Source organism: Drosophila rhopaloa, unplaced genomic scaffold (assembly GCF_018152115.1).
Source record: "Drosophila rhopaloa isolate 14029-0021.01 unplaced genomic scaffold, ASM1815211v1 contig_47, whole genome shotgun sequence".
Classification (NCBI taxonomy): Eukaryota; Metazoa; Arthropoda; class Insecta; order Diptera; family Drosophilidae; genus Drosophila; species Drosophila rhopaloa.
In genome coordinates this window covers 1,211,391-1,283,479 of record NW_025335142.1, presented here as the reverse complement: position 1 = coordinate 1,283,479, position 72,089 = coordinate 1,211,391, and the positions used below count along the sequence as shown (strand labels likewise).

At 39.1% G+C, this 72,089-nt stretch overlaps 4 protein-coding genes across 6 annotated transcripts; 1 reads left to right on the top strand and 3 right to left on the bottom strand.

Moving 5' to 3' along the window:
- Nucleotides 1-3,856: 3,856 nt before the first annotated feature.
- LOC108037613 (toll-like receptor 6) lies at nt 3,857-11,457 on the bottom strand. The gene has a single exon (XM_017114228.2). The coding sequence runs from the start codon at nt 10,903-10,905 to the stop codon at nt 6,358-6,360; it is 4,548 nt and encodes a 1,515-aa protein (XP_016969717.1). The 5' UTR covers nt 10,906-11,457; the 3' UTR covers nt 3,857-6,357.
- Nucleotides 11,458-41,662: 30,205 nt separating this feature from the next.
- LOC108044057 (cationic amino acid transporter 2) lies at nt 41,663-49,899 on the bottom strand. Of its 3 annotated transcripts, none has more exons than XM_044461610.1 (8): nt 49,643-49,899; nt 48,309-48,689; nt 47,074-47,371; nt 46,221-46,505; nt 46,049-46,153; nt 44,846-45,661; nt 44,507-44,782; nt 41,663-41,920 (listed from the first exon to the last, which is right to left on the bottom strand). In XM_044461610.1, the coding sequence occupies exons 3-8, from the start codon at nt 47,312-47,314 to the stop codon at nt 41,820-41,822; spliced, it is 1,824 nt and encodes a 607-aa protein (XP_044317545.1). In that variant the 5' UTR covers nt 47,315-47,371; nt 48,309-48,689; nt 49,643-49,899; the 3' UTR covers nt 41,663-41,819. The 3 variants fall into 3 exon arrangements, with proteins under 3 accessions (XP_044317545.1, XP_044317543.1, XP_044317544.1); XM_044461608.1 differs by having other exon boundaries at nt 41,805-44,421; XM_044461609.1 differs by having other exon boundaries at nt 41,805-44,421; nt 49,761-49,899.
- A 1,753-nt stretch (nt 49,900-51,652) lies between these two features.
- On the top strand, nt 51,653-54,253 carry LOC108038727 (bestrophin-4). The gene is given in 4 exon segments (XM_044461637.1): nt 51,653-51,759; nt 51,823-51,933; nt 52,719-53,262; nt 53,339-54,253. Coding segments are annotated over 4 exon segments (1,641 nt in total). The 5' UTR covers nt 51,653-51,688.
- A 510-nt stretch (nt 54,254-54,763) lies between these two features.
- LOC108049188 (bestrophin-4) lies at nt 54,764-58,069 on the bottom strand. The gene is made up of 6 exons (XM_044461628.1): nt 57,965-58,069; nt 57,783-57,893; nt 56,984-57,650; nt 56,635-56,808; nt 55,352-55,559; nt 54,764-55,006 (listed from the first exon to the last, which is right to left on the bottom strand). The coding sequence occupies exons 1-6, from the start codon at nt 58,033-58,035 to the stop codon at nt 54,765-54,767; spliced, it is 1,473 nt and encodes a 490-aa protein (XP_044317563.1). The 5' UTR covers nt 58,036-58,069; the 3' UTR covers nt 54,764.
- Between the last annotated feature and the right edge of the window lie 14,020 nt (nt 58,070-72,089).

The window sequence follows — 72,089 nt, the reverse complement described above, 5'->3', positions numbered from 1 at the left end:
TTTATGGTGATTTAAATTATGAATATTCTACTGTTTTTACATATTCTATAGTATACTGTAAAGATATTTTTATCTTAAACATTTAATAAATACTTAAAAGAATATAAATAGCATAGAATATATAAAAACATATACAAAAGCATAGTTTTGTTAAAACTATAATTTGGAAACAAAATTTGCACACATTTAAATTTAAATTGGTAACGATTTCCAAATATATTTTTTTGTTCTCTTCTCTAAAATGTATTCTAACAGGACACTTTCTTTGTTGAACGCAATTATTAAATGTTATGTCCATAACATTTTTATTTGCCTAATAAATCTTGATAGCTAAGCGAACATTTCGAATAGGTTTTTTAAAATATCTGCAAAGCTATAAAAACATAATTTATATATTCTAATCTAACACTTAGAGAAATATATTTTATATTTTTACTAACCGATTCTAATCCTAAATGGCATCATAAACATAAAAACTAATCAAAAGATATGTTTATTTATGGACTTAATTAATTTGTATGCACACTCATGCAAATGAATGTTCGAGTCATCTCAATCATTTAGTTTTAAAATAAAATTGTCTGTATTAAGAGACAAGTACGTAAGCCGGAGTAAGATTGCTTTCATCGTCTTATCTTCTTTAAATATTAAAATTCTCTCATTTCTTTGACTTCGGATTGATATTGCTTGTTGTTCTACCATCACTTTTAAAGAGCACTGCAAGGCATTGGCTTGCCATTTTTTCCTCCAGAAGCTGGTGGCCCCTTTATTCGCATTGTCCCTACTGCCACAGCCAGACTTTGAGTCCGACGCTCTTAACTCCCAACTGCCGGCCCTTTAACCCCTTGATGCCCCCTGTTGCCCCCTTTTGCAGCAAGAACAACCGATAGCAGCCGGAGACAGACACATGGCCATCGAGTATGTAGGTCAGGCGAGTGTTCGGGGCTTTTATGAATTGCCAGCAGCTGACTTGACTTGATGGCAGCAGATTTTGGTTTTCATTTTGCAGCCAAAAAGCCAAAGCCAAGACGACTAAAAATCAATAACTGTCCGCAAGGACACCGAAGCGGGCGCCAAAGTTGGGACTCGGGTGGGTGGTGGCGCTGATAAAACTGCGACAAAAAGATTTCAAATTAAGCGACAGGACGCGAAGGAAAACAAAACGAAACTGATATCGAACACGGAGAGGCGAAATTTGAAGGAAGCAGTAGACAAGTCGAGCAATAAAGCAATTAGCAACCGACAAGGGAGATAATACAACTAATTAAAAGTAAAAGTTATGCGTCAGCGAATGAGATTTTTATTGAGAACACAAAAGGACCTTGGGCGGCGAGGGGGCGTGGCAGCTGATATATAGCCTCCCCGGGTGGGAGTATTAAAATGTTGTTAACCCAACAACCGCACCCCACCTTTATCTCGGCCTAAATTATGAGGTTATAATTCACAATTAAGCAAACGCAAGCATAAAACATAAGCACATGACATAATTATGCTCAGCTCTTTCGGATTTATACGTAGTGTGCCGAAACTAAGGCAAAATTGTGAGAATGGCACAAGGATCTTGGGAAATAGTGACACCCCCACTTTTGTTTTGCCGCATTGTGACCTCATCAGATTGCCGAGCTCGGCAGGAGATTCAAATCAAATTAATGAATGACTTTTGCACCTTCGAGTAAAGAAGACAGGAGTGGACAAGGTTATTTGAGTGGTATTTTGAAGTAGACCGAAATAATTAAGTGACATTGGCATGGAGGACGGGTATTTTCCGGAGTTTCGGAGACACTCTATAAAATAGTTTAGTTTCTGGTCGGCAGAAGTAGTTTCTTTAATAATATTTCGAGGCTTCAGTTTAGTGATGATTAGGTTATTTTTAAAATTTGTTGGACTTGTTCAACTAAAATGTAGTTCCCAACTAGCCGCAATTAATTGCGTAATTGCAGAACTTAGCTGAAGAGATTGTTCAGTGGTAATTGTAATTTTTCCACCGCCCTCATGCTTTTGGGTTTTGTTCTGTTTATTTGCGTATGAGACCCAGTTTTGTTTGACTTAATTTGTGTCACCCAAATATTGCACTTAATTTTGTATTTCTATGCTGATAAAATAAAAAGCTTTTAATTTCGGCAATTTATTAATGAGCTTTTGCCATAGAAATTGCATTAATTTATTCGCTATCTCTTGTTCGTATGTGTTTGTCCCTGCGTGTGTGTTATTATTTATTGCTAAAATGCATTAAAATTGGGACACGCTGTGGGAGGGCAGATTATTTATTTGGTTGCTGTTGCCTGCCATTAACTGACAAATTTTCACTAATTGCATTGCATTAATAAACTGAAGTAAAGCAAACACAAACAACGTAAAAATCAACTGGCAAAAAATACACGTCCATGCCCGTTAATTATTGCCGATGATGGAAAATACCGTCTAATGGCAACTGCAATGCCAAAAGCGATTGCGTTCGAGGAATGCAGGGACGACAAATCAAAGGAATACCGATTCATCTGCGTGTGTCTGCGTATGCCATAAATATGAATCAACGCCATGCCACACCCCCTTTATAGCGCCGACCCACCGCCCCCCGGCAGGCATTATAATTTAAATGGACTTTGGAAAAAGCAATTATATGAAATTAAATTTTGTGTGTGTGTCTCTTAATCCCGCACTGAGCTGCTTGCATAGTTCACGTTGTCCTGTTGCGAGGAGCACACCAACCAGGCCAAAATGGGTGTGGTCAGGACCCCTGCCCCTATCCTGTATCCTGTTTCCTGTATCCCCTTTCCATCCACTCAACGTAAAAGTGCGTGCCATCACCTCGACAGACAGGAAGGATAAAAGGGAACGGGTGCCGAGTACACGGTGAAAGGCGTGGAAGTGGGGATAACATTGCGTATTGCGTGTGGCTGCACAGGAAAAAAAAGTCACTGAAAAATAGGTTCCATTTCTCTTAAGATCTGTGAACAAATATATCCCTCCATTTTGATATTTGTCAATGTTGAAACAAAAAAGGAATGTACAATTTTAATAGAATATAAATTTAGAAAAAATTTAATATAGTAAGCTTTTGCGATTATAAACTATTCGATTACCCCATATAGCTTATACATTTTATAGATTTTCTAGAGATTTCCTTTACCTGTTGGCTTTTAACTTTTTACTGTAATTTGACCAATTTCTACAAAAATTAACTGTATAATTTCCTTTAACAACAGCTTTTAATGGTATTTTAAAAAAAATTGTGAAACCTTTTTATTTGCAATTTCAAAGTATATGAGTTGATTTCTCGCAATGAGTCTTGGTGTTTCCGGACTTTTCTCGCTGTGCAGGTGTGTGTTTGTTGAACAGTTTTCATATGAATATGAATTGCTTGCGGTTGCATCAAGTGGCACGCGAAATGCACTCAAAGTGCATTCAAACACACTCGCCACAGAGACACAAAAGCGATTCGTAGACAGAGAGCAGACTTCATTTGCGAGAGGATATAGTTATCGGGGGTTTATTATTATTATAGCACTGATGACCATCTCATGCACTTATATGATTTATTATGAGAACTACCGTAGACAAAAGAATACCCTTGAATGCATTTTATAGTTAACAAATCGAAAGCCCAAGATTGAAAATGGTTGAACAACGAATTAAACCATTTTAAGTATTTGGTATGTTGTGAAAATAAAACACCAATTATTTAAGTTAAAAAAATTCAATTCAAAACAAAACTTCACGTTTATTTCTCGGTTGGTTGGCCAAATGTGCATTCCCAAATTAAATATTTAATTCTATCCCAATTCCCACCACGGAAAGAAAACGCTTGTGAGGATTTCAATTTTTGAAATAAATTTGTTTATTATTGTTGCTTGACTTCATATTGTTTTGTTTCTTTTTAAACTCCATTGAGTCTATTTTTCGCCTCTCTTCTTTCACTTGTTCAGTTAGTTTTGCGATTATTTAAAATAAATTTCCACTTACATACTAAATAATGGGCCATGTCTGTATTGAACAAAAATTGTCAAATGAGAAATATATTTCACATATTTTTTCTGCCGCAGTATAATATTTTGTATATATTTATGTATACATAGAAATCGACATTAATTTGCATAAGTGGCATTTAGGAACACAAAAATCTTATAAAGTATTTTATCAATATTTATCGGTATTCTGTCACTTTTTCTGCTTGTCCAACATCGTTGCATTTGTGTTTTGTGAGTGATCGGGATTGAAATGTATTAAAAAATGAGTAAACGTGATTGGAAATGCTTAAACTTTAAAATGTAATATTTCGTTTTTCATCTTGTGAATGTTATAAAATGGAGATTTAAAATTGGGTTTAATTGGTTTTAAGTGAAATTGTATTTTAAATGGCAATTTATTACCATTTTATGTTCTTGCTTATTTAAATTTAGCTAAAACTTTTGCGAGTAACTTTTTCTTCATTTTGGTTTTGCAGGGGATTTTTGACAGTCTCTGTACACAACTTAGACTAAACTAAAATTTTAATGCATCCTTTGTGGTGCTTGTTCAGCTTCGTAGTTAATAATTATAATGCTTATTGAGTATTTATTAGTAGTATCTCAATTGTTGTAGGCCTTTCGCTTTGCTGTTGATTTTGTGTTTTTAATTTTTTAATAAATTCATCTGGGATCAATTTTTTTGTATTTAGTTCATGAAACTTCTGTTTTATTGTATACATTTATATAAGTATTTATATATGTACATTTCGCAGTCAGACATGCGAAAACATTATTTATTCATGTATGTTTTATTTGTTGTTTGCATAATAAAAAATATGTAAAATAATAATACAGCTTCCATCCCGATTATTGCCGCTGTTTCTGCTCCCTTTTCAATCATACATTGCTGTTGTTCTTATTTGCTCTTTTGTTATTTTAATGGCATGCCATTAAATAATTTCATTAAATGCTTTGTATGAGCGACGAACAACATGTCAGCAAAAAGCCTGAAAGTATGCTCAATTGATTGTTTGTTTTGTTTTATTTTCCTTTTTCTGACAGTTTCTTTAACCAATTGGTGTGGAACGAGTAATAACATTCAAATAAAAAATGTGTACGCATTAATATCAAACATACTTTTGAAATTACCATCAAGTGCAAATCGAGGAAGGAAACAAGGATTTCGTATCGTTGGATAAAATGGTATTTTCAAAAAGACTATCGTTTATAGTTACTGATAATTAATTAAAAAAGTCGATCCAATGAGCTAAAAACGAATAGTTCGATATAAAAAAATGTTTGCGTTTCGATGTTGATTAAAGAGAAATATACAAAAAGGAAAATGTAGAAAAAAATGTTTAATTTGAAAAGGAAATAATGGAAAAGTCGTTGTAAATTGTAATTGCTTTCCAGACAGTCCTATAAATCGCTAGTCCAGCCTACTTTTTTTGCGGAATAATACTGGTGTTATTTAAATGAAAAAATGCGAAACCATTAAGCCCGAAACTGCACTGCGTTTTATTCATATTTTCCGATCGGGTTTCGTTTGGAAGCTTAATTGTTATCAACGGCAGCTTCATCGGGCGGTCGGCTCATCATTATCGCATTTCCAGGCAGAAATATGTGAGAGAGTGGGTATGATTTACTATAATTTTATTTTCAATTCGTTGAGTGTCAGCTATTAATATTATTATTACGCGTATATATTTTCTCCGTGTATGTGTGTTTTCATCGCAGTTATTATTACGACTTTTTATTGTTTTCTGCATTTTTCACGTGTTCTGTGGGTGCGTATTTTTGCTCGGTTCCTGTCCTCTTACATGTTTACCAATGGCATTGTTTGATGTTTATCGTACAATTTCCTTACATGCTAATTAATTTTCCTGGCTATCTGATGGCGGAGGTGGTGAGGGGTGGGGAAGAGTCTGGGAAAGTGGAAAATGATTGGGATACTTTTCATGAATTTTTGTTTCTCATACATTTTATTTTATTTTTATTCAACATGGTTGTTCTTATATCTGTGGTAGCTATGTAAATTTAAATAAATTAAAGATTTATGTTCTATTTATAATTATGTACAGGCCCTTATATAAAAACCGCTTTGTGACTCTTTTTACAATGGTTAAATTATTGAAATCTCATTTTAAGGTATAGTTTTCATCTCCTCTGGCTCTATTTACAGGGATATAAATTTTAATTTATTTAAAGAACTAAAAGTATCAGTCTGTTTGAACCATCCCAAAAAGTATGCTAACTGCCTGCCTCTCTATATATATATTTTTTAATTTATAGTTTATGTTTAGTTTAGAGTTTTCGTTTAAGTTTTATAAATTCACTGGTTGCGCAGTCTGTCTCCTGCTGTTTTTATGTTTTTAAGTTTTTGTTTCCTTAACCCCCTCACTTAACCCCGTTACGCCCACAGGTTCTTCTGCTGGTCCTGATCCTCGTCCTCGTCGTCGTCGTTCAGGCTCAGGTTGGACTCGTAGTGGGTCAGTTCCGGCTGGCGACTGTTGTTGCTGCTGCTGCTCATGGTGACGCTGCTCTGGGTGCCGCTCTCCAGCAGGTTCACCCCGATGCCACCGCCCCCTCCGCAGCTGCAGAGCAGGTCCTCGTCGCCGATGCAGTTGCAGGACTTTTTGCAGTTGTACGAGGCGCCTCCCGGGGGCACAAAGTTCGAGCTGAAGCTGGAGGGCAGTCCCGCGGCGGCGCCCTTCGCCTGCGGCCTCTTGCCGGTGCCCAGATTGACGCACTCGCAGTTGGCGTTGCCGCGGATCTGCTGCTTGGCGTAGTCCACGCTGTCGTAGGCCGGAGCGGCACTTGGTAGGTAGCTGGGCACCGCGTACTCGTGCTGGCTCCTCCGGTTCGCCGCCTGGTGGGCGTGGTGGCCGTGGTGCTGGTGCTCCAGGGTCTTGGCCATGCCCACGGCACTCAAGTCGCGCTGCTGCTTCTTGCTCAGCTGGTTCATGGTGTTGAACTTGCAGGCCGCCGCCGCCGCCGAGGCAGAAGTGGGAATGGGCTTGTACCCCCGACCTGCCGTGGCGCCGCACTCGTTGATGGTGGCGTAGTTGTTGCTGCCGCAGTCCGCGTAGCGGGCAGTGGGTGGCGGTATCACCCCACCGTTGCCGTTGGCCTGATACTCATGGCTGGTGGCGTACATGTTTACCGCGGGAGTGCGCGCCGACAGACACCCGGAAACGACCCGCTTGTTGTTGTTGCCCCGACCATTCGGCAGGGGCAGGGCCAGGCGCAGCTTCTGCCAGAACTTCTTGTCGTCCCACTCGATGCAGGTGCTCGTCCGCAGGTAGTGACGCATGTCCATGTCGATGTCCCGCTGGGGCAGGTCCCCGTACAGGATGAACACCACCCGCTTCCTGCGCTTCACCAGCTCGTGCAGGGCGCTCTTGTACTCGAAGCGACTCCACTCGTTGTACAGGAAGTTCTTGGACAGCACCAGCACGAACTGCTTGGCGCTCTCGGCGGCCTCTATCAGGGCGTCCGTGATGTAGGCATTGATGTTCACGTCCCGGTAGTGCAGGCACAGCCTGTACCCGATGTCGTTCTCCAGGGCCTGGGCCAGGATCTGGTTCACGAAGTGCTCGTCCTGCAGGCTGTAGGCGAAGTAGGCGTCGTTGGGCCGCTCCTTGTCCAGCTGGTCGACGAACCGCGGCGACTTGTAGCAGAAGTTCATCAGGCAGTTGGTGGAGTGGGCCCACATCTTCAGCTCGTGGCGGTAGCAGAACAGCCCGAAGATCAGGCCGAAGAAGGCCACGAAGGCGCAGGTGGCCACCAGGAGCAGGGGCAGCAGTCCCTCGATCTCGTTGGTGTGCATGTAGTGGGCCACGCCATCCCGCAGGGTGCACTTGGTGCCGTTCTTCTCCCTCAGCACACTGGTGGCATTGTTGTAGATGCAGCTCACTCTGGAGGCGTCCACGATCTTTTCCGAGCTCTGGCCCAGGTAGTTCCTGAACCGCGCCAGGTAGCCGCACTCGCAGCTCCACTGGTTGTCGGCCAGGCTGATCTCCACCAGGTAGGGATTGGCACTCAGCTGCCAGACCTCGAAGTGCATCAGGCGATTGCCATCCAGGCGCAGGACCTCCAGTTTCCTCAGCATCTGGAAACTGCCGTTGGCAATGCTGGCTATCTTGTTGGACTGCAGGTACAGCTCCCTCAGATTCTCCAGGTTGTGGAACTCGTTGCCCTCCAGACTGACTATGTGGTTGTCCTCCAGGTGCAGGATCAACAGGCGCTTGAGCCCACTGAAGGTGGTGTTGTATATGTGGGCCACGTTCGAGTTGTTGGCATACAGAACGGCCAGGTTCTTGCGACCCAGGAACGAGTGCCCCGCCAGTTCCACAAAGTTGTTGCCATCGATGTACAGCTCGGTGGTGTCCATGGGCACTCGTCTGGGCATCTCGGAGTAGGCAGCTCCGGAGCACTCCACGATGTTGGTGGACCAGGTCTGGTCGTGGAAGCAGGTGCAGTTGGTGGGGCAGGTCATCTCGCAGTCGCAGGCATCGAACTCACAGCAATGGCAAACGGCGAAGCAGTGGGTCTTGTAGGTGCACAAAAAGTGCTTGGGTTCGGCCTCGATCAGGGGAATGTAGGCCCTTTCCCTGTTGTTCAGCAACTTGCAGTAAATGGTCTCCAGATCCATTATCCTGGGATATTGCCGCGAAGTTATGTGGTTAATCTTCTGCAGCCAGTCGATGTTGCAGTCGCAGGTGAAGGGGTTTCCTCCGATGTAGAACTCCGGCAGGGCCCGATGTTCCCAGACTGGCAGAATCCTCAAGGACTTAATATCCAGTGTGGTTATCTGATTGGCATACAGATCCACCCGCGTCAGATTAGTCTTGTGCATAAAGGTATCCGGATCCACAGTGGTTATCAGGTTGTCGTTCAGGAACAGCAGTTCTATCGAGTTCGGTATAGAACTGGGTCCAATGCGCTGCAGTTGATTGAAACTGACGTCCAGAGTTTGCAGTTTCAGTTCGGCATCCAAGTTAAACCTATTGGACAGAGAGCCCAGGCGGTTTTTGTGGAGATCCAGCCATTGCAAGGTGGATGGAACATGGCCATAATCAAAGGACTCCAGTCGGTTATCAGAGATATTCAGCCACAAAAGAGAAGGCATATTGCTGAACAGTCCATTGATGTCACTCAGCTCATTGCCATCCAATCGAACAGCTTGGATGCTGGAGGTCATCTCAAAGGCTCCTGGTTCCACGACTGCAATGCGATTTCTGGCCAGATTCAGGATTTGCAGACTGGGCAGATCCCTGAAAGTATGCATCGTGATATTCTCCAGATAGTTGCCAATCAAGCGGAGACCGTAGAGATTTCCCAGACCCTTGAAGGCACTGTCCTCCATCACGGTAATCATGTTCTCGCCCAGATCCACGGTCCTCAGATGCCGCATGTTTCTCAGGGCCAGCGGAACCGTCTTTAGCTGGTTGCCATTCAAATTGAGGTCCTGCAGGGCACTGCAGTTGCGGAAGGCGTCCGGATGCACGCCAATCAGGGCATTATTGTCCAGCGAAAGGAGCGACAGCACATACAGCCCGTTCAGAGCATATGCATCCAGATACTTCAGCTTGTTGTGCGACAGAAGCAGTGTGTGGAGATTGTTCATGGGGGCAAAAGTGTCGGCTGCTATATTCTCCAGCTGATTGTGACGCAAATTCAGGATCTGCAGGGTGTACAAATCGCTGAAGATCTCCGGTTCCAGTTTGGTCAGCTTATTGTGCGACAAGTTGAGCAGGACCAAACGAATCAGACCCACAAAGGTGTTCTTATCGATCCAAGTGGAGGTTATCTGGTTCATGGAGAGGTCCAGGGCCTGCAGTTGATCCAGATTGGAGAATAGTTGCGGATTCAGCACACTTATCGAGTTGTTTTGCAGGTAGACCTCTTGGATAATCTTCGCCTGCTCGGCAAAGAGTTCTGTGGGCAGGGCCACGATTTTATTAGAACTCAGGTTCAGAATCTGCAGGTTCTTCAGTCCACTGAGCGCCTTGTCGGCTATCATGGAGATGCCATTGTTATTGACCGACAGGACACGCAGCCTCCTCAAAGTGCCGAAACCATTGGCTGGCAGGACCACGAAATCGTTGTGGCTCACATCTAGGTACTCCAGATCCAGGGAACAGCTGGTGCTGGAGCTGCTGCCCCTCTTGGCCGATTCGGTTGTGGATGAGGACTCGGTGGAGGCACTTGGTGGCTCCTTGCTGCGGTCCCTGAAACCGAGCTCGTTCACGTCCTGCAGGCGGTTCTCACTCATATTCAGGGCAGACAGCTCGGACAGAGTGCAGAATATGTTGTCCGGCAGGGACCAGATGTTATTCGAGCTGAGGTCCAGTCTCTCCAGCCTGCGGGTGACCAGGAAGGCATCCGCCTCGATCTCGAAGTTCAGGGCGGGCCACAGGATGTTGTGGGTCCGCAGAGTGAGGTTCCTCAGCTGTTCGAGGCCATCGAGGACCTGGCGACCCAGTCGCCCCAGCTTGCAGTACTGGATGGACAGCTGCTGGAGCCTGGCCAAGTGGGCGAAGGACTGTGCCTCCAGGCGACTTTTGGCCATGATCTCGTCGTTGCACAGGATGTGCAGGGCCACCGTGTGCTCGGCGGGGATCACACTGAAGTTGGTGGTGTCGAACTCGCTGTTCACGGTCCGCAGGTTGCAGGTTAAGGCTATCTCCGGCTGGTCCAGCCCAGCGGCTGGCATGAAGTGGCAGTCGTCGGGGGCGTCGTACAGCGATGGGTCACCACCCCCGCCCGCGGTCAAAGGTCGCAGCGTTCTCGCCGGGGTCGGGGGCTGCATCAGCTGCGAGTTGGAGACCCCGGCCTCGCCCATTATCGCATTCGAGTGCGATATCTGCTGGTGCTTGCTGGACAGCGACTCCGTGGTGTGCTGCTGATCCTGGGCCAGGACAACGGGCAGTACGAGTAGCATGTAGTAGATCATTTTGGTTTTTATTCGGCGAGGCACCAGAAATAGGTTGTGGGGGGAAAAAGGAGTTGCACGGGGATTGTGGGAGAAACGAAAAGAAAATCAATTCCACTGGCTGGCCAAAGAAAAGTCTGCGCACATATTTTCGGCTTCTGTGCTCCCTCTACTTCAAGCCAGATTTTCTTTATATCGCACCGATTCTTTAGTTAATTATGCTCTCCGTGTTTTCCGCTTCTCTCTTAAACCCGGCACATTTTCTAGCACTTTGTGAGGTGTCTTGCATGGATTTGATATTTAAATTTCTTCAATTCGTATTCGCTTTTAAATATTTTCTTTTCAAAACTTTTTCGCTTTCGAAGGTTTTTTATTACACGTCGCGCTTGTAGGAACCTTTGATGAATTTTAATTTAGCTGCGGGCGCGAATTCTATTATCACTTTTTTGGTTTTTGGTTGAACCCACTTTTTTCTGGGCCCGTGTGCATGTGTGTGTGTGTGTGTGTTTGGGACTCGATTGTGGTGCAGCGTCGATATTTTCCGGTTCGTAATGTAACGCGCACGTTGGCTGGTTTTCGACTGACTGCCGCAACGTGCGCAACTTCTCTTTTAAATAGAGAGTCGGCCACGAACTCGAAACCCCGACAGTCCGAAAAGCCGAACTCGAGCCGAGGTGGGCTGGAAAAGGAAGACGAAGAGAGCCGACAGGCTCTGCACAGGCGGGAAATTCTCGGCTGACTCTGGGAGCATGACGAAAGGGAAATTCGCTCTGCCTCAGCGGATGCTGGAAAATGTTTTTCTTTCTCTCCAGCTCGCATCTAATCGCATCAAACAGCTGGCGTTGGTTCGTATTTTTTCTTGCCTTTTCGTATGTTGTTTTTCGTATTTCGTATTTCGTATATCCTTTATTTTTTGCCGCCGATTCGGAGATATATCCCCGCACCCCCCGCTGCCAACCGGCGACTTCGGTGCTGTCTCTGTTTTGATAATGAAAATATATGATGTGCATGGGCCAGCGCCAATCTTCATACAAACGTAATTTATTTTTATGCCATGTGCATGAGTGTATGTTGTGTGTGTGTGTGTGTGCGGGATCCTGATCCAGAGGTCCTTTGGCTGTTTTTGCTCCTGTTCGGGGGCCCATATAAAAATAATAATTCCTCACATTCCATTAAATTACAATAATAATTTTAATTAAACTGTTTTGTTTGCGCCTCATGTAGCAATTCCTGTGGTTTCATGACTTCTTTTTCGCCAGCAAAAGAGCAAAAAACTGTCTTTCCCATCAGGTTAATGATAATGATTATGGGCCAGCATTATGGAGTTTTGTTGGGCTCTATGTGTTTGGGGATTTGGGAGGATTTCTTTACTTAGAAATATAAAAAGTTGGGGAAGGTTTCGGTTAGACTTGATTAGAAGATGGTTGAACTCGACTCTTTGAGCGAAAAAAAGTGAAATGTGCTTTAAAATTTTTGAAAATGGATAGCAAATTATTTGAATTTTCTGTATTATATGACTCTTTGTTATTTTAAAAAACTTCTCTTTTCCACATTAAAATACACTGATTAAAAAACACTGATTCGTAAGATTAATATGATTCTCTATTTAAAAAATTCTCTATTCTTGAAATAGTGACAATTTTTATTTTTAAAAACACTTACATGTTCTAGCTTCGAGAAAACCCATATCTTCCTTTAAGTAAATCAATCTTCCATCAAGAAAATCTTGCAAGGTTTAATTTATAGGGGAAACGATTCCTTTGTTCCTTATTTTTTTAACCTCTGCCGTGGATTACTTTGATTGTTCAATATTTGTCTGAAAGCAAAAATATTGATGGATCACCTCCAACAAATTCAAAAGCGATTGCCACGGCATAGTAACCTTGATAAACTCTACGTCTTTCATGACTAATTCCCAAGAAAAACAGCTGGCCTGGGCACTTTATCTGTGAGTAATATTCCTTAGCTGGCTAGAAAGTTTTCCCATATCCATGGGAATGTGGGTGCAGAGATATTTTTGTCGCCACTAAAAGCAAACACAAAAACATTTCTGCCAAATTGCGTCAGCCAACCGAACGCCTGCCTCCCACTTTCGTGCTGGGCTAATGATTTGCCTAATGTTTCTAACAATTATGTGGCTTGGCCACACAAAAGAATATATTATGTAAGTTATTAAAATTATATCACCAGCAGCAGCAGCAGAGCCACGAACAGCAGCCAAGTCTAATAAGCCTCCTGCACGGCGGAAAACTTCTGAACTTTAGTTGTACTTCATCATCTTTATGGTCGCATGTCCTTTTGTGCAGTTTAAATTGGTTTTGTTTACATAGGTTAAAGAATATCAGATAATTTAAAAACAACATTCTTATTAAAAAAACATCATTGCATTTTACCTTTTTTTGGATTTCATTTTTTGGATTTCATGTGTTTTGTGGACAAAATTACTCTCTCTAGTCTTTGATAGTTTATTTTCTGTCAGTGTCCCCTTATTTTCCTCACCTTCAGGCTTTCGCAGGCTCTTTCAAATGTAAATGGCGGCAAGGACGAGGTTTTTTCGGCCCGCTTTCCTTTGTGTGGTGGTGGCACATGCAACCAAGGAGGAATATTTCTTCTCCGCTCTTATTCTTTTTTCGGTGGTTATCAATTTGGCGAACGCTTCTGGCTTTTGTCCGTGGTCCTGGTCGCAGCTCCTTTATTTATGTGCCCCATAACGAAGGTTTCTTTCGCTTTTTTGGTAACACGAATGACAAGATTTTCATCAACGTCATTAATATTAACTTTTGCAATAATTCTCGAGCTGTGGAAAATTATGAGAAATGACCCACAAGATAAAACCAGAGGCTGGGGTAGAGCGGAGCAGAATCGGAGTCCACTTTTCGACGAAGCCATAACTCTCGGTCTGGAGATTGGATTGGCTTGCTGGATATAGTGGATGTCCTTGCCGAGGTATTAGCCTGACGTCTGGACGGATTTCAAGTCAATCTTAATTGTGGCTCTGTGCTCTGGACTTGGCCTAATGACAGCATTCGGATTACTTTCACTCAAAGCCAAGGGGAGAGCTAGAAAGAAAGGTTGCATATTTTATGGCGCCCAAGCAGCTTTACGGATGCACTCAAAAAAACCATACGTTGTAGCCAGTTTTTTATCTCATTCATGCCATAAAAGACTCTTGTAGGACATTTAAGGAAAAATTTTCTTATTTCTTATTTGAATTTCAATTTTGTATATAATTTATGAACATTTTTTTGTACAGCTTTGCATTGGAATTAAAAGATTAGTTAGTTTAAAAAGCTTTTTTTATGGTCAACACCATTTGTTCGAAATATTTAAGATATAAATATAACTCATTTAACATTAAATTAAATAAATATTGTTTTTGCTAGTTTTGTATATTCTACCATACATTGTTTTATTAATAAAAATTTAATTGCATTCGCGTTACTTTTTTATGTTTTTTGTTGTTATAGTTTATGTATTTTAACAAAAAGCCTGAAGAGCTTAAACAAGTTTATATTTTTCATTTTTTTCATTTAATGTTTCTATGTTTAAAATATGATACGATTTGATACAAATCTCTTACTCTTACAATACGAAATAAACTGCGATAAGAACACCTTGAATTTGTTTTCAATGTAAGAAGAGGTGAGGCGGGGGCACCTCGCTCCCTCCACCCAGCACAAAAATCACAATTAAATGTAACAATTGCGTCTCTGGGGGCCGCAGGACTCAGTAACAAGAGCATCGGGCTCGGTTCCCTCCTGTCAGATGCTTGTCCGATGTCAGCTTAAATTGCCCATACACGTCACAGGCAGCCTCCACCCACAACGGCCACCCATCCACCCACCCAATGCCATCCTTCTTATCCCCACCCACTGATAGCACCCACTCCGCTATCCTTTTTGCCAGCTTTGGCTCGTCCTCGTTTGTCGTTTCTCTTTCACTCTGTTTGCGTTTATTAATTGTTGCCTTTATTTTGGCCTCATTTTATTTGATTTGGTTTTCCTTCGACTTTGCCGGCCTTCGCCTGCCTTTCTATGCTCCTTTTGTTTTCACTAGCAGCAGCTATAAAGCCAAACCTAATTGACTTATCTTGCCTTGGGTTTGCTAATTTCTCGGCCATTGTGTCTCGCTTTTTGGGGCCATAAAAATGGCCAGGCCGAATAGCCGGATAAGTCAGTCAGTGAGGCATTTCAGGCAGCTCAGACAGGCGGATAGGAATCTCCAGCGCACTAATTAGCAATTGACATGAATTGCTCATTAGCAGCAAACTAAAGCTAAAAATTTTCCTGGGCTATCTGTCCAACTAGTCGGGGATCCGTATCCAAAAGATACGAACAGGATAAAAAGTGTCTGTCATGGGGGTGAGCAATGTGGGGTAGCTAATGCTACCCTAATCTCTAAATACACTTCTAAAAAAATATCTAATGGAATATAATGGCATTTGGCTGACACAAATCAAGTCGTAGCTGTCATTGCTTTTTTCTTTGGCACTTCAAAAGAAACAGTCCAATTTAATAGTGCCTACTTGGATTATAAGACATTCAAAATAATATGAAATTTAAGAAAACGATTTCATAAAAGTGATTAGGGTATTGATGAAGCATTTTTTTTAAGGATTAAATATATACATATTTTTATTGCTCTAACATGTTTAAAGTAGTAAAAGCAGTAACAATCTGTCAAATAAAGAAATATTCGTTAAATTCTTAGCCAACCCAAACATTAAAAGCATATTGCCTCAACCACAAGTACATAGCTAAAGTAATTAAATTAACTCAAAAACTCACCATTCATTTAATAGTAATAACTTCACCCTTTACTTAAAATTGGGTCTTACAAAACTGACTCAGTTGAAGCGATAAAGCTGAGGTAAATAATATTTAATATACGGAAATTCCGCAACTAACCCAATTTGTATTGGAAAATATCTTTCCGCATGCCGAACCCGAAAGGAGGTTGCGGTTTCTCCTCCCCAGCCGCCCGGGTAAATATATTGCAACAAATCCTGAATGTAGCCTCACCAAACCAAAGTCCATAATGACAGTTGTGCCCAAAGAAAATTGCACAAGCCAAGGACGAATCGAGGAAAAAACGTGGAGGAAAAGCGGTAGCTGGAATTGCAGCAGTTGGTCCTGGGCATTCGGCCGGGCCAAGTAATTGCCCGGTCGACCTTCGAGACGGTCCACAGCCACCACGGCCCAGTTCAGTCCGGTTCACATAAAAGTGCTGGCCACAGTTTTGTGGGTTATGAAAAGGTGGCAGCCGGAAATCGAACATGTGGCCAACTGAAATCGGAAAGCGGGCGGTTGACATCTAATTTATAGGGAGCACGGAGAAAGGAGCTGGCTGGGTGGGTCGCCTTGGGTGGGCAGTGAGATGAAGTCCTTCGTCGACCAATTTAGTTGTCAAAATACGCCAAAATGTAAACAATCATTGAACAAAAAATAAGAGAGAAATGCAACCAACTGGGCTGACTTGACATTTACCTACATGTTAGTGTTTCCTGCTTCCGCTCCAAGGGAAAATCAAGGAAAAAAGAAAAAGGACAATGCACAAGACTCATAAAGACATTTGGGAATCGGCTAGCAAACTGACAAACAAATTTTTTATTTCCTTGCCCGAGGAAATAAAAGACAAGATGAATTGCCGATGGCTGTAAAATGTCCTTTTAAAGCAAATATCGAAGGATACTGGCGAACTGGACCACCACCACAAGTAATCTTGAACATCCGCATGTGTTTACCTTGGAGTCTCCTTTCAATTCCTCAATCTGCTCAATCTTCTTCAATTGTGGATTGTGTGTGTGTGTGGGCATGACTATTGGATTTTGCATTGAGATCTGGTTTACGTGGGCGGGGTGGGAATATGGAATTAGATAATATCTCCATCGAGATGACAGCCTCGGGACTTGCACTGCGATTCCGAGAGATTCGGATGCGTGAATGCCCAGCTCCTCAAAAGGATGTTTATGTCCCCTTCAATCTCAGATAAAAGTGTTGAGAATTTGCCTCTGTTTGCCCAACAAAGTGGCTTGGATTTGCAGGGACAAAGAAAAGCGGCAGCCTAAGCAGATGAAGATGAGATGGTTAACTCTCGAGATGCCGACAACTTGGATTAGCACTTGCAACCATTTTTAAAACGGAAGTTGGATTAACCCATATCTTTGATAAACAGTGGGAAAAAATGAAAGGAAATGTGGCCTACGAGCTTGAGTGGGATTAAAGTGACATTTTGAAGCATGGGAAAAAAGTGCAGTAGTAAACTACAGGACAAGATAGAATGAGGTTAATGGCAAAGACGGATAGAGGAAAATAAATCTTAAGCAGACGGTACAAAAACACCAAGAAGTGGCTTGCACAGAATACAATTTTCTCTTCTGACATAAAATCTATAATAATACAAAACTATTTTTATAAATTAATGCACTAGTCACTAGTCTTCTCTTATTTGTTTATTAGGTACCCTATTTATTTAATAATATCATAGCTAGAATAGTTAATGTTAATATTCCTTAATTAACATTAACTTTTCCAATTTAAATAAATATTATTTTTGGATACAATAAATACAACCCAAAAGCCGATGGTCGACTGCCTTAAAACATCTTACTCAAAGAAAATTCAGTTTCCATATTTATCCTGTAAAGTCTTCCTAAAAAGGTATTAATAAATTGCTTATAGCAAATTCGACACCGTTAGATTTATAATATCCCTAAAGAGTCCCCTGAATCGCTTCTTTACAATTGAAAGTGAAATTCTGTGTATAACAATATGCTTTTTTCATCTGCAGGACTCTATAATCTTCTCATTTCCGCTCCGCGTTCCCAAGAGTTTTAAGTCTGACTTTTGGTCTGTGCCTGCTGTCAAAGCATTCCCCGCCCCGTTTTTCATTTCCCCGCTGACACCCTCGTTATCCTGCTCCACAAATCAAGCAGCAATTTTCGATGTCGGGACAATTCTCGGGTAGCGTTTTCCTCATAACTAGAGGCTACTCGAATTTCATAAATTTCGAGGACTCGCACCCCTCGAACGGACTGAAGTGAAAGTGTCAATTTCCTAACGATTCAATCTAACTTTGCTTGTTGGTCGGACAGTTGATTTTTTTATAGCTGGGCCATATAGTTCTTGCACCTTTGGGTTTGGTTTTTTCGCTCTCTGGTGGAAATTGCGATCGAAACAAAAGGCTCTGGTTGGCGCGGGGGGAGGGGGCTGGGAAAACAATACGAAGGCATTTGGCAATGCGCCTAGCAATCAGTGCTGCCTTTGTCCTCAATCCTGGAGATTTCACACTGTTTAGCTTGACATTTAACTGTCAATCAAGACGGCACTCTGGCATTGTTGGACTCCTTGCTGTCCTCTGTGTGAGTCCTTCTGAGCTGGTGAGCGCGAGTGTGTGTGAATGCACTGAGAAAAAAATGTGAAATATGTAAAAAGATATCCTAGCTGTATACAAGGGCTCCTAAAGCCTATGCATTTAACGCAACACACTCCAAAAACAAAGTGAACAAAAATGTTTCCTGAATTGTAGACCATTTTTTTAAATATGAGGGTCCTTTTGCTTATTATCAAATATTTCATTTTAACCATTAGCAATTACAACTTATTAGTGCTTTTTGATAGAATATGGTACACCAAACTTAGATACTAAAAATCATAGAAGGCACATTCATAAAATTTTCAGTACATTTTACATATAATTCAGTTTGGCTTTTATAATTGTAAAAGTTTAATTTTTCCTAACAAGAATATACATGAATAGTTTTACCAAATAAAACTCCCAATATCCATTTATATTTTCCAGTAAAACTTGTTGTTTTAGAAAAAAAATTATTATATATATTTCTCCATGAAAGGATTATGCAAATTAAAGTTTTTTGAGGCCTTTCCTTGAAATTTTTGATATGGGTTATTTTCTTCGAGTGTATGTCCTGTCCAGCAGCCGTGAAGTGTGACTCGAATCGAGTCGATTCAGTCGGATCGGCTGCGATTTGAGATGGAAGGTACGGGTATGACAGCTACCATAATGCCATTAGGCGCAGCAGGAAGGTGACTGGAGGAGCGCCACAGGACTTCACGCCGAAAGAAGGAAAACTCATTAAATCGGAGCTGAGACAAAGGGGAACCGTTGGATATATTGGAAATACGAAAACTGTTTCGAGATGGCGAAGGAAACCCTCAAAAGTGAAGTCAGTCGAACAATGCACTGCATGGGATGTTGCAAAGAGAGCGAGGAAAACTGTGGCAGTCCTTTCAATGTTTTTCCTTATTTTATGACAGCATCTGTGTGTGTGTAAGTTTGTGTTTCTGTTTTCGAGAGAACGGCGACAGCTGTTGCCCGTGGTGAGTTTCCTCTGGCACTTTGCAGACTTCGAAACTCACCACTCCTTCTCTTGGCTCTCATGCTCTTTCTCTCTCATTTTCCTCACTGGGTCACCTGGGAAATTTTCTCCCGCTCTCTCCAACTTTCTTTCTCTCCCATTTCTCTTTGTGCGTGGGTGACACATTTTTTGGAACTCCAATTTGTGCCTGTTGTTTTTTTTTGATGGCTTAAACTAAAATAAATCTTAATTAATTGCTGGCTAATCATTAGAGGGCTTTTAAAGACCTCTTTGTTTTGATATATTTTTAGAAGCTTTTTGGGTAAATAAATAAATATTAAAGGGCCAGACTTTTGACGCTGACTGCGACTGCTCCACCTTTTTTTTCGCAATTTTCCTTCGCCGCTTCTGTTGTTCCAATTTTCTTTCACTTTTTGGGGTTTCCTCGTGGTTTACTTCTCGCTAAACAATTTTTCGGTGTCAATGTCGGCATTGTTGTTATTTTCCACGCCATTTTCTTCTTCTTCTTTAGATGGCGCACATGTTTTCGAAATTCCTTCATATTTATTGGCAATTTCATCTGTTGCAAGTTTTTATTTTCATATCGTTCTCTTTTATGTGGGCGATATCTTTACGTCCAGGTCATTAAAGTCTTGTTTGGGATTGGATTTTATTGGAGAAAACACTTTATATGGGCTAAATGTTATAGGTAACAAAATTTCAGTGTTGAGAACCCAAGATAGTTTAACTCTTGTCATAATGATGTTGAGGTAGGTAATACAGCTTCAAAATCCTTGGCTAAGATGTGCCTGTACAGATGGTTTATCTAAAGAAAAACATTCAGTTTGCTTAAGGAAATACTTCATGTCAGGGTTATACCTTTAATAAAGCAAATTCTTATCGTACAAAAAGCTTACGAAATTTTAACCAAAGAGGATTGCAGTTTATGGGATGAAGGAGTCAATCATCAGAGTACATTTTACTTTTACTTGCCATTTTATATTTCCATCTGAGTACATGGTCCAAATGAAAAGTATCTTGAGATTTCATGTTCTCCGTCTGTATCTTTCGTCAAGTGTTTGGATTTTTACTGTTGCTTCCTCAATTTTTGACACACTTTCCAGGCGAGTTTCAGTTTTATGCTCGGATGAACTGAAATAGTTTACCCAAGCCCAAGCGACGAAGTTGAAAGCAAGGCAGCAGTTTTGCAACCGCAAATATGCAGCAAGGATGTTGTGAGTGCTGCGGTGGATGGGAAATTCTGGGCGGTAAATGGGAGGTAAAAGTGAGCGGTGAAAGTGGGATTGACTTAACCTGAGCATTAAAGTGCCTGCCGAGCGTTTTGTGGACGAAGCATCTGGCTTTGATTTCTGCCCCAGGGTGCGTGTGCCCCAATAATTTAGTCCCTTCCGTGTTTCCTCAACAATTGTCAGTTAAGTGCACTGAAAAATAATAATTAAGTAAAGAATTTAATTTTACTGTAGTTTCTAAATATTGTTTGTTTCATTAAATGTTTGTTTTAGTAACTAGTTTATTAAGTTGGACCTTAACATAACTCGACATGAATTAAATTTCACTTAATTTACTTATTAAACGGAATTAAAACTTAAATAAAAGTTTTTATATCGAGTCTAAATTGATGACATTATTTTTTACGTGTGTTTGTTTTGTCTGCCAGGGTTGCCAGGAGAATGGAGAAAGGGTTGCAGCTCCTCATCTGCCATGGAAACAATTGAAATGGCAACCGAGCGATGGCATGCCGTCAACATTTTTCTGCCATAATCAAAGTGAATAAATAACATGAAAGAACTTTTTGCCCCACCCGCCGGTATTTTCTCTCCTTAACTGAAACACAGGCGACAGAGCAATTAGAAATCAAATTTTCTGTGCAGAGGGAGCGGCGAAAAATAAATGGTTGGGGGCTCTGAGGGAAATTAATTAAAATATTCCGGAAAGGCTGAAAAAAAGTGGAGGAAGCATAGGACAGGGCAATTAGATTTCATTTATTTCTTTCTACTTTTTTTAATTGTTGCTCTACCGACCACAACAAATGATGGCATGGTCTAGGTTAAGTTGGGTTAGGAAAAAAGGGAGCGAAAAAGGAGGGAAATGTAGATGAAGGGAAAAATTGATGGGGACTGAAAAAATGAAATTAAAAATCCAAAAGCTATCTGGACATTAATTGCGTATAATCTTGTAAAATAATCCATAATTATGAATGGGGATTTTAACGAGTAAATCTTTAATCTTTATTAATTATTTTGAATAAATAATTGTATTTTTAAAAGGGGTTTTAATTTAAAGAAATAAGGTTCTTATAAACATTAAAATTTAAACATTATGGAATGTCTTGAATAATAATCAGGACTTATATTCATATAATGTATATTCCTTAACATAAATTTTAAGCTTAGGAAGTTAAGTATTGTTTCACATCGCTTACTTTTTATTGATGTTAATGAATGAACTACACATTTATCGTTAAAAACACAATTTTTACAGCACGGTGAGGTATTTTTTCTCCCAAAATAAATATGTGCACAGCTTTAAATCCATTAAGTCCGATCTCAAAATTGAACAATTCAATGCGAAATGCCATTAAAATCATGTCAATTGTAATTCGAGAGTAGAGCTTCGATGTGACCGTAGTTAAGCCTGTCTCTGTTCATTTCGCCTACCCTTCTCGCTCGCACCTTTGCCCCGATTGTTACAGTCAATTTTTTGTTATTCAGCTTTTAGTTTTGATGTTCGGGGCGTTAAATTTGTCACAATTCTCTCGCTTGCTCTTTTGGTATGCGAAAATGGCCACCTCTTCCTCTTTTCCCCGTGCATATAGAAAATGTCATACAAATAAATTTTAATACCACACTCACGCACACACTTGCACCGGGAAAAAATGTTCCGGAAAAGTTTCAAGTGCAGTGCAAAGCGCACACCTCAATTTTCCCGCCTCCACTGCTCCTTTTTCCCAGGCTGTGCAAAAATGCCATAAATTAAATTTTATAAAAAACAATTACAGAGAGGAGCAGAGACACGCCTCTCGCACAGCCCCCTTTGCACTTTTCCCCCGGTTTTCCACAGGAAAACCTTGACAGGTCTACATGTGCCCAGGCTGTGGTTTACACTTGTAAGCATTTTCTGCCCGAGCATATTTCATGCAGAAGGACCCAAAAAAGGAAATCCAGGGACTAGCAAGCAGCATTTGCAAGTGTGTAAATTTTATTATTTTTGCGGGCGGAGGAGCTGACTTACCTGCATTGCTTAAATTAGCACTGCCAAAAATATGTGGGGCAACAGGTCGCCAGCAGGAGGCTCCTTTCGGTTTGAGTTCTACTTTCCTTTTCGCTAAATTGGCGAGGGGATGCTGTGGGGGTGGGAGGTGGGCGTACGGTGGGCGCCTTTCCCTCCATACATCATTTCCGCTTTTATGCTTTTTTATGTCCTTTTAATAGATGTCTCTGCATTGGAAGCAATTTATATTCCTTTTTTAGCCAAGGAATCTGCAAAGGAGTTGAGGCGAATGGGGCAGGTAGACTAGAAGTCCTTGCCTGGGTCCTGTCGGTGTCGTTATTTGCATTTTATGTATTCAAATTGTGACATTTACACACATGCAATGGCACATACTCGCACTCCCGTAGATTCTGCACACAATTCGAGTGGAGATGCTAGCAGTTTATTAAATATAGTAATTAGAGCAGATTTTCTAAATTACTTGTTTAATAATTATTAGCAAAAATGAATAATAATAAATCGTATTATCTTTAAAATTTAAAATAAAAATAAAACACCTAAATTACTTAAATTGGTATTTATACTTTTATGTAATAATAATAAATCGTATTATCCTTAAAATTAAAAATAAAAATAAAAACACCTAAATTACTTAAATGGGTATTTATACTTTTATGTAATATATTACCAATATTAAATTTGTACTTAAAAGGCATTATTACAAAAATTACTGGGTAAAATAAATAAAAAGTGAACTAAAACAAGAAAGGAAAGCTAACTTCGGGCGGAGCCGAAGTTGATATACCCTTGCAGAATACTCTGTAAATTATATTCTCCAAAATTATTCATATGATGCGTTCTTAATACTCATAAAAAATCCCAACTTCCTAACTTTAAAAACACCAAAGTTATAGCATTTCCAATCGTTCAGTTATATGGCAGCTATAAGATATAGTCGGCCGATCCCTATGAACTTTGCTAGGTCGGATTGATTGGCCAAAAATAAAACCCATAGAAAATCCCAACTTCCTAACTTTACAAACACCAAAGTTATGGCATTTCCGATCAATCAGTTATATGGCAGCTATAAGATATAGTCGGCCGATCCTTATGAAATTTTGTAGGTCGGATTGATTGGCCAAATATAAAACCCATAGAAAATTCCAACTTCCTTACTTTACAAACACCAAAGTTATGGCATTTCCGATCAATCAGTTATATGGCAGCTATAAGATATAGTCGGCCGATCCTTATGAAATTTGGTAGGTCGGATTGATTGGCCAAATATAAAACCCATAGAAAATTCCAACTTCCTAACTTTACAAACACCAAAGTTATGGCATTTCCGATCAATCAGTTATATGGCAGCTATAGGATATAGTCCGTTTCGACATATATACTGCGTGCAAAGGAAAGAAGGGTGTGTGCAAAGTTTGAACTCGATAGCTTTAAAACTGAGAGACTAGTTTGCGTAGAAACAGACAGACGGACAGACGGACATGGCTATATCAACTCAGGAGGTGATCCTGATCAAGAATATATATACTTTATATGGTCGGAGATGTCTCCTTCACTGCGTTGCACACTTTTGACCAAAATTATAATACCCTCTGCAAGGGTATAATTATATACTAATTCCTAGAATATTACTAAGAATTCTGGTTCTAAAGCCCAAGTGAAATCTTCAGAAGTGGCTTTGACATTATTTGTTTGGCTCTAGCTGTACATTTCCCGAGCAACACTCATAGATATTCATTTGTATGTCAGTCGACTCCTTCTCGTTTCCCGAGCCCCCTTTTCCAGCATTCCCACTCATCCTGCACGAATGAATCTAATTGCGCAAATGTGTGTTAAATTATATTTTTGCATACGCAGACAATCTAGGAGAAGGGCCAGAAGGGGTTAAGGGGTGGCGGAATTCCGCTAGAGGCGGGGACTTAGGGGGTTATATGTGCCAGCTGGCTCCCCATCCTTTCCCGCTTTCCCATCCACGTGGTCTTACCATCTAAATCTAACTGCCAGGTGTGTGTTTGCATATGGCGCCATCTCTTTCTTCCGACATCTGCCCCTCTCTCTCGCTCCGAGGGTTGTGAGAGCAGTTCCCTGGCTACCAGCATGGATGGATTCAAAAAATAAGTTACACTTAATTATCGAATGAAATATCTAAGGAGAGCCCGCATGTAAAAGGCATGATTTTGTATTCTGATCAAGAACTAATGAAGGCTGAGAACTGTTCTAAAAGACGCAGCTGAAATATCATCATTGAAGAAATGTATTGTAAATAATCATTACAATCGAAAAACATTTTATTCGTATAAAAAATTTAAAAAAAAGAGTAGGTCTTCGTTAATAGTTATTTTTGATATTGTGCTAGAGCTTATTTTGTAATATTTAATCTATAGGATTAGTCTCTTTACTTTTCTTTGGCTTATTTCATGGATCTTAAACCTATTGAGGAACGGTTTTGAGAAATTTTCATAGCTATTTCCCAGAATTTAGTACCAAACTCAAAAATGACTGAGGCACTTGACAATTTCTCGCGTGGATTCTTACCCTCCTAACCTGAAAAATAAATCTGTGGCAAGCACTGACTATATAGTACTTGAACATATCCCGAGCCCAAGGTCGCATTCCTTTACGCTCCGCAACCTTGATAAACTTACAACTTTTGAAATCCACCCGGCACCATCATTTGAGCTATGTTTTGGATGGGGAACTCGAGGGGCCGTCGGTGGGGAAACGGAGGAAGGATATGGCATTCTTTGGCGGTATGTAGGGCTGGTGTGCCATAATTGTCAGTAGCTTTTGTTGAATAATTGCTGCCATGCCAGATGCCAAAGCATCAGAGGAGCAGGGCGAATACTACGTTGCGGCACATTTATGGCAATGCCAATGGCACTTTACCTGTACCACCAACATCATTACTACGGCCATCATCATCGCTTTCAGCGGAAGCCAACAATGTAAAGAGCCATGGCCATGACTCTTCTTTTCAGTTGGGGCGAAATTTAATACATTTGGATTTAAAAGTCAAGACATGCGGCGTTGTCAGGGATTGGCCTTAAAAAAGGGAATGAGTCTGGGAAGTGTGACCCAGGCACACAACAAATTGCGACCTACACGTTGTTTTCTACTTTACATAAATTACGAGAGCACAACCCACTGAAAAACAAACTCCCAACACACCCGCAAAATCCCCATTCCGTTCCGGCGTCGTGCAACATTTTTATCAATTAGTTTAATCTTCTGTTCCAGGAAGAGAAAAGTCAGACCCCCCATTTTCTCTTATCAAGGCAACAAACAGTTGACAGAAGTTTTCCACTCGCTGTTTTTTTATTTGGAGAGAGAGCTGACACCAGAAATCGTTAAAATTGATTTTGATTTCGCAGAACATTTCCAATCTTGCGGCAGACTCTGAGAACTTCAGACAGTGGCAAATCAGGCAAATTATATTAATTTCCCACATTGTCAGATCCCATTCGCATGACACGAAAAATCTCCGTTTGAATTGGTTCCCAACTGGGAGACACACACAAGGCATTACGCAGAAAATCGATTATTTTAAAGCAGCAAAAATGGGGACTGGGCAAAGGAAGTCGTCCTCACAGTTTGGTCCTCTGGTTATGTTTGGGCAGAACTTTTGGCAAACGGCAGAGACAACTGCCCAAGCAAATGTGCGGAAAAAAGATTACTTGAGTGAGGACAAATGCACAAACTCAAATTATAGGGCAGGCAAAACTACAAAAAGAAAGTTTCCGAATTTGATTAGGGAAATGGTAATGCTCTTACCGACTAAATAAGTCGAATAGTCTAATGAATGCTAAGAAATAAATAAAAAATAATGTTTAAAAACATATTTAAGAAATTATTATTCATATATCAATAATATGCTCCTTGATAATGTATGGCGGCATAGTATTGTAATAATTTATTTAATTACACGTTTTGTAATTCAAAACAGTTATAAAAATTTATTATAAGCATTATTACTGTAAATAAAGCCATTTGTAAATAATTTCAGCTCATGGAAAACTAGATCCAAATTCAAGATTTTTTCCATTAAGTTATATTTTGTTTATAGTATTATTATATATATTAATGTTTCCAAAATATTGAAATATATTTCGTACGTTCCTTGGTAAGCTTTCCTTTTGTAGAGTATCCTGCACAAGTCAGAAAAGGAAAACAGCAAAAAGGCTGATGGCCTGCCAACACATGGGTGTGTCGCACAGACAGGGGCGCACACACACCAGCACACACTCACGCTCACACTCACACGGCGAAGACTGAGTGGGGGACATACATATAGTTGAAAAAACACTAAAATGCTCTTATTCAAATGCAGATTATCCCACACGCACACTCACTACGACAGTTTTCCGAGCTTAGGCCAAGGATTTACTTTCATTTGAGCAAGGAGTGCGTGCCTGTCGTCTACTTTCGAAAACCTCCAGAATTAGACAAATGAAGTAGATCCTCGAGTGTGGAGAGAAATTTTAAAGTGCACACACACACACGGTCCGAAAAGGACACTTAAGTACCTCCTCACATAACTCGATTTATGTAGTGGCCAGTGGCCCTTCCTTGGAGTCTCCAACCTTTCCTGACTTCTCCATAAATGACCACTGCTGCTGCCTTGAGTGTTTTCAACTGTTGCCTTGATTTCGTGTCCTGTGATTTTCGAGACTACCCCATTTCCGCCCAGAGGATCCAGAGAACACTGCTGTTTTGCCAATTATCGATTTGACACATTTCTGAGTTGTCGGTGCCCCAACATTTTGACACACGCATCTCGGCTATTGGATTTCGGCAGTGGGATTTCTCTCAAAACTGTCAATGGCGAAACAATAGCCAAATTGAATTGGTTTTTGGATTATCAAATTTTGTAGGCCACAAAACGCAGTTAAAACGAAATGAAAACCAAAAACCAAATCGAATATTTTGTCAGTTGCCAATTTGCCGTCGACAAGTGGGAAACCAAATAGCTTGACAATGTTTGACAAGTGCAAACCGTTGTTTAACTAATGAGTTGGACGTGATTGAATCAGTTGAAATGGTTTCAAATGATGACGTATGGACTTAGCTTAAGGAAAGATTTCATAAGAAATTACTTAGTTAAACTGTATTTTGTGCATTTAACATTGCTAAAGATGTCATAGTAGTTTCTAATTGAAAATGTCGATGACTTTTGGAACCTTTTAAAAGTATTTATTTTATGTCCTAGATTTTCTTTATATGCTCACCTCTACTATAAAACCTGACTTTCTACTATTTTTTGTATATTTGAGGGTCTAAAAAAAGTGGGTTGCTCTGATAAAGACTCATGTTGAAATCACACCCGAACTTTAACTAAGAATCTGAAGTGCTGAAATAAGAGATATCTAACATGGTATCGATTTTGGTTTGAAAAAAAACCAGAAGCCGATACATAGATTTTATAAGGAACTACTTATTTGTATAGCACTTTTTTCCATCTAACTGATGTACTCCACTTTTTGTTCTACTTAAGCCAAAAGATATTCTATACAATTTTTTTGGTCTCGAGTTTCTTGTTGTGTCAACAACAGTTGGTCTGAATGAAAGGAGGGCTCTTCAAGTGCCCGCCTTCTGCGAATAGGTCGTAAATCCTATTAGATCCTCTGCAACATGTGATGGCCTTCAAAGAGGTTGAGGGGATATCTGAGTCGAAGCTGCAACATAATCGGCTTAGGATCAATTGCCAACAATCGATGCTGTCAACGAGTCTGAAAAAGAAAAATATCTGGACAAAACTAGCAGCATTTCTATCAAAACGATCGATCTCCTATTATTGAAATTAAACCAATTTCCGATCAAATTTTTCCCGGTCAAAGGGGATGTTCACACCTTCGCCGTGAGATGTCAAAAAATCCATCCGGTTTTATACAAATTTCTTTTGAAAATAATATACTGCATTAAATTTTGTAGTACTTAAATCTTTATCGTTGAAAAATATGTAACCAAAAATAAAATATGTAACCAGTTTATATTGATGCTTGAGCCAAAACTATTAGAAAATCATAAAGTGGCAAATAAAAAAGTCATATAGGAAAGCGAAACATAGGAAAGTCACATAAAAATTCCGCTCAACTGATAACTTCAAAATATTCAGAGCATTAATATTCCTATCGTAGAGTATTGGATTTCTTCCACTATGATCTTCACACCTTTAAAAACCATCTGGTAGCTTATCCAGAAGATCCACAAACAACAAAACCCAAACAAAATCGTCCTACAAAATTTCTGTTAACTAGATAGCCAACCAAACTGATCTCGTTGATCGGAAATGACTAAACAGTTTTTATGTATCGATCTAACAAGTTCTTGCCCCATAATTTGATGCCTCACCGACGACCAAACCCATAAAAAATCAAAGAAAAACAGAACAAGAAACCCTAGAAACTATTTATCAATCTGGCCGTAGGGTTGGGCCCAGATCAAACGAGATCGTGAAAGATCTCTAAAGGAGTCAGCTGACTGACTGACGACTCCCAGGAGATGACTCCTAAGAAACCAAAGCGAAGCGAATAGGAAAACTCTTTGCCGGCTGTCGGGATCGGAATCGGATCGCATCGGAATGGATCGTTAGGGAAAAGCGGGGAGACCGGCACAGGGCCATATGGCAACCCCTGTCTGGTTTTAGGGCCCGCCTCTGACTTCGGGCTATGCCATATGCTACACTCTTTTTTCGGTAATTATCCTTTACTCGCCCTCTCTTTTTCTCTCTGCACGGAGGAAAAAGTAGACAAATTTGTGTAAATTGCTAACAGCAAAGTAATTCTGATTTTAAAGTTAGAAATATTCGTCCTGAACAGAGAGATTATTCGTTTTATATCCTTAGTTTACGTATCAATCTATTTATTAGTTATAAATTAATATAAGATTAATAATTACAAGCTAAAAAATTGAATATTTATAAAATTTTCATTAATGCATTGATAAGTTCAAGAAATGTTCCTTATAACTGTGAACTAAATCGTTCGTTAGCCATTTTTAATAGGTTTTAAGTCTGGCTAGAACATATTAAATTTCAACATACAAATTTATATGCAGGTTCAGAAGGCATTCCTTTTCTTCAGTGTAATCCCCTTCCTGTCCTAAAATTAGTCTCAGTTTTTTCAATTTTTGGGTCTTGTTGCACAGACCAAAGCGGCTGCCGCAAAACTGCACAGCGTTAGTACGAGTGGGTATTCCATGTATCTCATGGATGCGACCGCAGCTAATGCGCTTATGTACGCTCAATAAGACGCTGACAGCCGTGTTTTGGGGGCCTTCAAGGTGAAGGGCGTGCCCGAGACCTCAGAACACTGTCTGGAAAAGGTTTTCGTTGTACACAGACTCATAAAACTTGCACCGGCTTGCCGGGCATTTCCCCCGCCCATTCGTTGGTCTCTGGGTAGTCTGGTTGTGTCTTTAGCATAATCTGCATATGTCTCCCAGAGCAGGCACTAAATCTAACGCCCTCGAATCTAGAGCACTTAGCGCCAGCTGCCTCAAGCATCGAGTGTTCCAAGGATCCTCTCCTTCGGCGCAGCATGCTTCCTAGTTCGGGTTTACTAAGTACACAGCAAAAAATTTGAAATTATATTTAATGGGTCGAACCGATCTTGATGTATTTTGTAATATTTTTATATATTCCATTTCACTAAGAATTTTTTAAATTTATAACAGTGATTATTAAAAAATCGATAAATAGACAATTTCCCATCATGACATCGGTCAAGCAATCTTATTTCTTGCTGTGTACTCCGTTTTTCTTGTATTTTGATACTTTTGGTGTCATTTATCATGACCTTCAGCTGCACTAAAAATAGTCTTTCTAGTTGGTAATGATGAAGAGCATTGGGTTCGGCATAGAAGGGAGTAAATAAGGGCTATAGAGATAATGCGATCGGTGACGATGTACATGAAGTACTTGGGCTGTGTCAAAGTAATCAGCTAGCTGAAAGTTTGATGATCTTAAGGGAGGTCAAAATGCTCTGTCTGCATACTAAAATACCAAGACAGAAATATTTATTTTTTAGTGGAAAAAAATTAAACGCTTTCGACAGTGTGAAAAATGAGATTATAAGTCCTGACCTCTTCTAACCCAATGAATATAAATCAAACAAGAAAGGAAAGCTAACTTCGGACGGAGCCGAAGTTGATATACCCTTGCAGAATATTCTGTATGATGTATTCTTAATACTCATAAAAAGTCCCAACTTCCTAACTTTAAAAACACCAAAGTTATGGCATTTCCAATCGTTCAGTTATATGGCAGCTATAGGATATAGTCGGCCGATCCTAATGAAATTTGGTAGGTCGGATTGATTGTCTAAAAATAAAACCCATAGAAAATCCCAACTTCCTAACTTTAAAAACACCAACGTTATGGCTTTTCCGATCGTTCAGTTATATCGCCCGATCCGGCTCGTTCCGACTTATATACTACCTGCAATAGAAAGACAACTTTTGGGAAAGTTTCAAGCAGATAGCTTTAAAACTGAGGGACTAGTTTGCGTAGAAACGGACGGACAGACGGACAGACGGACATGGCTATATCAACTCAGGAGGTGATCCTGATCAAGAATATATATACTTTATAGGGTCGGAAATGTCTCCTTCACTGCGTTGCAAACTTTTGACTGAAATTATAATACCCTCTGCAAGGGTATAAAAATCATCAGCATTATAAATATGCTGAGTAAAATATTCTTATATAATTTATCGTCCTGTATTTTAATATCTTTATACCCTTGCAGAGGGTATTATAATTTTGGTCAAAAGTGTGCAACGCAGTGAAGGAGACATCTCCGACCCTATAAAGTATATATATTCTTGATCAGGATCACCTCCTGAGTTGATATAGCCATGTCCGTCTGTCCGTCTGTCCGTCTGTCCGTCTGTCTGTCCGTCTGTCTGTCCGTCTGTCTGTCCGTCTGTCTGTTTCTACGCGAACTAGTCTCTCAGTTTTAAAGATATCGAATTGAAACTTTGCACACACCCTTCTTTCCTTTGCACGCAGTATATAAGTCGGAACGGCCGGGATCGGCCGACTATATCCTATAGCTGCCATATAACTGAACGATCGGAAATGCCATAACTTTGGTGTTTGTAAAGTTAGGAAGTTGGGATTTTCTATGGGTTTTGTATTTGGCTAATCAATCCGACATGCCGAATTTCATAAGGATCGGCCGACTATATCCTATAGCTTCCATATAACTGATTGATCGGAAATGCCATAACCTTGGTGTTTGTAAAGTTAGAATGTTGGGATTTTCTATGGGTTTTATATTTGGCTAATCAATCCGACATGCCGAATTTCATAAGGATCGGCCGACTATATCCTATAGCTGCCATATAACTGATTGATCGGAAATGCCATAACTTTGGTGTTTGTTAAGTTAGGAAGTTGGGATTTTCTATGGGTTTTATTTTTGGCCAATCAATCCGACCCACTAAACTTCATAAGGATCGGCCGACTATATCCTATAGCTGCCATATAACTGAACGATTGGAAATGCCATAACTTTGGTGTTTTTAAAGTTAGGAAGTTGGGATTTTTTATGAGTATTAAGAATGCATCATATGAATAATTTTGGAGAATATAATTTACAGAGTATTCTGCAAGGGTATATCAACTTCGGCTCCGCCCGAAGTTAGATTTCCTTTCTTGTTTTTAAATCTTTTTGTCTTTTCAAAAGAGCCATATTAACGAAAGTTCGATACCAAAAAAGAAATTTAAAGTACATTCAAAGCCATAAACGCAAACCAGCTGCCCACAAAATAATAATTATAATTCCAAAATTGTTTTGCTAATTTGCACATTTTTTTCATCTTGGTCCTCTGTCACTTTCCCTTTTTCCCTTGAGAAAGCCCGCTAAATTAAATTATTTTATTGAAATTTCAATTTTCGTATATCATTAGCATAGTTTTCCTCTTTTGCTTTCGCTCCCCGTTTGCCTCTGATTTTTTATTTGAAATTCAACGAATTAATTTTGTTGTTCTATCCAGTGCCGAAAAAAAAGAGAAGCGAAAACGCGAAAAATCTGCGCAGTTTTCCAATCGCCCGCTGACTTACTAACTTAACCAACAAGCCACGCTCCTCCTCTCCACCCCCTGCAATATCCTAAGCCAATGTGACCCCCTTTGGCGCCCTTGACTCACCTCTTTGCCCTGCCCTGCCACTTGGCCCTGACTTTTTGCGTACAAGTGAATTTTAATTTAATTTCCCTACAACTAGACGTTGAGCTAGACGTGAGCTGAGCGAGCAAGTACTCCCCTCGGCCCCTCGGCCCCCTTTCCCATCCCGCCATGCCCCTCCTCTCCAACCCCTGGAAAACCAACAACTGCGGCCGGAAAATCAGTTTAACATTTATTCTGAAATTTAAAATGAATACCACATTTGAAAATATATTTTTGTTGGCGTAAGGCCTTAAAATTAAAAAAAATGTATTAATCCATTCAAACAAAAAAGTTAAAATATTATCTTAAGCCGTAAAAAAATATATTTTTAAAAACTAAATATCAGAAATTCAACTTGTGTTAAAACAAACAATTACAAATTGTATTTTTTTCCTATTTATCAGGACATCTTGAACTAAAACTTTTTTATTTTTGGTATTTTGATATTGCCATTGCACTTTAAAATAAATCAAGACGAAATTTGTATTCACATTAAAGTGTGTAGTCCTTAACAAATTAAACAATTTTAAGTATTTTTAAAATCACTAATAGCTATTAAGTTTTCCGCAACTGTAGATAGGATAGACATAGCTCTGCTCTCCAGATCCTGGTGCTTTAATTGTGTATGGCATGACAGCGCACAAAATGGCGTCGAGAGTTGCACGTCATCAGGCAGCAGTGCCACTCCCCCTCAGCTCCGCCGCCCCCCTTTCTAGCCCCGCCCCTTTCTCCGCCCTACTCTCCCTGTTCTGTGTGCGATTTTCGTATTTAGTTAAACAAAATTAAAACGTGATTTGTTTTCTTGTTTTCGCCTAGCACTTGCTCCCTCCATTTTCACGACTTCCCAAAGCCTCCTTGGGTGTTTGCACATTTTTGGCATTCCTCGAGTGAACTACGTCGAATGTTTTCGGGGGCTTTCTTCATTAGGTTGCAGCATTTGCCCGACTTAAAGCGTTTTAAATTCAATACGCCACAGCCTCCTGTCCCGTCAATAGAAAATTTATTGCATTTACAAGTCGATTTATTATGCAGGCAACTCGTAGAGGGGGAAATACACAGAGAAATCAAAAAAAAAAACTATGGGCAAAGATTCTTTCCCTTTTTAAATTCTAAACCAATCATTTCTGTAAAATAAGAGCACGAGACTTATTTTTCTTAAAGAAAATTCTTCAAAGAATTAACAATTTTTTTTTTATTAGACAAATAGATATAAGATATAAAAATTTCTTCTATGGTCTTAAATATTTGATTTATATGAAACTTCCTTTCCTGTTCATTAAATTTATTATTACTAATAAATATTTTTATGATTTTTTATGTTCTCAGTGGGGAAGCTGTAACCTATCAAAACTGTCTTTGGGTTCCGGTTTTATTTTTAGTTTTTGTACTGCTGGTGCTGCCATTTTCCAATCTGCACTTTCATTTGAAACGCTGCTGACAATTTCCATTTGGCGACTCCCGCCAGCTGTCTCCCGCCACTCGGTTTTCCTCGCTCCTTCACTGCCGAGCTTCGAACCAAACCGCAGCTGGAAACCAACTGACGTTTAGATTTGATTTGAAATGTTCAAATTACCAACATTATAAAAGATGAACAGCTCCGGGACAGTCGACTATCCAGCCAGCCAACCCACCCACCCACATTTCCTCCCTCCCAATTACCACCCACTTTCATCCAGAGTTTCAATTTATTGGGTGGGTGTCTTGAAAAGTTGTTGAAATGTTGTACACTAGTTTAATGTCTCTGTTAAAATTAAGATTTATTAATTTCTAATGTGATAATAATTTATAATTTCACCATTAACTTTTATTTTTCAGTATAAATATTATTTGTTTTATTGGAGGAGTTAACAAAGAATGGACAGTTTTTTACTTATGTGTAAATAGATATAGCTTTGTTAATTTTCTCAGAATTTTGCATGACAATTTTTTTCACTATGTTTAAGTTCTTAATTATAATTTTCACAGTGGTTAAATATTAATTATTATGTTTTGATTTGTTTTAGAATAACCATTTCATAAATAATCTTATTATTTGTTTACAATAATGAAAGCAATTTCCCATTTGAAAAATAAATTCAACTAAGCAAGCTCTTATATCAAGTTACATTTTTCTTGGCCATTCCATCCAGATAATCATTACTTTCTTAGCCTCCCACGCATCGCACTTAGAATATTCTTTCCTCCTCTATTTATTCACCCATCTCTGTGCAGATGTAGTATATATCCAGCTGTGTGTTTTAAACGCATCAAATGCTTGCGTGTGATTAGTTTGCATACAAGTTGACAGAGACGAGTGGGTAGAAGACAAGGAGCACCACTGATGATGATGATGGTGGTTCACATGGTGGCTCTTTTGATGACGGGGCGGAGGTGTTTCTGATTCAGTTCCTGCTGAGATTCGGTTTTGGTCGGGTTGCCAAGGATGAAGAATCCCTTTGTTGACAAGTGCTGCATGGCATCGTTCATTTCTGTCCTGTCATTTGGCGTTGCTTACTTTCGCGGCTTTCACGCGCTTCCAATTCCACCCCATCCCCTCCATAAGAAAAACTCCTCCCCAAAACCACAGCAAAACGAGCATTTTTGGGGATACTAAAAAGGAATTGATAATGACTGTGAACCGGACTCTGATTAGCATTGTGATGGGCTAGCTAGTTTGTTGGCTAGTTAGTTAGTTAGCAGGGAAAAATAGTGGAAAATTGCCTGTAATTTTGAACAGGACCAAATGCTAACTAACCATGGTCCAGAACGATTGCCAAAAGCAAATAGCACCCAACACGAGTGTCTAGTGTCGAAAAATTGGGGCTAATGAGCATTTGAAATACGCACAATTGTGACTATAACACGGGAATTGGAGGCCCAAAGATCCCCCATTTTCCCTTTCCACTTGAAGAAAATGTTGGTAATTCTGGGTAAAGTTTCTGAAAAGTCAAATATTCCTTAACATTTCGACTTTATCTTTTTGCTAGACTTAAGAAAATGTTACAAGGAATAGTTATAGTTTTAATTATATTCGTGAAAAATCTGTAAAACACTATTATTAGAGTTTTTAAGAAACACATTTTGGCATTGTTATTTCAAAATGATTAATATTATAATAAAAATATTAACAATCGGAGGGCTTAAATAATAATTGATACATTTGCTTAGTATACATTTTAGCAGAAATTTTTTTTTCCAGTGAAATTCCCTTTACAACTAGTAGCAACCGTTAACAGCTCCTGGCAACTTGTTAACAAGCTGGCACCCGCAACAAGCTCTCGGCTCGAAAGGGGAGGGAAGGTCATAGGGAAATTGGGAGGAAAAGCTGGGGGGAAGTGCGGGAGTGCTGCTGGCTGTGTGTTGACAATTAAGCCGGTTAATATGATTGCCACTTGATGTGCTGATGCTGAATGTTCGCTGCTGGCTGCCGACTGATGATGGCTCCTGATGAGGACGAGGACGAGGACGTTGATTGTGGATTGGAATGAGAAATGTGGCTCAGCCTCCCTTTTCGACCAACAAAATGAGCGAACCGCAGTGCGGCCCTAAACTGAAAGCCAAAAAACTGTACCCTAAGTGTACTATTGAGATTATTTTGCAACAATTATAGGAACTGAAATGATAAACTTGTGTAAATAAAATAAAATCTGCAAATTTTTTTAATTTATTATTTGTTTCTGTAAAAAATATCAAAAATCAAATAAATTTAAAAACAAATAAGAATCACCATTTTATACTAAGTTTTAAGTAAGAATTAAATGCTTACCTATTCTGTACAGATTCTAAATATACTTGGTCAATACAAAAGTTTTTGTTTAAGAAATCTGAACGTTGAAATCGAGCAAATTCAGGTTAATGACTCGCCATTCAAAAAGTGCATTCAACTTTCGCATTTTAACCAGGTTCGATTTTCTCATAGATTTTCTGGGCTCACCTCCATTTCCGCCCACATTTTCTAATGCGAACTTTGCGCGCAATTTGTTGCCGCTGACAGCTGTGAGAAAAGGAGAAAGGGAGAATTGTTCCTGGTTCTCGTTTCTCGATGCTCGTTTCTCCATCTCTGTCTGCAGTTGTTGTGCTGTCTCTGTCGTCGCATTCAGGCCAGGATGTCAGCGGCAAATGCAACTGCAACTGCTGACATTCCCATTGTCCCGGAGACCTGAAAAGATATAGTCAGAGAAAGGGAAAGAGACAGGGATAAGGGTTAGAGAAAGAGAAGGAGATGGTCCAACGGATCGTGAGTGTGTCACAAAATGCTAACGACATTTTGTTATTTACTTATTGCATTCATTTAGCTTGAAGATGGCTTCCCACTCTTTCACTCAATGTCTCCTTCCGTCTACAGAGACACAAAATATAAATTTTATAAATAAAAAGCTTATTAAAAACTGCTTTAAAACAAATTACTTTATTCGTTAAGAGAAGATAACCTGTTCGAATATTTTTAAATTGTATTTTAAACAAGGCACATATTTGAATATACAAAAAATTCACACAAACGTTCTTGAAAAATATATATTAAAATTTGAAGGTTAAGAACTATAACCAGAAAGTATGGAATTTGACAGTATCAATCATTCTTTTAGCTGACCATAAATTTAAAATGTGAATTCGAAAAATCAAAAATAATTTTTATTTTGAACAAAAACAAAGTTGATAATAAATTTGGTTGCTATTTTCCCTCTGTGTATGCGTCTTGTGCACATTTTTAATCTGGGTGCCTTTTGTATTGCACTTAACTTGGCTTGCAGTCTTGGCCCGATGCACTCGGCACCTTCCCCCACCCTTCCCCGCTCATTCCGTCTTTGGAGAATGCCTCACAGCCCCTTAGAATTTAGCCATGAACAATGGGCCTCGCATAATGGGGCAAATTGAATTTGAATTGCTTGGTTGGCTTGGTTAACATTCTAAGCGCACTCACACACTTAGAGAGGGACGGGTAGAGGTGCGCAGAAAGAGACGGGGCGAACGTGTGCAGGCCGGCCACATTTCAGATTCTCAATAATGCTTATTGTCAGGGAATTGAATGCGAAAACAATGCCATGTCCCAGAGTCCTCTTCTCCAGTGTCCTGCCATTGTGCGTGGCTCGGTAAATATTATTCTTCTTTAAAAATTGTAGAATGCCCAAGGATACTGCAGAAGAGGGCACCAGGAAAAGGGACAGTCTTTTCTAAAAAATAGTAGAAGTAGGAAGGTTATGACAAGCACAAACCATTTGTCCCAAACAAGATAAATGAGAAAAATTGGAGGCATAGAGATATCGCATAGAAATCAATTGAAGTCGAGTAGAAAATCAACAGCGTATTATTTTTCCCTCGACCATTTTCTGGAATCCTTTGTACGCTGTGGCAAATGACAAAGGAGCAATTATGAGGAGCACCCTGGAATATAGAAGAAGCCACAAGAGAATAGATCAGGTTATTAATAGAAAGGCAGAAGTCTTAAGAAGTGCTGAGAAATCAAGCGAATTGTAATTAAATTCAAACAATCTCGTGATTACCAATTGGCAAGGTGTCTTCGCAATTGAGATATCTATTATATGAAGGCATTTTTCAGGTAAATGTACAAGGACGCGAGCAATTGCAGATGGATTTTTGCAGAGGGTTTGCGACCACACAACATGTTCGATTGGCATTGGTTTGCGGTAAGTGAATTAAGGGTTTTAAAATACAATTGGAAAGTTAAGTGGTAGACTACCTGGAAAGAATAAATACACTTTTCTTTAAAAAATAGGGCTTAAAAAAATTGTATAGTTACGGGAGTATTTTTAATTTAATAAAAGGAACAAATTATAAGATTGGCACTGAATTCCTTTACCTAAATTCTTTGCTGTTAATATTTAAGGATCATATCAGTAAAGTTATAAATTAATTGTTCACATTTGCCAATATATACAAACGTTTTACAAAAATAAAAAGGGTGGGCCACATTTATAATAATCTACGTTTCAAAAACCGGATGTCAAATTCCACATTTTATTATCCATAACTAATTCCTCAAGAAAAGCGGTTAAACTCCTTTTTCGAAGAAGCAACCGGAAACAAAATGCATTTTCAAATATTAATCTCCCTCAACTTGACCTCAAGACCGCAGCCACAGGATACCTTTTCAATCCCATTAGAGAGTAATTCATTTGCCCGATGCCGAACCTCCTCAAAGGGTTAATCTCATCCGAATGCAATCCCATGCTTAACATATGAATGCACATACCGCAGGGCCGAAATCCTGAATCCAGGATCCAGTCCCGAAAACCTGAACATGCACCATATCCGTTGCTGGCTGTCATGGCCGATTGGGCAAACAGCTAAACCGAAATGCTAATCATTTTTCCATTTTTTCATGGTTTCGCTGGGTGAGTCCTGTATTCGTGCAGCTGTTGCTACGAAATTACTTTTTTTTGGGTATTTGAAAGGGACAAATCCACTGATCCACTTTGCGTACAGTAGCAGCCGCCTCCGTTGTTTTGACAAAATGTTTTTGTCGAGTGCCATTGACTTTGGTAGCAGTCGGTAGTTGGGCGCTGCAGTCTGCAGTCTGCAGTCCGCACTTACCTGACAAATGATGATGACAACTTCCGCTACTGGCTAAAACCCTCAACCCACCCAGCACATATTTTAATTTTCGAAACAATCCAGCAAAACAAAATACGAGAAAATCAGAGAGACACGCCAAAGTCGAACGGAAAACGCCGAGAGTTGTCCTGTCCGGCCACGTTAAGAGGATTATGTCCTGTCGGAATGCGAATGTGAATGCGAATGTGTAGGGTAAAACTCGCAATTTTTATGAATATGGAAAAGCCGCTTTAGACGGCAGAGAAAATAATAACAAACTAACGAAACTTCAAACAAAAACATGGCAACATGGGGCTGGGCGAAGGGGCGAAATGTTATTAGAGCTGAGCAATGATTACATAACCGAAAACCAATTTGAAAAGAAATTGTTCCAGAAAAAATGGGGGAGTACTGTATGTCTGTTTTATCACAAGCTGAACTCATTTGGAACAGGGTATGGCAAAGGAATTTAACAAAGAAAGTCGGAACGAGAATTTGAATAGGTAAAAGTAGTACTTAAAATAAAGTTATACCTTTGAACTAAATACTCAATAATTCTTTATTTTTATTTTAGTTATATCAAAATGTGCACTTTGTTTAATGATTCCATTTATCATTAATGCGAATACTCCACTCATTATAAAATGTTTTATTTAATATTTATAGTATTTATCAACTCATATAAATTTGTTTAACTTTATTTTCATTCCACAGATTAGCTTTTATTTATAAATGGTACTATAAAAGCCTATATTGTATTATCTGAATAAACGAGGGACACCTTTTTAAGTTTTATGTCAGTCCGCTTACCTCCTGTTTCAATGAAGCAAAGACATTTTCTACACATAACAATATCTTAAATAAATATATGAGTAATATATGTCTTGCATTGGGACACCTTAAGCAATTCATTTCAATCACTTAAGTTGTACATGTCATCCCATTCATGTAGAGCACATTTAGCATATCTGATCTCATGCACTTGGTCCTTATTTATGGAATCCGCCCCAATGAATATTTACCCGACCCATCCTAGAGTATCTCCCTTCCCAGGCAATGGAATGCAATATCCAAAGTTGTAGTATTCCCCATGCATTAATTAGTTTCGCTCTTTGCCAATTTGTCACAGAGCCCGATGTCAATGCTCTGGCAATGTGAGGGCGAGATCTTGAACTCCACCCCGAAACTCCCCTTTCTTGGGTCTTAAAGTCTTAGCTGGAGGGACTTTAAGTTTTGGCGCCCATAAATATGCCATAAAACTATTTGAACGGGCGACTAGATAAAGGGGGCGGACAGTAGGCGAGCAAGTGTAGCAAACAACCAAAACAACCACCAGACGACTTCTGGGACTACCAACTGGATGCCCCTCACCCCGTGGCCCATAACAAAGTTAATAATAATAAAGCAGGGGCGGAGAAGTCAGGGGCACGCCCCAGACAAAGTCCCCGCCAAATACGATTACAATTTGTTACACTTACGCAGCACAAAAGTCGTCGGCCACCCCGCATCATCCCGTTCCCAAAAACGAGAGCAAGTCCATCTTTTCCGTGGAGTTGGGACGCCAAACAGTCGCCAGTTGTTTCGTCTTTCGTCTTGTGGTTACACAAATCTCCAGACTGGCATCAAAGCAGCACCAGTAGAACCAAAGCATCAGCAACCTGACCAAAGAAATGCCCAAACGACTGTCCGCATAAATCAGAGCATAGTTTGGTCTGGCACGGAAAGGGGGAAGCTGCCGCATCGGCTGCCCAAGGGGATGTTTTCGTCTAATCAAAATCAAAGCAAAGGGGAGCGCTGCACTGCACAAAAATCTTTTACACCTCTGCATTTTCTAAATTAAACACAATATGAAAATGGGTTTGATTTATCTAGCCAGTTTAGCAAAAAGAATGTAATACTTATGATAATACTAAGTTGTGTAGTTGTAGTCCCAATTCAATAATTAATAATAATATATATCATAAGCATAGATGTAAGTTTAATAGGCATTTTCAATTATAGACATTTGGTTGCGGTTAATTTTATTGCTGGTGTATATATTCATTTTAAGGTAGCAGTACTTTCCAAACAAATTTGAAATTATAGAAACAAATTTATTTTGAAGTTAAGGTTTAATGAAAAAGAAATATTTTTAATGTATTGTAATGTGTATTGTTTCTTTGATTGTTTTGCATATTTCCCTTCCTGCTTCATTTTTTCCGTGTAAAACCGTTTTGAAAACCACTAAGGAAAACTCCGTAAAGGGCAAAGGGGAAGTACACTCCCTGAGAAGAGCGCACACACTCGCTCAGCGATCAGCCGATGCCAATTAATTTATCAAAGTCAGTGCAGTCGAGGCAGAGCCATCCTCAAGACAAGGCCACTGGGAATTAAACGACAATGAACGATCCCCATCCATCGGGTTATTAATACAGCACACTCTGTGCAAGATCATCGGGGAATCGATTCCGGAAGCGGCTGCAGTTGCCATCAACATTTCTTTTCTTCCCATTCTTTCCTTTCTTTTCGGGCACACTCAGGTAAACTCATTTGACTTTTATTAATTACAACTAGATTTTTATTTATAACCAACAAATTGTTCACAATTTATCAAAGTGGCTTAGTGATGCATTCGTGTATATACACATAAATATATATATATATAATTATCAACATTTCGATGTTTCTCCGTTCAAAGACGATCGCTATATTTGAGCTTCTGCCAGCCAGCCCTTTGTCGCTTCATTTCCCGGTAGCTATTTGGCAGTCCGTAGAAAAAGTATATGGACAGTCCTAAACGTGTGGAGAACCGATTAGTTTACGTATTTGGAGGTATCTTATGCATGCACTCGGTTTTGACGTGTGTAATACCGTTTTATTTAATACTTTTACGACTAGTCTTGAGTTAGCTTAGCATGCGTGTTAATTAATAGGGGATTGCGAGGAATTAGGAGTGGATCTAGACTATAAATGATGTCGCTAGAAGTTCTATAAAATACCTAATACTTAATGTTTATTCTATTTATCTGCAGATTTTCCTTTCATTTCCTCAACAATTTGTAATTATTCATTAAACAAACTTTAAAATACCATTCTGATGCCTTTTTAAAAATCCTTTTACACTAAATCATATCTTATCTTTTATTTAGTCTCTCAATTGTATATCACTACAATTTGTGTTGATTTAAAATTAAGTTAAGGATTTGTGTAATCTTATTGATTTTCTTCTGTAATATGTTTACAATTTATAACTTTTTAAAATGTTATTCCCTTAAAAACGCTTGTTGTATTTAAAGTTTTGCTTCTATACTTTGAAAGTATTTATTTCCGCTTTCTTGGTTTCCGTTTCTTCCTTTTTTAAAACCTTATTATTATTGATTTTGTTTGTTTATAGGTTAGGAAACTCTCTTATCAAGTAGTTGTTTTCTTAAAGTATTATTTATATAAAACTAAGCAACCATTGTTTTCCCTTCTCCGCAAGCAGTTTTTATTTCTTTTGAACTCCTTATGCTTCATTCTATTTTGATTTTCATCAACTATTCTGTGAGGACTCTTCCTAGTCAACCCCTTTCCCCTCACAATCCACCTGGTACTTATCATCTAGGATTGCTTGCATTCCGTACAAGCTACAAACTAGTAACTACAGCTACAGCTAAATATGTACAAAACAAGCTACGTTTGCATTCCGATTCGCATGCAGGACTTAACTACTTTTAACTGGGGGAAAATGGCACCCTCTTTGGTTTCACCAGGGGATTGGGTTGGGTTGGTTTGGGGCCTTTGGAGGGTTGGGAGGGGGTGGAAAGCCCCTCAGCTCTCCACCTCCTCGACTTCTATGTAGGTGGACTGCGGACGCTGGCGACGCACCAATTCCGGATGTTGTTGGGTTCGGTGCGAGGGACCCCGCTGCAATATGGCCTCCAATTTGGCTTTGAATGGCAACGGCTCCGCCTCCTCCGGTTGCTCGCCAGGATCCGGACGCGACTCCGGCTGCGATTCCGGTGGCAAGAGTGCCGGGTTCTTGGCATCCACGATATGCTGGCGACTCAAACTGGGTCGCTGTTTGCGCAAACTAATGCTGTTGATGGTCTTGTACAGCACCGGATCGAATTTCGGTGGACGCGGTATGTTGCCACCTGCATTTGCAATGGCTACGGCATCGGGAACCGTAACTGGAACTGTGGAGTTCAAGGGGCTTCCTGGGGTGGTGTGGGTGGTGGAGGTGGGCAGCACTCCGGCGAGGACCTCATCTGCACTGCCAGTCTCATTATGGTCGCTTTTCAGTTCGCTGATGGCCTTGAGCATTAAGCGACGCACATCGGTTTCGCTTTTCGATTGCTTTAGCAGCGGCCTTGCTTTGGGCTCCTCAACCTGGGCCTCCTTCGCCTCCTTGTCCTCCTCCTCATCGCTCCTCCTTACGGCCCCCTTCACCTGGTGGGCATTGGCATTCATAATGATGTGGCTTAAGCGGTCTTTAAACTTGGCCGAATGCAGCGGATCCTCGATGGCGGAGGCCTGGGATTTGATGGAAGTCTGGGAGGCCAAGCGTTTGAGAACGAAAACGGTCTTGCGGTCCTCGGAATCGTTCACGGATTCAGCATCAAGAGAATCCCCTACTAATTCATCCTCTTTCACCGGGGAATCCCCTTTCGACTTCACCCTCTCCAGCTGCTCGTAGAAGGCCTCGCTGTTAAACAGGTCCTCCAGCACTTGGTGGGCCACCAGCTTGCATTCCTCGTATTTACTCAATTTCAGGGTAATCCCCGCCTGCACTTCGTCATCGTCGCTGCTGTGGACGGTGGCCACTATAACCGTTTCTATAACACTGGGATACATCTCGGAGTCCAGGCTAAAATGGCGCTCAAAAATAAGCTGCTGTTGGAGGTCCAGCTCCTGCTGCTTTTGCTGAGTGTCCTCGGCATCCAGGACATCGTCCAACATGGCTAGAACAGACTGTTCGTCCTCCCGCGATGGAAGTTCAGCATCGCAGCTCACCGTGGAGTTCTCACTCTTTGTGTCCTCCACATAGAACACCTTTCCATTGGCATGTTTAACTTCAATTAGGTCCTCGCTCACATCACTAAGATTTTGAATTTGATCCACGCTACTGGAGGGACTTTTCTTTAGCTGAGTTTCCAGGGTCAAGACACTCTCCTTGGATATGCAATGGTACTCCTGCTCCCGACTTTCTTGAAAACCCTTCAGCGCCTTGTAGAAGGCCAACCTTTCGGGATTTCTCTTCTGTGGATTCTTGCAATCGTATAGATACCAGCATGCAAGGAATATGGGAATACCTAGGACATTTAAGTTAGTGCGAAAGTGCCACATGCATTAATTTCTACCACATGCAAAAGGATGTAAGTGTGGAAACCGACTCACCCACAATCATCCACACCCCGAATCGTATCCACGTCCAACTATCCAGCTGGAGCATCAGATATATGTTGATAAAGATACTGATGGCGGGAACAATCGGTACAAAGGGCACTCGGAACAGTCTGCGACGAGCTTCTCTGGGCTGGAGACAAATTAGCAGGATGACCAGGAACACCAGGAGGACCAATATACTGAGGAGGGTCAGTGCCCAGATCTCTTTCGAGGCGATCAAATGATGTGCCTGCATTATCAGCACCCCAACTCCCAAGGACAGAAGGCCTAAAAAGATATTATAGATGATATTACGAAAGTCATATTGTATTTCCTACTTCTTATACTCACAAAACAAAGTAGCCAGCACTCCCACAATTCTTGAAGATATCGCATTTGGCTCCTGGACTCGATGGACATTGAATAGTTGAGTGCAAACTGAACCGAAGGTGAATCGCTCTGTGCTCGAGGTCAAAGAAGTGGTCTCTGAGGCTCTGACTTCCCTCTGTCCTGGACACTCCTCCACATCGCAATAGTCCATATACCGGAGGAGCATAATGGAGATGGCCACAACGCTGTAGGCCAACAAGGTGCCGATGGAAAGAAGGCTGACCAATTGGGCCAAGTCGAAGAGTCCGGCAATTGCGGCCGTGAAAAGTGCCGCTACAATGGAACCAGTGACGGGAACTCGGAATCTCGGACTCACTTTGCCCAGAAACCTGAACAGAAGACCATCCTGGGCCATCGAGTACATCACTCTGGGCAGTGGAAACAGGGCTCCAAATAGACTCGCCATCAGACCCACCAAGCCACCAACCGTGACAATCCACATGGCCACGGGCCAACCCACATACTCAAAGGCATATGGCAGTGGAGCATTGGCATCTTGGAGATAATATGGCAACATCAAGGTCAGTACAGTGGACACTCCGAAATAGCACAGGAAGATTATCAGCAGGGAGAGCAGGATCGATTTTGGGATATTCTTTCGAGGGTTTCGAACCTCTTCTCCAGTGGTGGCGATGCAATCGAATCCCACGAATCCAAAAAAGCAAGTGGCAGCTCCACGGAGGGTACCCTCAAATCCGTAGGGGAAAAAACCCCCTGATCCGATAGTAGAATTCGTACTGACAGTACTCGGATCCACCGACCAGTTGGAGAAGTCAGCTGAAAAGAAAAGAAAACAATTAATTAATTAAACGAGCACAATCAAGATTGCTTTACCATGTTGTCAGAACATTTTTGACATAGGCTAAGAACTCTATGTTTTTGTCTTCTTAAGTGATAGCGATGATATTAAATATATTTTTGTAATCTTATTTAGCTAAAAGTTTAGCTGTTCAGATATTTAGATATGAGTAGCAAAATATTTTTTTTTAATAATTTGAATGTTTATCATAAAAGACAAAGCTTCGCAAATCTATAAACTGATATCATTTGTTCAAAGACTTTTGTGATTTTAATACTAAAATAATTTCTCTATAATTTTTTTAATTTTGTTTGATAGCAACAAAATTTTTAATTTTTTTTTAATTGAAATAATACGATATTTACCTTTAATTGCGCCAGCAATAATGACAAAACCCAAAATGAATATATTTAGACAGGTCACAAAATTGTTGGCCATTGTTGATGTCTCCACACCAAAAGCCAGTGCCACTACAAAATTAAAAGGAAATAGGTTTTCAGCATTATTTTCACTTAAATATTATTTAGTTGCACTTACCGCCGAAAACGACTACAAGGCCAAAGGCCAGAAAGTCAAAGTAGCTTCCCAGAAAACTGACATTCATGGGAGCCACCTCGGCGAATGTGTTTTTCAAGGTGTCGTTCAGCAAGGAGTCCAGGTACAGGCTGATACCCCTACAAACACTCGCCGTGCCAATGACATATTCCAAAATGAGATTCCAGCCAATGACAAACGCCACGAATTCACCAATGCAGACATAACTATACACATAGGCCGATCCCGCCTTGGGAACTCGAGCTCCGAATTCTGCATAGCAAACTCCTTTATGAAATTACACAAAAGTTAGGGGCTTATTAAAAACATACATATTTTCGAAGAAAATCAGTGTAGTTACTATTCCTAGCCAAGTAGTGCATTAAACAACCATTTAATAGTAGTAAATATAAATTTATAAAAGTTACAAGTTCAGAATTTTAATAATTTTTCCATTTTCCTGTTCGTTATAAACAAACATTTGCTAGTAATAAAAATAATACATGGTTATACTAAAATTATGATTTCAGAACCGTTTAAATAAACAGGTTTTAAACGATATATTTTTGGATATTGTATATTTTCCTTAAGTCCAAAATTTGTGTGCTATTCAAAAACACAAAGTAAAGTAATGATATTTACTAGTTACGAATTTAAATAATCAACACATTTTTACTTGGCAGGTAGTGATGCTCTCAACTTTTCGCTAGTAATGAAAAAACAATTGTAGTTTTTATGGACAGAGTCTACAAGGTCTCATTTCGAGCCTTGTTTATTTCACTGTTTGTGTTCTGTTTTGCCTTGTGGCCGTTAGTTCACTCTAGTGGGGCAGCACTGTGGCCGCAATCGAACTCACCCGCCAGCAGGGAGGCCAGTGCGGCGATGGCAAATGATATCATCACCGAGGGACCCGCCTGATCCTTGGCTATCTGTCCGGCCAGCACGTAGACCCCAGCTCCCAAGGTCGACCCGACTCCGAGGGCCGTGAGGTCCCACAGCCCGAGCACCCGGTTCAGCTTCGACTCCCCCTCGCTTCCATCGGGCTGCAGATGTTTGCGCCGGGTGAGAACCTTCCAGGGCGAGAATTGGCGAACCATTTCTCCGTATCTCTTGCTCTCTCTCGATTTGCGGGAAGGTCAGTAAACCCTGGGATTCTGGAAACAAAAAAATGCAGGTTCGGTTAGTCGATTTCAGAGGTTTAGCCAAGATCATAATGCACTTCGGTCCACGTATTGCCTTATCTTGTGACGCCGTACGATTGTATAATGCAAATAATTGAGCTCAAATTGCAATCGTTAATGGCGAGGCTATTGTGAGCTGCGCGTCTGAACTCGATTGTTCCACTTAGAATTGGGTATATGTAGGTAATCTATATGTGGGGAGTGGTATATAGGAAGGTTTAGGGGAAGGAGATGTTGTAATGGAAAAGTTTGCGGGAGCACCTTTCTAGAAAGTAAAACTATGAGAAATTGAAATTTTTGAATCTATCCAATTATATAAAGTGATATATTAGCAATCTATGCAACTTATAGAAAAAGTTGTATCTATGTTTATTATAGAACAAGTTTTATGTCATCTGAGCATAGTGTAAATGTTTGATTTTGTGTGCCTATATTGGACAATATTGAGCTGTATTTTATGCACTCATTTTATTCCGAAATTTTTAAACATTTAAAATGATGTTCTTCAAAGGGGATTTGTATGCAAGTATTGAATCAATTAAATACAACCCTAGATAAGCTTTTTCTAATGCAAAACGATGACTACTTTAAACAAACATCACATGCATTTATGAATCTACGTTGCATCCCCCATAAATCATTATTTTTTTTATTTCCCAACAGGTGACTAATCAAAGCACCCACACCTTTTTCCTAAAAAAATATAATGCTCGACACTTTGATAAGAATCAGATGCTCAAGCTCTTGCCTATAATATCTTTTGCAACTTTGTTTGCCATTCTTTTATTAACTTTATATTTCATTTGCTCTCCGCCTAGCGAAGATAATTATGTGGGTCTAGGTGAGTCTGCCGGACTTGTCGAATGGAAACTTATGCTGTATTTATATAATTATGGTAAACTTTACTCACCGACTTTGAAACAGCTTTTTCCGTTTCTGTTCGATTTCTATTGCAGTTGTTGTTCTAGTGCACTCTATGCAAATATTTTCCCCGCGCTATTGTCTGATTCTTATTAATGAATTGTAAGTCTATTATTAATTTCCGTTCACACAAAACAATCAAGAACGGACTACAAAAGTGTGACTGACATACTGGGCGATCTGGGAGCGTCTGTCTGCAGGCTGTTGGTGTCGTATTACAGCCGCGAATTCTTCGCGTACTCCTCCTAAGATAAGACCACCAGTCCACCGAGCCGAACTCGAACCTCCTCCTCAGCCCAACGAGAGCGATTGTTGCTGTCGGCCATGGACGTAGAGAGCGGGGTACAGGGCGAGAAAAGTCCACCTAGAACTAAATGAGGTTGTATGGGTGTAAAATAATATTCTATAAGAAATATGCTATATTTGATTTTATGACTAGCAAAATCAAGAAATTAAAAAAGAGCAGTATCCAGCAATTAATATTTACAGATTCAATTTGGCTATCACAATTTAATAAAACAGTTTTAAGCAGTTAAAAGGAAGGGGAAAACTATAAACGTTTCAGTTTTATTATTCACATAATAACTAATCTACTATAATCTACTATTTTTATATTGTTCCTTAGATATTGCATTACACTTTTAATTGAAAGCAACATATTTTTCAAATAAGAAAAGTTTTTCCCTTTTTTGTTAATTTAATAAATTTATTTTGCTTAAACAAAACGAAAGCTAATTTCACTTTCATTTATTAAAATAAATATATTATAAAATATCATGTAACCCATATTACAGTCGTCTCTGAAAAGGATTAACGTTCAGTATCGAAACATTTCATTAAGCTAAGAAACTAAAAAAAATATTTTAAATGACACTATTATCTCAATGTTTGGGTTATATGCACTGTATATTCCTTGTCTTTTAATAAATTAAATCACGTGTCTCATAAGCATTTATCTAATTAATGCTATTAGCCATCATAAAAATATCTTTATTTCCTGTCTAATTATAGATCTCTAAGCCCTAGAAATCTATGGACTTATGTAAAAACAAGTTGATTTCTCTCAGTGCACACACGAAGCACAATTGATAAGAGACGAAGTCGGCTGGATTTATGAGAGATAAGGCAAGAGTCGGGGGATCGGATCGGCGGGTTCCCGAGATGATCTGGGTTGTAATTAGAGCGAATACAAAAAAATTAGCAGGTGTGCGAGAGGGAGGGGGAAGGAGCGAGGGAGAGGGACTGATTCACTCTGTGTGACGTCGCATATTGCTGCTGTGATATTGTTTCTGCTCTTGTTTGATTTTGTTGTTTTTTTCCTACTTTCGGTTTTATGATCTTTGCGATAGCGAAACAACAGATTTTTGTTTTTTGCCGACACTGCAAGCAATTCCAGAACTGTGTTATTTATGTTGTTTTAGATAAGGCTATTTGTATTCACGTTTTTACTCCATTTCCGATCTGCCGTTTTTTGGCTTTAGATTTGAACATTCATAATTTTCTCCAGCTCGTATTGCTATCTCTCTTTCGTGCCGTATCACTCTCTCTTTCGCACTGGCGCACAGCCCGGTTGTTGACGGTTTCGGTGTATAACGTTAACTGAAAGTGTAAGATAATATTCTGGCCGCTATATAGAGAGAGCGCTACGAGAACTGGCCGTCTATATAGTGGAATGCAATAATAATATCGCACAGACGAACACAATTATAAATGCTTTCTGCTCGTCTTCCCATCGTTATTGTTTTCATTGTTTTTGGTCTATATGTTGCTGCTTTTATTGTCGTTAGCTGTCGAGTGTCAATTTGTAGATTTTATGGAGTGGTTAAGTCAGTTGACAAGTTGTGCTTTGTTTTACGGCACGATTACGAATTTTTCAATTTTTGTGTACATTATTTTTTCTCTTAATTTATTAAAAGTGATCTAGAAAGATACTATCAATACTTGTTAAGCTACATTCAAAGCACTCACCTTATAAGTCTTATCTCGGTAAAATCTACAATTACGTAAACTAGGGCCATATAAGAAGGTGAATGAATTACTTCATTTCATAATTGCAGATATGCTTTCCTGATACGAGATAAGCCGATTAAACAAATCTGATTTCATTGCATTGTGCAGGTGTTGGTATTCTCTTTTAAATGGCGATTATCCAAAGCATTCCAGTGCAACGATTTTCATTTGTAAATTCCACACTTGCATTGAAAAATTCTTGGCACCATATTAAATTCATTTGTAAGCGAACACAAGCATTAGCAGCTGTTTAATTATCTGTAAACTGATTAGAAACATTATTAAACCAAACCCAAATTTTATTGTTTTTATTATCACGAGTGTATTACTCACTTTCCTCATTTTTATACCAGATACTTGAAAGTAAAGAGCTTTATTTCGAACTGAATCACAATATCAAGATGTAGCGATGATAATATTGAGCTTCATTTTTATTGCATTTTGTAGTAAAATTTTGATGTTTGTAAAACCATTATTGAGAAAAAAAACAAATTTTAAAGCGAATAATTTAATGTAACCACTAAATTTTGCTTAAAAATACTTTTAACATGTTTTTGAATATATGCGCTATATTAAGTCATGAAAAAAAGTCTTCGTTTTTTAAGCTACATGAATATAAGTCAACTGCATTTGATAAAAAATTACCCGGCCATTTATTCTTGTACTGTACAATTATTCTTCAGATCAAGCCTAATGAAACTATTTTAAATGTGATTAGCGAGTCACATTTTAAATTTATTTTAATTAATTTATAATTATTTAAACTACATTTTCAGGGCCAAAAGGTGCAGAAAAATGGATATACTTTACTACTTTATTTTGCAACAGGGAATGATATCAACAGCAAATAAATGCTGATAAGATACTCGGAATGCTCTTCACACTTTCACCGGTGGAGTGGGAAAAATCACTGCGTTGCCGCTATAGCCACACAGAATGCTTGCTGGGGTATTAAAATTTTACTGCACCTCCTTGATGCCGCCAGACAATCGTATATATACATATAACCGTGCACATCTGGAAAGGAGCAGGAGGAACAGGAACAGACTTCATCACATGTGCGGCGAGATGTGTGGCAAATTGGCCTTTGTGGGTTGTCTGCTGGCCTGGCGGCAAATATAAATGATCTAATTTAAATAATTACGCCCACAAAATGTGACGCGCCTACCAAATTGCCTTCGTTTAATGCTTGAGTGGGAAAATTACCCCCGAGCCAAACCGAAGACTAGAACTAATTTCAAAGTTGGCTTTGCTTATGGCCTCACAAAGTGTTTCCCATTCCCATTCCCATTGCCATTGCCAAGTCGATTTCCCAGCCGTTCAGTATTATTAAAGTTTTCCAATTGACAATTTTCGGCTATGACTGTCTCGTACACCGCTGAGGTGGCAACCTGCAGTCACTTCGGCTGTTTCTGGAAGCTTTTGATGAGGTGAGACACCTTCGATCGGCCAATATAGTAACTATAGTAACAGAGGTATTGACAAATCGGCAGATGGCGTGCGAGCATCTACAAGATTATTTGGGTCGATCTGCTGGCATTTCTGTCCTGCTATTACATAACTGCGATGGTGTACCGATATGCGCTCAGGAAAGAGGATAAGCCGTGAGTAACTCTATGATTTCAGACAGCAAAAATGTTCCAGGGTGCTCGTTAATCTACTACTAGTACTAAAACTTAACTCTACCAAAACTATTTTTCGACACAAATAAGGAAGCTTACTTGATTTTTGGTCGCCTTTTTTAAGCTCAATCTTTTTGGAAAATAATATCAAAAAAATGTTTCAAAACAAAGTTAAATCAACAATTTACTCCAGAGATAATAGTTTGACTCTGCGGGGAAGTTGGATTATCTGATTCAGAAAAAATAAAATAAACATTTTTTTTATATTACCCTTTTTTTTGTAATTTTCAAATAACGTTTTTAGCTTGTTTTCTGGCGATTGGCCTGTTAATATAGGTGCTGCTTCGATTTTATAAGGTAATTATGTTAAGTACCATTTGCACAAGTTGCCCGAGACAAAAGGGGTCTAACAGTCGAAAAATACTCGTTTCTCTCAGCGTAACAAATTTTAATTAAAGCGATTTAAAGGCGGACCGTTGAGCTTAATAGCTTGTTTACCAGAAATCGTGATGATTACTAATGAAACATTAAGACAATTGAACAATTTGTATGACTAAAACTCATAGTTAGTATTAAAAATTTTATGATCTTTCAATAATAAATACTTCTTTACAAAATACTTGGATAATGGTTAACTTAGTTATACAGACATTAGACTTGAATGTAATTTCTATCTCAAGATATTCCATACAGATTACCGTTAAATTAAATACGCCTTTCTTAAAATGTTGAAATATTTGTATCCCTTTCTCATAAAAATATCCTAGTATTTTCGAGGACATTGTGATGTACTGTCACAGCTACAGCAACCTGATTCCGCTGTCCTTCGTGTTGGGCTTTTATGTGGGGATAATCATAGAGCGCTGGTGGAGTCAGTATATCACGGTTCCCTGGCCCGATCCCTTGGCTGTTTATGTGAGTGCCCTAGTGCGTGGCCAGGATGAACATGGTCGTCTGATGAGACGCACTATCATGAGATATGTGTGTTTGGCCTTGACCATGGTGCTATCGATGATATCGCCCGTTATAAAGCGTCGTTTTCCCACCTATGACCAGTTGATCGAAGTGGGGCTGCTGAATGCAAACGAGGCGAACATCATAAGGGCAATGGACGTCAAGTTTCCCAAGCACCCCAAGTACTGGATGCCCATCGTCTGGGCCGCCAGCATTGTGACAAGAGCCCGAAAGGAGGGACGCATCTGGGATGACTTCTCCCTGAAGTCCATGATCGATGAGCTGAACAAATTCCGAGCTGGATGCAATATGCTCATTCACTACGACACGATCTCAGTGCCACTGGTCTACACGCAGGTTAGTCTGCTTAACATATTTATTTTTGTAACCAAGAAAGGTTTTCCCTAAACTAAGCAACTATTCTCTTACGTAGGTCGTAACTCTGGCCGTATACTCGTACTTCGTGGCCTCGATTTTCGGTCATCAGTGGATTGATAAGGACACCAAACACTACAACAATGTGGTTTCTTTTTACTTTCCATTATTTAGTACCCTGGAGTTTTTCTTTTTCATGGGCTGGCTGAAAGTGGCCGAAACCCTGATTTGTCCCTTTGGCGATGATGACGATGACTTTGAACTGAACTGGCTGATCGATCGGAACCTGCAGGTCAGTTACTTGATCGTGGACGAGATGCACAACGACCATCCGCAATTGGTGAGGGATCAGTATTGGGACGAGGTGTTCCCCAACGAACTGCCCTATTTGGTGGAGGCTGAGAGGGCCGAGCATCCAGAGGCATCCACCGCTCGGTTGGGCATCCCGAAAGTCGTCCACGGCCAACAATCAGTAAAGAGCGAAGTCAGTTCGGAGATCGATTACACCGAGTTTGAAGAGGACGAAGCCAATCCTGAAGTAATGATCCGATTTGCCGGTCGTGCTTTTAGTTTGAGCTCCGTTTCGGTTAAGTATTCCTCGGAAAGTCAAGACACGCTAAGTTTTGACGACATGGGCGGCGAGGAGTTGGAAGGTGGCGAGGTGGATTCGAGGACTCTGGGTTCTGGCAGCAAGGACGACTTCGAGCTACTGAGGGAATCGCGAAAAAGGGAGCGAATGAACAGGCAGCTCCAGCAGGCCGCCCTCGCCATGGAGCTGATGAAGGGAGAGCTGGCTTCGAATACCGGATCGGCAACGGGATCGAGTCGAAGTAATGTCCCACAAAAGAACTCGGAGGTTCAGACCGACAGGAGCTTCATTAGCCAGCGGAAGAAGGACAAGGATAAGGACAAGGAGACTGATAAATAGAAAAGGAAAAATGTGAATACGAACAAGAAACAGTCAATAATATAAACATAAATAATTAAAAAGGACATGTAAGATACTAATGGTATGATAAAATATTATCAAAAGGTTATTTTGCTTTAAGTCCTTAAATAATAGTCACTATTACTTAAAAATTGAAGGAAGCAATATAAATTATTTTTATAAAATAAAAACAAATGTCAATAACAAAAATGTTGCGAATTTGGAAATACATTTTTTTAATTACTCCACTTATCTATAAATATCCAAAAAAAATCTGTCAGATCGGTAAACAAAAATAAGTTTCCATTAGGTAGTTTACAATAAGTCTTAAAATGAGTATTATATTTAAGTCATTGATTTTTAAAAGAAAACCATTAGTTAAATTTGTATATTCTATACGGCTTAGTTACCTTTTTAAAATCCTTTTTCTTAAATTTTAATATGAAAGATTTGTCTAAAGAACACTAATTTTAAAGTTTGTGGCAGACATTTAATCAGATAGATAAAAGATTGGTAATTATTGAAAATGAATACATTTTTCATTCCTCTCATCGCTCTAATCGTGCTTTTCTGTCTTATTTGGAGGAGGTGCCTTGCTCGATGGATCCTGCTGGTCTTCCTCTCCGGCTTCCTGGTCTTCCGAAATAGTTTGATCAGAAGGAGGACGAAGAACTGTGACCGTGTACGGAGCACCGGAAATATCGTGGCGCAGATGGGTACTTCGCATATCCATGTATCGGTGGCGCATTCGCTCCCTTCGTTCACGGCGACGCTGCTCAATGAGCTCGTTGAAATCAACTAAGTAATTTAGGATAAATTTGTTAGTGTTGTTTATTAAATATAATCAATAGAAATGTATTTTATTTTATTTCTTAATGGTTGGCAGACCCCCGACAACAAGTTAGGTTATATCAGATAGTAATTATTATAAACTGAGACCCTTTTTTGATGGTGTCAAATAAAAAAGCTAACGAATGACCAACTTATGGTTTTCTTTTGCTAGCCAGCACAGGTCATGTACTTATCAAAAGGTAATGTCAACTTTTGAGTAAGTCGGTGAACGTATTTTTCGTTTCGAAAAGGTCCAGGATTTTTAATCTTTGAGCTTTTCTAAGTAAACAAACTTTATCCCTGCTTACTCACTTGTGGATTGCGACGGTTTTCGGGAGCTGTGCAGGTCATCCATTTCTGATGGCAATAGATTATTACTGAAGTTAACTCGCGATGGGCCCTCCTCCATTTGAACTGAGTCCGAGTAGCTCCCAGTGGCAGATGGTCTTCCCAAGAAGGAACGTGGAAGATTAGTCCGAGAAAGGGAATAAACCGACCCAACTGATCCTTGATGATGTCTCTGGAGTTAATAATAAAGACATTTGTAATCACTTAAAAATGGATGAAATAAAAATCTCTTTAAGCCGCATACAAATAAAAAAATATTTTAAGATTTAAGGAATTATAGCCTACATTGCCTATGAGTTATCTATTCATTTAAAATTAAAGGTTAATTATATAGGGCTCTGACCACTTATATCGAAACAATGTTAATGTAAGTTTTAGTTCTAATTATGATTGATTAATTAGCTAAAAGCAGATGGGGGCACTATTTTAAATGATTTTTATACCCGTTACTCGTAGAGTAAAAGGGTATATTGTATTCGTGCAAAAGTATGTAACAGCTAGAAGGAAGCGTTTCCGACCCTATAAAGTATATATATTCTTGATCAGGGTCACTAGCCGAGTCGATATAGCCATGTCCGTCTGTCCGTCTGTCTGTCCGTCTGTCTGTCTGTCTGTCCGTATGAACGCTTAGAGATCTCGGAAACTATAAAAGCCTAGAAGATTGGCATTTTGCATGCAGAGTTCTTACGCTAGCGCAAGTTTGGATTTCAAAAGATTGCCACGCCCGCCTTTAACGTCCACAATCGCTTATATAACTGATTTGGATATGCCAAAATTTAAATATTTCGGAAAAGTAAAAATGCAGTTTTATTGTGTTTATGAATCACCTATCGAAATGTAGAAGAAATTTTTCAAATTGGACCATATCGTTAAAAAGTTAGTGCGTGAATCAGAAGTTTCTATCGGTCCATCTCCCTCGCACTCCCATTTACCTGAGTAACGGGACTATCTGATAGTGCGAGATACACCCGAACTATAGCGTTCTCTCTTTGTTTTTAACTCAACTTAACGTTAACTTTAATTATTGTTATGTTTTAGGATTTTAAAGCCTCAGCTATGATGGACTTAAAATTAATCTTTCATTCCTTGAGCCAAATTTTAGAACTTATTACCTTAATGGACTTAAATTTTTTGAAGTCCATACATCTTACACAAACTAATAGTTAGTATATTAGTTATTAGTTTTAAATTAAGTAGTTTTAAACTGGATATAAAATATTAATATTTAAGAACTCAAAAAACGTTACTTTCTGGAATTGGGTTTCCATACGGGCAGTAGAAGCTTCCGGTACAGCGTACCGAATTTCACTTGGGAAGACCTCTTCCCAGTACTGATCCTTAACGAGTTCCGGGTGCTCCTGGTGCATTTCGTCCACAATGCAATAAGCAACAGTGATATTCCGATCGATTATCCAATTAAGCTTTAGCAGAGGGAAATTCTTATTAATTTAAAGCTATATTTCTCAAGCAAATATTAAATATTGTTTATTTAAAATAAGACAAATAAGATGATACATAAACATTATAAATAAATTTTTTTCTAATTATACAATGTTCATATACCAAAATAAATATAATAAATATAATCGATCTTACCTCAAAGTCGTCATCATCCTCTCCAAAAGGATTTATTAAAGTCTCGGCTACCTTGAGCCAACCCATGTAAAAGAAGAACTGGAGAACGGTCAGGATGGGAAACCACTTCTGAATATTAAGTCCATCATCACGGTGCCTCTTCTCGCTCCACTGCTGTCCCAGCAGGCTGAACAGGAAGAACGAGTAGGTGGCCACGGTGACCACTTGAGTGTAGACCAGTGGAACGCTGACCCAATCGTAGTAGAGCAGGAAACCACAATATCCGCGAAACTGGTTCAGCTCGTCCATGATCGTTTTAACGGCGTAGTCATCGCGGATTTTGTTCTCCCTTCTGGCCCTCATCACAATACTGCCAGCCCAGACGATGGGCATCCAGTGCTTTGGATAAGTCGGAAAAGCTTGGTCCAGGGCCTCGATGATCTTCTTCTCGTTCTCCAGCAGAAAGCCGGCCTCAATGATCTGGTTATAGGTGGGAAATCGACGCTTCACACGCGGCGAAATCATGGTGAAAACAATCACCTGGCACAGGCAGACGTATCTTAGGATGGTTCGCCTCATGACCCTGGCCCTGTCATCGGAGCCATGGATACTGGTGCTGATCAGAATGGCAATCCCATCCGGCCAAGGAATGGTGGTGTACTGCTCCCACCAGCGGTTCATAACAATTCTAACAAAAAATCCAAGCACAAAGGACAATGGAATCAGGGACCCATTTATCTCGCAATAATAAATAATAGCCTCAAAAAACCTGCATACTGAAAGCTTATTGCAATGCAGAGTAAAATAAATGTAAACTCACTTTTTGCCATCTTCGTTCATCAGCAGGCGATATATAATCGCTAGAACGCAATACAATCCAAAGAACACAATCAGATCAAGCCATATCAACTTATAAATACTGCCGCGCCATCTTTACAAATAAGAAAATATAAAGAAAATGTAGAGGAAAAGTATACAGCACAATATCTTTGGTGTACTTACCTGACCAGCAACCCCAAAAAGTTGCTAAAAACACTCGAGGTGTTAACGCGTGAGGTATATGTTACAGTCATGACTGAACAATCTTATTGAATGATTTCAATTCCGTATAAGCAGGCACAACAGAAATAATTGACAGTCTAGGCAAAGGATAGGTTCTGGGAAAAACAAGTGGTTCGAAATTCATTCCTATTTCAATGTGGCCACAAGGCAAGCAAGCTGTTTGTTTTTCGTTTTACTTTAAATTTATATTGGTTTAAAACAATTTATAAATTGGGCATTTATACTTAATGTTATTTGTTTGGCATTACTTATGTATAATAAAACAAAAAAATTCATGAAACCTATCAGCTCCTTCCGAATAGAATTGAAGACATGATTAAATAGGTGACAGCTAAACATCAAATACATATTATTTGTTTTCCCCAACCAGAAAATATTCTTTGAAGATATAATGGATAATTTTATATATGCTGGAGACCATTTCCATTTTGATTTCATTTCATACCCAGGGATTAAAAAAAAGGTATAAGTATATCTGTACAAAGATAAAAGATAAAGTGCAAGTATTTTGGGATTTCTGTCAAGTTGGTTTAAGTTTTATTGTTAAAGCATGTGCGTTTTAAACACACGTTATAGTCTTGCCAAAATTCAATAAATTTATTAATTTCAGTAATGACTTCTTAAACACAAATAGAAAGAACATATTAAATAACACATTATACAACACAGAATTAACCAATAAGTATCATTTAGTCGCATCTCAAGGCTATAGTATTCCCCACATGTTTTTATTTACCCTTTGGAGGCCTCCTGCCGAAACTTCGAACGGATTCATTGCTTCCTGTGACAAAGATTGCCTTTGATGCGTTAAGACAATACGTACAGTTTTATGAATCATTTATAAACCACAATACCCATGTGCTTGTGTCATGTGCCAGAAAAGTCCTTCCCGACAGCAGAAAAACCACATGAGCAGCGGCTGAAAAAAAGGATATCCAACGGGCTTTCTCTCATTGTGCGCTCCATTATCATAACCAAACATGGAAAATCTGACGCGATGCGTGTTATTATTTTTTACACTCGACAGCGTTTTCCACGCTGTAAAAATCGCGACAAAAACGAAATGAAATTACATTGGCAGGCCGCTCGAGAAGGGAAAACTATAGCAACTTTTTATTACATAACATATTTAATGCTCAAATTGAGTGCCAGAGGGGGGTAAAATAATTCCGATTCTGCTCGCCACTTAACTCATTTGAGGCATTATTGGGGTTTGTTTTTTCCAGATCCCTTTCGCCTTTGTGCTTTGCAATTTATAATTGCAGATCGATATGTTGGCATTAAAGCGGTTGCTCTTTATTTTCGTAAAACATAAGAATGTGCTAAGAGCTGAAATATAACTGATGGCCGGGTACTCTAAAAGTTGTAGGAGTGGTATTTTAAATCTTGTACACTTATAAAAATATATATCGCAAATTGGGAAAAAAAAACAAAAAAAAGTAAAAATTTTAGCTTAAGGGGCAAATTGTCTTGTCATTATAATAACATGGAACGGAAAAGAATGAAATTGCTTACAAACTTGTTGACACAGTTAAGATACATTTATTTTATTATTGACCATCAATCGTAAATAAAGTATTTTACTATTTCTCCATTTATTTTTTTATTATGCATATTCAAATTAAATGCTTAGCAATCAACTCCAAGGCTTAATATCGCCAACTGGAAAGGACTAATTGGCCTTCCCGTCAACTTGTTTGCCCGACCAAAGGCCGTAACCAATTCGCGTATGCCCCGTGTCCTCGGAAACAATTCAGGCAGATATGTGGCCATAAATATTTCATATTTGCACATCGCGTAGTTTGTGTTTTGTCGCCTGCTGCTTCTGATTGATGACGTGGTCAAGGATTGCAGATGCGGATTTTCGCCCGCCGATATGGGGCAGCGCAAAAAAGGGGTTAATTTAATTTCGCGCTCGGCCGAATTTGTCCATAATTGGCAATTAGCATTGACCATTGCCATATACAAATTCGCCCGACGAAGCCATGGCAATCATCGCCGTTCCGGCCATCATCTCACACGGTCAACTTACATGATGGCCAGCAGAACTCCAGTTCAGCAAAGAGTTTGCATTTCTGCATTTGCCCATTGGCAACCACTGTTTGCGTTTGCCCGACGGTTGTTCCCTTTGATGTTGTTTTTTGTGACCATTTTTCCAAAATGGCAAACAAAAAAAGCAACCCGAATTATTGAGGCGTTGCAACAATAATTATCGATTCGATCTCCCTGTCACTGAATTTACAGTGTTGTAAATATTGATGGAACCGATGTTTCTTTCATGAACATTTAAGACTGCCAATGGAATCTGCAAACAGATTAATTGATACTTAAATTGATCACTAAAACCTTTTTTTTTAATGGGAGAAAAGTTGTAATTCACTTAATATTCTGTTACCATTTCTTTTTATTGGTTGAAAAGCCGTGCAGTGCATTAAATAATTTTGCAGGAATTTTTTCTGAAACCAACGTTAAAATATAGTACTATTAATACCACAAATTAAGAATTAAGACTTATGACTAAGTGTGACTTCAATTATTAAACGCTCCTATCGTTTCTATTTCTTTGACCTCGACTGTTAATTTTTGCATTGCCTGATTGCAGCTGCTCCGCATCGTTAATTGCAACACAGTCATGCAAAATGCATTTAATGCGAACTTTTTCTGGAATTGAGTTGGGGTTTCCCCTGTGTTTTTCACACCATTTTTCAAAGTCAATTTCGGTTGATTTTAAATGCGACCTTTGGGAAGGAGCATTAGATATTTTTATTTCGATACCCTTCTCTCCCTATCGGTTGATTAGGAATGATGAGGGTTGGTAGGGAGAAACAAATACATTCAACAAGCTGAAATTGATGAGAGACCCTTAGGTAGGATTGGGTTTAACTATGCATTCGGTAGCCCCGGGGAAAAATTATGTAATTTTTTTTAATGTTATAGTCTATTTTTTGTAGTGTTAACCCTGATTGGTTGGAGTTTCAGAGGTGATTTGCCTTTTGCTATTTATTTCCATTTTAATATAAAAGAAAAAGGTCTTTGATTTTAATTTAATATTACCGATTGCATGCTAGCATATTCCCTTAAAGATTACAGCCAGTAATGTATCTTTGGTCCTGATTATATTATCAAAATTTAATTTAAAATTGAAGTATTATTATTGTATAATCAGTGGCTTAAACCCCCGCAATCTTTGACACTCCATTCCTATAAACTTATTGCTACCCCGAATCCTTTCACTTCATCTTCCCTTCAAGCTCATCCGTCACTCGGAATCTTGATTTGAAATAAACAACCCAACAGCTTTATAGATTAGACTGATGCCAAAGTAAAAACCCACACAATCTTTAACCCAATCGGAACAAGGCCATAATGCCCGACAAGCCCAAGATGCATTAGGAATTCCTTGGACATTATCGCTCCTGGTCATCTTTGACTTTCATCTAAGCCAAGGCTAATGTCACTCATTCAGCCCTTGCAACCTTTTTTTGGGATGGTTAGTCCGATTTTGGTTGTTAGAGAGCTAATTATGTGACAGCCTATTAGCAACTCGATAAATATGTGCCCAGCGGAGGATGCCCGTCCCCGGGACCCCAAATCCCACCCATCCATTCGGGAAAAGTTTGCTTTGTGGGGCAGGCTCCTCGCCGCGTTCTCCTCATTCATTAGATATGCGAACCTTGCCCCCGGGCTGATTATGACAAAGCACTTTTGCCCAATTGGGTAAATTAGGTGGAAACTGAAAACTAAATGAAACGGAACTCGGCACACGCCCACTTTTTTTCCACCGACTTCGCTCTAATTTTTAACCCAACCAAAGCCGGAAAAGGGCGGAAGGGAAAGAATAAAATACCGTTTTGACGTTTTACTTTTATTTTTTTGTAGATTCTTTCTGCGGAACTTGGAAAACTCGGACCACGAACCGTGGCAATTATTTTGCATTAACGAAAGGGTTTAACATTTGCGTTTTAGCCGACGTTTAACAACAACAAGCCGCACATTACGATGGGGCTTTTGGACTTTTAAAGGGCGGGGAGGGGGCGTGTCCAAGTTGGACAGTTGTCCTGAGGGTTGTACGCCTTGTAATTCGTTTCGTTAAATACCCTATAAAAGGGGATAATAAACCAAATGGGTATGATGGTTAACAACATCAATTAATCGTCCCAAACAAGATGAAGTCTTAATAAAACCATATATGGACAGTTTTTTATTTCAATATTTTACATTATAAAATCGTTAGTACCTTTCAAATAAAATTAGTTATCTTCTTAAGTTATTTATTAGCCACAAAACTATATATCCAACCAAATATTTATTTAAGAAGTATTTACATTCAAAGTAAATAAATCTCTACAAAAATGTAAGTCGAATTATTGGGATTACGTCGTTTCTAAAACACAACAATTAGTGATTTTTTGAAACCTGTCATAACAAACTTAGCCGAAAATTCTAGGATGATCTTCAAGTCGAATCTTTAGCCTTGAACGTTTCGAAACATTTTTTGTGGCTGCTGCGACGACGACGATAAATTGTTGTAATTAATTTTTATTTAACTGTGAAAATGAAAATGCTCTCTTTTTTTGGCCATTTTCAAATTGGCTTAAAATGTAAATTATTATTGTGGCCAGAATCGTGCTACATCATGCCAACAGGGGCTGGGGATTGAGGAATTTCCCCAGCACTTTGTGATGTCTATTAATTAAGCTACATGTGTGTGGGCGGAACCTGCCCCAACCCCCCACCCCCCACCACTGGCCTGCCTTTGTGGTTGGCAGTTTTGTTAAACCTGGAAAATGGGGAAAGCGGGGAAGTGGGCGGGGCTGGCAGCTCCATGTTGTAAGTGATAATTACAAGTTGGCAAAACTTTTCACACACAACGAGCGACGGAGACTGAAGGAGACAGACAGCTCCAGCTTTTGGCAAAAAGTAATTACAATTAAGCCGACGAGCATTTGGGAACTCATTTTATTAGTTTATCTATCTGCACTCCATCTACTCAAAAACTTGCAATTATTTTTCAAGAATTTATTAAAAAGAAAAGCAAAGACAAAAAAATGATGTACAAAACGCTTCTCTAATTTCCCAAAAAAATCAAAATGAAACTCACCAAACAAACTTTTACGCTTTGAATCCTTTCACTTAAAGCCCTGGCTGTCTGTCCCCTCCGAAGAAAGTTTTGTCTAAGTATTACCAATAAAATTGATGGAGAAATAGTCCAGAACTATTTGGCTGTAGATAAAAACTTTTCCGCACACACAGAGATATTATAAGGGGTGTGCCGAAACACCCAAAACGTAGCAGAAGAATAGGAACAAGCTTAGCTTAGCTTAATATTAAAATACCCCAACCTCCTTTATGTTTACCCCTGGCCAAGTGAACTGAGAACAATTCGGGTGCCAAGCTAAAAAGTACTGAAATTGGGGGAAATCCCATTGTTATGAAACAGGGGCGACTGCAGCGGTGGAATACTTTTGTAAGTAAGTGTTGGGGTTAGTTATTCAAGGCAGCCTCTCTTTCCCTCGCTTTTCCTGGGAGCAAAACTCTTTGGCTTTCAAGTTAAGACTTTGGCAGTTTTTGACTCTAAGGAAACTATAAATGGAATGTTTGGCACAGCTTCAAATGAATAAATGAATAAACCCGATTCATTGAATGAATTGGAAAAGTAAGTAAGTGAGGGAAAGAGTTTTATTTTGGGGATCTTATAGAAAATATTTGGCTAAAGAATGTTTAAGTGTAATAACAGCACATTAAATCTATTAAAACAAGGTAAAAAACAGTCGCTTATTTGTCGTAATAATTTAAGATTTGATTTCATAAGTTAAATTTTTTTGGAAATAAAAATTGAGATTGAACGATTAAATTACAATTTCTATTTCAAACAAATTTTAATTATGAGTCAAGAAAAAGCTACATATATTTTTTCTGGGTTTATCCAAACATTATTTTCATAAACCTTTTTTTAAAACAAACTGCGCTTAGGTTATAATTTCTTCCAAAATGATTACAAAGTTTTTAACTTTGTCTGGAAATTTTTGGTTTATTTCAAAGCTTTCCCCTCTTTAACTTGTTAGCTTCATTAAAGCCCTAATGCAATTTATAATTCTTAATATTCCTCCCTCATTTTCTCATTACTTTCATTTCTGAACTCCCAACGCCCATAAAAACGAAATTATAAACTCCCCATCTAGAAGATACAGATTTTGTAGGCCAATTATTGACACATTTAACCGAAAAGACGTCTGGAAGCTTAACGCCTGGCCAAAATCATATAAAAACCAATCAAAGTTTTTCTTCGCTTCGAACAGGTGTCCGGACTCCACTTTTCCCCTAGTTTCCACTCCCACTTACTTTCCCCTCATTCTCTTGTTGGCCCATTGAAGCCGAAACACGCACAACTTTCAGCTACTTGTAATTAGCTTTTCTTGTTCGATTCGTTTGGCAGCAGCCAAAAACGCTTGTGCTATCCAAAATTTTCCTCCGCTCTCCTATTTTCCTCCCGAAACTTTGCGTGCAAAAATTCGGCTTCTAACGCTGCCAAAGATTTAACTTTTTGATTGAGAAAACATCATTAACGCACGTAAAAGGTGAACTAACTACTTACGGGTCTCGGCCCTATTTGTGCGTGAGTATCTGTGTAGGTTAAAAGTTTTTCTTTTCCGATCCTGAAAATCAAATAGGGGAAAATAGCGCGAAATGCGGTAAACGAGGACAAAAAGATGCGGGATGAGCCAGCAAAGTTTCTAATCACATTTACCGCAATTACTAACAAGGTTTTTGTTAACTTGGCTCAGATGGGGAGTGGAAAGGGCCATTGCCCTCGCCTCAAATATGTGTGTACTACAAAGTAAATTAAATAATTTAATTAATTATGAAATTTGGGTTAGCAGGAGGAAGCTGATGAAGCAGCGCCAATCAAGATGGCATTAAAAATAATCTGATTTGGTTAACAGAGCAAAAGAAAAGGGAATTTTACTGGGAATTTGTCAGAAAAAAGATGAAAGAAGCGTCAATAAATTAACTTTGAATATTCGGGGGCTTCGTTGAGAGTAGAATTTAAAATCTAGTTAAATACAAATATATAAAATTAAAGTCTCACAAAAAACCTTTAAGTGCAATGGAAAATAATCAAGCAAATCAAAACAAAGTTTTAATTTGGGGTGGCTTTCCTATTGAATAAATTAAAAACAGGAATAAAACGCACCTAGTTACTTCTGCCACTTAACCATTAAAAAATCTCCTATACAGATCCGGTTTTTTTGGAAACCCCTTATCTCTAAAATAAACGCAAACCACTACCCTATCATAGTAGTGAAAAATTTCTGCATAATCAATTAAAGCCCATCGCGAGGGATGCCACCCCTAAAACCAAAAAAAAAACCAACCGAAAACATTTAAATCGAACTAATTCAACCCTAACGAATTGATAATGCATTATCTAGGGAACCGAACTATCCCTCTATCCCTCCATCCCCTTTCCGATGCTCCATCAAAGTTAGCGACAATTCTACCTGGTAACTGCCAAATTATTTATATCGCACTTAAATTGGCAATGAATAGAAAATTAGGGTTTCGCCGCTGAATGGAAAAGGGGTGAGAAAAATATGTCCTCGGCGACAGCTGCTCTCATCGCTCTAAATAATGCTCCTTAGACTGGCAGTCAGGCGTTAAGCCATTGATCGGGACCTTGCCCCTCGCAGAGGGAGGGTTCCTACAGATCCTAAGTAAATAACAATAAAGTCGCAAACGAAGAAGAAAGGGGCCAGGGAGAAACGATCTTAATCTTGGGACAATTAACGTTAGCCTTTAATGATAGGGGCGCGACTTCGACGGGAGCCCGAATGTAATACAGAATAACAAGGATAATCCAAAGAAAGTATTTGGAGGCGGAAAACCTACTCGATACTTGTTGGGTTTTCAAGTGCTCCGCAGCAGGGTAACTAAGGAGTCGCAAACTTGAACATTTATTCTTTTTTGCTGCCAGATGTGCTTTATTCATCCTCTTCTTTTTCCCAGAATCAGTTCATTTGCTCTTGATTTTCGGGCCACACTTAACAATATTTCAAACTGCAAACTTTTTCTCGTACCTCTGCTTTTCTTACGCCCACACAATGAGCCCACAAAATGTGGGTAAAGAAATAAAAGAGGGCAAAATGAAAAGCAAACTCAGATGTGAATGGAAAAACACAGTTCGGAAAAGAGCCTGAGTTGGTGGTCACAACAAAAGCTGGAAAAACTAGAGCCTCAACAGCAGGAGGTGCTCGCAGGTATAGTGTGTTTGAAGCTCTGCAAATTGGAATAAAACTTTGATCAGGTTTGATATTGAAAGTGCTTCTGCTCTAGGAATAAATAATAATGATTACCGAGATAGTCAGAAAATTGGGTTTGGATTAGAACTATCAATTTTTAGCTACTTTTAAAGTTGGTCTTTTAAAAGAAGATTATTTATTTTTATTACGTTTTTTTACTATAAAAAAAATAAACCTATTTAGTTTAATAAAAAAGTCTCTAAGGGATTTTCAAATTTGGAAATTATAATACCAATTACAAAATGTGACGAGTTTTATATATCATTATTTCTTATAAATTGTATCGGCTTTTAAAATTGGTAAAGAGATAACAAACTTTCTAAAAAAACAGCTACATTACTGTACCAGTAGTTATTAAATTAGATAAACAACATGATTTACTGGATGTCTCTTTATTATTATATTTATCCTGTATTGTCAACCTCCTACTGACCGATTAATGTATAAATAATGTATAAACTTGTGCCACTTAGATCACAAATTGATCTTCCGCTTGCTACTTGACCACCTCCTTGACTTCATGCCCACAATTTTCTTATAGTAAATTTCAACTTCGTTATGTCGTCATTTGTCCGGGGCCACCGACAAACCTGGAAATAAAATTCCCCCATACGAGTTTTCCGCACCCAAACTCACACAAACATGCACACACAACCTCGAGCAGCTTTCATTCATTCACACACACACTCGGAAAAAAAAAAACGTTAACGGGAAAGCGTAAGAAAAGCGGAGAAAGGAGCCAGAAAAAAATTTGCCCGCTTCGTTTTCTGCTTGAATTACAAATTGCAACATCAAAAGTTTGACGTTCTTGGTTCGCTTTTGCCACCCACCACCCACAAGGTCCCCTGTCACGCCCCCTTTTTCCACCTCCAGCCTCTCTTGTGTTGTTGTTATTGTTGGTTAACAATACTTTCGGGTTCGGCTGGTGCTGCTTGGCAGCTTTCTACTGCTTTTCCTGCTTTTCCTGAATGCCGAAAGGAAAGCAATTTTCCAGCAATATGTTGAACGTATTAGAATTTTGTTTACACTCGAAATGGAAAACATGTTGTGCAATGCAACGCCGCACATATGTATGAAAGTGGGTGAAAATGGAGTAAGGGGGAGGGCGAGGGGGCCGTGATAGAGACAGGAAGCTCTCCACATATCTGTCGCTCATTTGTTTGCATTGAAATCCAGTTGTCAGACTTTTGGTTAGTGTGGAAATGGATTCTGATTTTCGGCGTAAAATAGCCCCAAAACTTGTCGACCAACTAGGACTTTTCCCACTCCCACTGCCCCTCCCGCAGATCGTATGCTAATTACTTTCAAGCAGCAGCAGCAGCTGCTGTTGTAATAACTCAGCCATAAACTGCTCAATGTATACACTAAAAATTATGCATAATTATTTCAGAGCGTTTTCATTAATTAGCTTCCTGCTGAGAAGCTCGCTGGCCAAGGAAGGAGTCGCTTTCTCGCAGCCTTGTTCCGGGATCCTGAAACCATTCTTCGATTTGAAATCGATAAATATTTTATATCGTTTGAAAATATGTTACTAAGTCCTGTTGATAAATTTCCTCATATTATGGAGTAATAGTAAAATTTCAACATTTTTATTAAAAAGTTTACCATTCAAAATTTTACTAAAATAATCAAAATATACTAATTTGATATTTAAACTAGTTTTATATAAAAAGGAGGTGTTATTGTTATAATAAAATTAAAATCAGATAAGCCAAACCAATAATTTAGAATCATTTTAAAGAAAAGGCATTCCAGCTTAAATAAAACTTACATTTTAATCAAAGGAAAATAATGAATTTGAATGAATTTAAAAAAAATGATAAGTGGAGATGACTTGCACTTTCGCTTGAATTTATCAAAACCCAAATCCTTGGAAAAAACAACTAAAAACGAGGACGGAAGCTAACTTCGGCAAGCCGAAGTTTTAATACCCTTGCAGACTTTGCCGAAATTGCTAAAACTGAAAAAGTAGCGAAAGGAATAAGGTATACATAAATAAACTAGATTTGCATCGTTTAATGTCAATTGCTTTTATACTGCAAAAATGTCATATAAAAATAGAAAAAAGGGATACTTTCGCAGCCTTTAACTATTTTTCCTACGGAAGCTATAAGAAATAGACGTCCGATCGGCAAGCGCTTTTACCCTAATCCAGATATGCGTAAATAAATAAGACTTTGAAAAATGTATGTCAATAGCTTATACACTGCGCGAAATATTCTAAAAAACATGAAATTTTTACCGATTTCACCGTATTGTTCCTATGGGAGCTATAGGATATAGACGTCCGATCAGCACGCGCTTTTACCTTGATGAAGGAATGCATAAAAAATACGATTTGAAAAAATGTACAGCAATAGCTTTTACACATCGCGAAATATTCTGAAAAACATCAAATTTGGACCGATTTTACCCTATTGTTCCTATGGGAGCTATAGGATATAGACGTCCGATCGTCACGCCTTTTACCCTGATCAAGGTACGCATAAAAAATAAGATTTGGAAAGATTTATGTCAATTTTTACACTGCGCGAAATATCCTAAAAATCATTAAATTTTAACCGATTTTACCCTGTTGTTCCTATGGGAGCTATAGGATATAGACGTCCGATCGCCACGCGCTTTTACCCTGATCAAGGTATGCATAAAAAATACGATTTGTAAAGATTAATGTCAATAGTTTTTACACTGCGCGAAATATCATAAATTCTTGCAAGATATATCCAATTGTTCCTATGGGAGCTATAGGATATAGACGTCCGATCGGGGCGATTTTCAAACTTGATCTGCGTACACATGTTTTAGGACGATTGTGAAAGTTTCAGATCGCTACTTTTAAACTGAGCTCGCAAACGGTATTGAAACAGACGGACAGACGGACAGACGGACAGACGGACAGACGGACAGACGGACAGACGGACATGGCTATATCGACTCCCCTATTGATCCTGATCAAGAATATATAACTTATGGGGTCGGAAACGTCTCCTTCACTGCGTTACAAACTTCTGACCAAAATTATAATACCCTCTGCAAGGGTATAACCAGAACGAGTATTTTTTACTCGCTCCTTCGCGCTTCCTATGTAGGTCGCTAGGTGGCGCACAGTGCAGCGCAGATTTCGACAATTTAACACCTTCATTATTAATTGAAGATAGACCAACTAGGTGGAGTTGGGGGCTTCAGTTCGAAACTGGGTAAATTTTTATGCTACTGCTGAAAAGTTTTTTGTTTTCTTTTGCTGGTTTTTTGCGTGTGTTTTGCTGAAAGCTTCGCCCACAACTTTTGGAATATTAATGATGAGAGCAGCTTGACTTCTGCTTTTGCTTTCTCTGCCGCTCCTTCCAACTTTCATTATTATAGTATGCATTGTTCGGGAAACGGGGATGGGGCCAGCTAAATTGTTGAAACGCTTTTACCCGTGGCTTAATAAGCTGCCTTGCTCTGAGTGGAATACAGAGCCAAAAATTAGGTTCAATATCATTTACCAATAACAGAATATTTTATATTTGTAGACCATTGTAAAGGGTTTTGGAAATATCAGTCAAAAGCATGCAACGCAATGCAACATATAGTCGGAGATTTAGTCATTTTTACAATTTCAGAATGACGGAATTACTTTTATAAATTGTATTATTTTATTTAATTTTATTGTTTTTAAAAATATAAGCATAAACATCTATATATAGTTGTTTTGATATAGATGCTTCCTTTCTTGTTAAGATTTAAATAACCACTATTTGTATAATAATGAAGTTTTATATATATTGGTTAAATATAATTTAAGCATTTCTGAAATTTAATTTCACAAAGAGTATTGGGAGCACCTTTAAAATATTGTAATATTAAAAATATTGTAAGTAATAAAATTTTAAGACAGAATAGCAAATAATGGATAAATAATGGATAATGGAGTAAATATTTTTAAATGTTTTTATTTAATTATATATTTTTCAAGGTAATAAGATGACTTTCTCAAACTGACAGTTGAATTTTACCAGTGTTTCCTTGTAATGCTCAACAAGGCATAATATTTCCTACAGATTTATGTTATAGCAAATATGAATTTAGCGCAGGAGTGGGGATAGAATGGGTAATGCTCCTTAATTGCCGTTGAAAAGGTCAGCGGGAAGCTTTTCCCATTGCAAAGGTCATTTGAAGAGTAGGAGTAGCGAAAGGATTTCGAGCTCTCTTTTGGTATAATTGATTGAGTTACGATGATGATGGATGCTTCATTTGCTGCTCAGTTGTTTGTGTTGCTTAGTCGAGTATTTTTCCGAATCGGAGTTCATTGAATAGATGAGTGGAATTTTATTATAACACCGATTGCCATCAGAATTTTCAAGGGGAGTGTCTGCATTCTTAAAACCATAAAAATGGTAAGCAATTGAAAAATGTCAAAATGCTAAAATATGTACAGCTATGCTTTTTTTTAGTAGTAATTACAATGACTTATATGCCTTTATTTCTATGTACTTAAGGTTATCTAAAAATGAAATAAGTTACAAAATACCAGAAAATGCCCTGCCATTAATCAAGGGCGACAATCCCAACTAAGTTCGAGTCAACATCACGTGATCCTCAGCTTAATTTCCTTCATTAAATCTTTGGTCTCACGCATCTGCTCCAAATATCTTATTGTTGGTGGGCTATGTATGATTAAGCCGATGTTTTGGGTATTATATAGCTATAATCCAGAAAGGACTTTCGCCGCTGCTTTCTCCGGGTCTCCCTCAATAAGTTTCCCTTTCCCCTTGACTTCCCTCATTAGCGTTTCATAAATTTGATTAAGACAATCCCAAGGGGAATCCGCTGTTGCTATTTGCTTATTTGTTTGTCTTCAGGGGGGAGGAATGAAAACTCCCCCATTTGCCAAATTAGCAGGCGTATAGCCACCACCAAAATAATGCACATATTGCATCATATACTTGGGGTTGATTTATATCCATTTATATGCAGATATATCATGGAAGTCTTTTACAATGTCGACGCCACTTTAATTGGATTAATTTGCATTAATATTTATTAGACGCAAATGCAGACAGCGCTCAAAGAGGAGACCCTCCGGCTATTTAAGCAGCAGAATCCCAATCTGAGGACAGAACCATTTTCATATCGACTCGGGGCAGGAGCTACCCTCGTCTTCCTGCGCAAAGCACAAAACATGGCCAAGAGCGGAACGTGGCTAAAATGTGCACTTGGAACTTGGAACTGTCAAAGCAAATATGTCAAACATGGCAGCGTTTGTCCTTGGCTGCTGCACCATTTTTTCCTTAGCATTTTCCCTTCTATTTGCTCTGCTCTCGAGCGATGTTTGCCCTCATATATGTATGAATGTCCCGGCTCCTTTTCCTTTTCTTCCTCGTTTCTGGATCCTGGCTCCTGGCTACTGCCCTTCCCCTCTGCCCCTGCATTTGTTTGTTAGCAAACATGTAAGTTGCCTTTGGCCAACGCCGCAGGAGGTGGGATTAGAATAGGAGAAAGGGTGTGCACAATAAGAAAAACTATGAGAGGTTGGAGGTTTCAATTTGGAATTCTAAAAATATCTTTACATTTGCCACCTAATTATAAAGTAAAAAATGTATAAACATTTTTTTGAAATGCAAGTTTAATACAGTTCGTTTTTATTACAATTTGGAAACTTTTAATTTTAACATTAATGCCTACTTAGCTTATATTTTTATTTATTTGATTGTTTGTAGGTGTTTGGGGTATATTATTCCCCATACTCCATACCATAATGTCGGCAAACAATAAATAATTTT

What these genes read in the sequence shown, in the direction of transcription:
- LOC108044057 (XM_044461608.1), bottom strand. Translation starts at nt 47,314, where the DNA reads ATGGTTCGCCAATTCTCGCCCTGGAAGGTTCTCACCCGGCGCAAACAT. An exon ending in ACTGGCCTCCCTGCTGGCGG is followed by an intron (nt 46,506 to 47,073) that starts GTGAGTTCGATT and finishes AATTTCATAAAG; the next exon opens with GAGTTTGCTATGCAGAATTC. An exon ending in AGTGCTGGCTACTTTGTTTT is followed by an intron (nt 44,783 to 44,845) that starts GTGAGTATAAGA and finishes ATATCTTTTTAG; the next exon opens with GCCTTCTGTCCTTGGGAGTT.
- LOC108037613 (XM_017114228.2), bottom strand. Translation starts at nt 10,905, where the DNA reads ATGATCTACTACATGCTACTCGTACTGCCCGTTGTCCTGGCCCAGGAT.
- LOC108049188 (XM_044461628.1), bottom strand. Translation starts at nt 58,035, where the DNA reads ATGACTGTAACATATACCTCACGCGTTAACACCTCGAGTGTTTTTAGC. An exon ending in TGGAAACCCAATTCCAGAAA is followed by an intron (nt 55,560 to 56,634) that starts GTAACGTTTTTT and finishes TATTAACTCCAG; the next exon opens with AGACATCATCAAGGATCAGT. An exon ending in AAAACCGTCGCAATCCACAA is followed by an intron (nt 55,007 to 55,351) that starts GTGAGTAAGCAG and finishes TAAATTACTTAG; the next exon opens with TTGATTTCAACGAGCTCATT.